Source organism: Megascapheus bottae, chromosome 17 (genome assembly GCF_031878675.1).
Source record: "Megascapheus bottae isolate mThoBot1 chromosome 17, mThoBot2.hap1, whole genome shotgun sequence".
NCBI classification, from domain to species: Eukaryota; Metazoa; Chordata; class Mammalia; order Rodentia; family Geomyidae; genus Megascapheus; species Megascapheus bottae.
In genome coordinates this window covers 42206550-42274773 of record NC_143525.1, presented here as the reverse complement: position 1 = coordinate 42274773, position 68224 = coordinate 42206550, and the positions used below count along the sequence as shown (strand labels likewise).

General features: G+C 51.7%; 3 protein-coding genes across 9 annotated transcripts in view; all 3 read left to right on the top strand.

The window, feature by feature from the left end:
• The window catches only part of Rnf43 (ring finger protein 43), a 17365-nt gene extending 5924 nt beyond the window's left edge, over nt 1–11441 (top strand). The window contains exons 2-8 of the mRNA XM_090351108.1: nt 325–399; nt 499–630; nt 1942–2046; nt 3528–3689; nt 4762–4864; nt 5747–7057; nt 10075–11441. Of these exons, the coding sequence (XP_090207234.1) occupies nt 331–399; nt 499–630; nt 1942–2046; nt 3528–3689; nt 4762–4864; nt 5747–7057; nt 10075–10118 (1926 nt within the window). The 5' untranslated portion in view covers nt 325–330 and the 3' untranslated portion in view covers nt 10119–11441. The remainder of the gene's footprint in view (nt 1–324; nt 400–498; nt 631–1941; nt 2047–3527; nt 3690–4761; nt 4865–5746; nt 7058–10074) is intronic.
• A 2627-nt stretch (nt 11442–14068) lies between these two features.
• On the top strand, nt 14069–20913 carry Supt4h1 (SPT4 homolog, DSIF elongation factor subunit). Of its 2 annotated transcripts, XR_016538364.1 has the most exons (6): nt 14069–14201; nt 14933–15039; nt 18914–18969; nt 19213–19266; nt 19373–19476; nt 20117–20913. XR_016538364.1 is itself a non-coding variant. In XM_090351107.1 (5 exons), exons 1-5 carry the CDS (start codon nt 14133–14135, stop codon nt 20182–20184), a joined length of 354 nt encoding a protein of 117 aa, XP_090207233.1. In that variant the 5' UTR covers nt 14069–14132; the 3' UTR covers nt 20185–20913. The 2 variants fall into 2 exon arrangements, 1 of the variants encoding a protein (XP_090207233.1); XM_090351107.1 differs by lacking the exon at nt 19373–19476.
• Nucleotides 20914–39513: 18600 nt separating this feature from the next.
• Tspoap1 (TSPO associated protein 1) lies at nt 39514–66413 on the top strand. 6 transcript variants are annotated; one of them, XM_090351106.1, is made up of 31 exons: nt 39514–40631; nt 41043–41056; nt 41346–41463; nt 41687–41815; nt 42299–42478; nt 43034–43219; nt 44314–44391; nt 44474–44557; nt 44796–44885; nt 45036–45158; nt 45429–45533; nt 47900–47950; nt 48334–48354; nt 48740–48947; nt 49774–49946; nt 51579–51694; nt 51928–52037; nt 54282–55112; nt 55283–55434; nt 55897–56262; nt 56346–56576; nt 57739–57930; nt 58492–59328; nt 59886–59985; nt 60093–60244; nt 60852–61020; nt 61398–61469; nt 62019–62122; nt 62200–62271; nt 62459–62569; nt 64977–66413. In XM_090351106.1, the coding sequence occupies exons 1-31, from the start codon at nt 40344–40346 to the stop codon at nt 65151–65153; spliced, it is 5640 nt and encodes a 1879-aa protein (XP_090207232.1). In that variant the 5' UTR covers nt 39514–40343; the 3' UTR covers nt 65154–66413. The 6 variants fall into 6 exon arrangements, with proteins under 6 accessions (XP_090207232.1, XP_090207230.1, XP_090207228.1 ...); XM_090351104.1 differs by lacking the exon at nt 41043–41056 and adding an exon at nt 63348–63408 and having other exon boundaries at nt 39514–40598; nt 41356–41463; nt 64977–65066; XM_090351102.1 differs by lacking the exon at nt 41043–41056 and having other exon boundaries at nt 39514–40598; nt 41356–41463; nt 61425–61469.
• Nucleotides 66414–68224: the final 1811 nt, after the last annotated feature.

Genomic DNA, 68224 nt, shown 5'->3' with positions numbered 1-68224 from the left:
GCCACTGGAGCTGTGTCCTATTTATGTTTAGCCCTAAAGCCAGACAAACACCACGTGGCTGGGTCAAAGGAAAGCCTGGGTGAGGGGTTGTTTAGTTACAGAAGGAGAGCCTGCATGTTGTCCTTTGAAGGCAGGGGTTCTGGAAGAGCGCTGGGCAGAGCAGGCTATGTGTCTGACTCCTTGCACACCGATCTGAAGTGAGTGTGTGGAGCTTCAGTGTGTGCAAAATCTAGGAAGGGATACGTGCAAGTGAGGGCTGAAGCCCCAGCCACAGGCGGCCCTTTCCTTATGCGACTGCAGCCAAGTCTGCCAATGTCTCCACAGGCCCGGATGGCGGGGGAGCGAGGAGCCAGCGCTGTCCTCTTTGACATCACTGAGGACCGAGCAGCCGCAGAGCAGGTGCGCAGGGACCTCTGGGATGGGGGTTGGATGGAGGAAGACAGTTCCCAGAGGACAGAGAAATCACAGAGGCGCCTGGTGGCCCTTTCTTCTCTGCAGCTGCAGCAGCCCCTGGGCCTGACCTGGCCCGTGGTGCTGATCTGGGGCAATGATGCTGAGAAGCTGATGGAGTTTGTGTACAAGAACCGGAAGGCCCATGTGAGGATCGAACTGAAGGAGCCTCCGGCCTGGGTAAACCTGCGCCCCCCCACCCAGCCCAGCCTTGCACCAACATTTACACTTGCCTCTGCTTTGCTTTGTACCAACTTCCACTGAAAGCCCTCAGACTCCTGAGACCCAAAGAAACCCTCTGAGGCAGGTGCTGGTGACTCAGGCCTGTAATCCTACTACTCAGGAGGCTGAGATCTAAGGGTCACGGTTTAAAGCCAGCCCCATAAACACTAACAAGCTAGGAAGTAGAGCTTTGACTCAGCTGGTGGAGTGGAAAAGCTAAAGAAACAGGGCCCTGGCCCTGATTCAAGCCCCAGTACTGGCAAACAGAAAGAAGGAAGGAAGGAAGGAAGGAAGGAAGGAAGGAAGGAAGGAAGGAAGGAAAAGAAAGGAAGGAAGGAAGAGGGAGGGATGGAAGGAGGGAGGGAGGGAGGGAGGAAGGAAGGAAGGAAGGAAGGAAGGAAGGAAGGAAAGAAAGAAAGAAAGGAAGGAAGGAAGAGGGAGGGATGGAGGGAGGGAGGAAGGAAGGAAGGAAGGGAAAGGAGAGAGAGAAAGAGTGAATGGAAAAAAAGAAAGAAAAAAGAGAGAGAAGAAAAATACTAGGTGCCAGTAGTTCATGCCAGTAATCCTAGCTATTCAGGAGACTAAAATTTGAGGATCGCTGTCAGAAGCTGGCCCAGACTGAAAAACCAGTAAGAATTTTCTCTCCAATAAATTACTAAAAAGCCAGAAGCACAGCTGTGGCTCAAGTGGTGAAGCATTAGACTTCAATGAAAGAAGATCAGAGCCAGATGCTGGTGGCTCACGCCTGTAATCCTAGCTGCTCAAGAGGCTGAGATCTGAGGATCACAGTTCAAAGCCAGCCTGGGCACAAAAATCCATAAGACTCCTATCTCCAGTTAACCACCAGAAAACCAAATGTGGAGCTATGGCTCCAAGTGGTAGAGTGCTAGCCTTGAGCTGAAGAGCTCAGGGACAGTGCTCAGGCTCAGAGTTCAAGGTCCATGACGAGAGAGAGGGGGAGGCTCAGGGACAGCACCCAGGGCCTCAATCCCCGTTCTGGGGACAGCTCAGGACCCTCTCCCCTAAATGAACGGGTTTCCAGAGAGTATTTCTCACAGCCTCATCTAGAGCTCGCTCTCCAGTGAAGGCCCCTAGGCAAGGAGAAGCCTCCTTATCCCACTTTTGGGATCAGCCTCGCCTCCTCATCCCTCAGGTGGGAGACACAAGGGAAATCCCTACCCCCTGTCTCTTTGCTTTTGTGTTTCTTCCCAAATCGGCCTAATTCCTTCCAGAAGTATGACCCTGTCCCTCTCCTCCGTCCCTCTCCAGCCAGATTATGATGTGTGGATACTCCTCACAGTGGTGGGTACCATCTTTGTGATCATCTTGGCGTCAGTGCTGAGGGTCAAGTGCCGCCCCCGCCACAGCAGACCGGTAAGGATGGGGCTCCCTGGTAGAGGTGGGCACAGGGCGGGCTGGGGGTGGGGGTGGGGAAGGAGGCAGTGAGAAAGCCTTTATGCCCTTGAAACAATCCACATTGAAATGTTCTAGCTGCTATGTGTGTTGATCTCTGGCAGTCCCTCTCCCCACATTGCTTCTTCGTTCATTCGTTCATCATACATGCTGAGCATGTCAGGCACTTTGTGTGGGTGCTGGGAATGGCCATAATAAGCAAAAGTAAAAATTTCCTACCATCAAGTTGCCATTTTAGTGTTCTATTGTGTAACAATAAACAAAATTAAAAGTAAATATATAATTTTTTGGTGGCAGTATGCGCTTGCTACAGAGTAAAATAGCAAAGGTGAGAGGAAATGTAAGGGAGAAAGGGTTCATGGCTCACACTTGTAATTTTAGTTACTCAGCAGGTTGAGATCTGAGAATCAAAGTTCCAAGTTCAAAGCCAGACCAGTCAAAAAGATTCAAGTGACTCTTTTTATGTGCGCCAGTCAGAACACACACACACACACACACACACGACAGAATCACATGATAGCCAAGTCTGCAAATGGGTGATGTGTGATCTATGCAGGCATGTGGTGAGAAAGTGATGACGTTGGAAAGAACCTAACGAAGTGCAAAACCTTGAGGCAACGTGTCACGTCCTGTGAACAGGATGAGATGGTGTGGCTGGTCTAGAGTGACAGGGTACAGAGGAGGTTAGGTTCGAGGGTTCACAGAGTGTCACTGGACTGCACTGTGCAGGCTGGGTCAGGACGTTGTTCTTTATGCTGGGTGAAATGGGAGCCAGTGGAGGATGTGAGTAGAGGAGGTCCACTTAAGCCTCAATAGCATCACTGTCACCACTGTGATGAGAAAGAGACCACCGCGAGGCAAGGCTGCAAAGCAAGGAACAGAACCAGCGTGGAGACTATTCCAGGAGTCCAGGAACATGGTAATGTTCATTTGGGTAAGAAGCAGTGAACGTGATCAGTAGCTACGTGATATATTTTGAAGGCAAAGATGACAGGTTTACCAATATATTGATTGAGGGATGAAAGAGAAAAAAATGAAAGATGACACCAAGATTTTTGGCTTGAGCAATGAGAAGAACAGAATGGTCAGTTATTTAGGAGGCAGGGAGGACAGGCGTACAGTTAGAGGTAGTTAATAGGGTCAGAAGTACAGTTTGGGGACCTGTTAAAATTTGACATGACTCTTAAATACCAAGTTGAGGTATCGAATGATGGATGGGTCATCAAAGAAAGAAGGGCTTAAAGGAATGAGCAAGCAAGGGAGTAGAATGAGAGGTCACAGCCACACACGAGTTCCGTCTGAAAGAATGAACCTGCACGCATAGACTGTTGACCATGCCATCTAACTTGGTGAGTGGGAATTGAGTCCCAGCCCTGGCCCAGGAATGAGAGATGAGGAGTGAACAGTCCTTGTGCCATTCTGAATTTCACTCCTCTTTCCAGGACCCTCTTCAGCAGCGAACAGCCTGGGCCATCAGCCAGCTAGCCACCAGGAGGTACCGGGCCAGCTGCAGGAGGGCTCGGGCTGAGCAGACAGACTCAGTCAGTAGCTGCAGCTCTGCCCCCATGTGTGCCATCTGTCTGGAGGAATTCTCTGAGGGGCAGGTAAGGCTGGCTTTGTGGCTTACCTCCATAAACAGGCTAGGGAGGGTAGTGGAAGCTGATGTGCGGGTGGGTAGCTAGGGCTGGCTACATCTGTTCTGTGTGTACTGTGTGGGACAGAGGCAGAGCATCTTTCTAAGGCTTGGTCACTTTTCTGGCCTTCCAGGTAAAAGTATAGACTTGTTGAAAGGCCACAATACTTCAGATTCATTAGCTCGCTTTAGTCTCAGGGCAGGGGCAAGGGGACATTCGTTTACAACAGAAAACTGTTGTAATTTTCTAACCAGGTGCTGGTGGTTCATGTCTATAATCATGTCTAGCTACTCAAGAGGTTGAGATCTGAGGATCACAGTTTGAAGCCAGCCCTGGCAGGAAAGTCTGTGAGCCTCTTATCTCCAATTAACCACCCAAAAGCCAGAAGGGAAGCTGTGGCTCAAGTGGTGGAGTGCTAGTCTTGAGCTGAAGAGCTGGAGGACAGGGACAGCGCCCCACAACTGATCCAGAAAAAAGTAATCAGTGGACCAGGAGTGTGGCCTCGTGGTAGAGTGCTTGCCTAGCATGCATGAAGCCCTGGGTTCCATTCCTTGGTACCAATACACTGAAAAAGCCGGAGTGGTGCTGTGGCTTAAGTGGTAGAACACTAGCCTTGAAGAAGCCCAAAGACAGTGCTCAGGCCCTGAGTTAAAAAAAAAAATAATAATCAGAGCAAAGGAAAGGATGACATCATTCATGAAGCATTATACTCATTATTTGACTTATGGAATTACAACTCCTTAATAGTAACAATTAAAAAAGAAAAAAGTTATCAGAGCAATAAGAGCTGGAAACATGGCTCAAGTAGTCGGTTGCCTGCCTAGGAAGCTCAGGACCCTGAGTTCAAATCCCAGTACCACATACAAAAAAAAAATCCATGTGCAAAGTTATGCAGCTAAATGGCAAAATCCAAATCTACTCATAACAAAGTCTACTCTCCTGTGAGGTCTTTTACAAGTAGGTGGACACAAAAAGAAAAGACCAAAGGGAGTCCAGAGGATGTTCCTGAAATCTTTGGTTTGGATACTTTTGTTTCCTCCAGGAGCTACGAGTCATTTCCTGCCTCCATGAGTTCCATCGTACCTGTGTGGACCCCTGGCTGCATCAGCATCGGACCTGTCCTCTCTGCATGTTCAACATCATAGGTAGGAGATGAGTTGATGTCTCCCCATCTGTGGGCAGGCAGACGGGTCTAGAACATGGGGATGCTGAGAAGGAGCTGACACCATAGTGCTTTCATCTGTACTACACAAGAACACTTTGCAGGGGAAGGATATTCACACCATAAGATACCCGTACTGTGGGCTGGGAATGTGGCTTAGTGGTAGAGCGCTTGCCTAGCATGCATGAAGCCTTGGGTTTGATTCCTCAGTATCACATAAAGAGAGAAAGTCAGAAGTGGCACTGTGGCTCCAGTGGTAAAATGCGAGCCTTGAGCAAAAGAAGCTCAGGGACAGTGCCCAGGCATTGAGTTCAAGTCCCAAGCCAAAAACCTAACCCACCAACAAAAAGCTATCTGTATTGTGTCTATTGCACAGTGGCTCAAACTTGTGATCCTAGCTACTTGGGAAGTGGGGACAGGCAAGCGGGGAGCTCATGAGCAGATAAAGGTTTAGATACCCCATCTCAACCAATGGCCAGAGCGCCATGGTGTGTCAAAGACATCCCAAATGACCGGGGAGCCCAACGGCCAGGCTGGGTGGCATGTGCCTGTCAATCACTGGAAGATCCCGGTCCAGGCTTGCCAGGGCATAAAAGATAACCAATCCCCAAAGAGGGGGTTCAAGTGGCAGAGCACCTGCCTTTCAAGCAGGAGGCCCTGAGATCAAACCACAGGACATCAGAAAACAAAATCCGTATCTGTATTTTTAGTGGGACTTCCCTGCTAGATAAACTGCCTGGGGGGAACGAGTTAGGGGTCCCCTGGTATCCACAAGCTCCCAGCGCAGGCCACCGCCAGCGCCTGCTGAAGACCCTCTCCTCTCTTCACGTTCTGGAACTCAAGTGCCCTCATTCCTTTCGTGCAGAGGGAGATTCCTTCTCCCAGAGTCTGGGACCCCCTCAGCCTTACCAGGAGCCAGGAAGGCGGCTGCATCTCATTCGCCAGCACCCGGGCCACGCTCACTACCACCTCCCTTCTGCCTACCTGCTGGGCCCTCCGCGGCATGCGGCGGCCCGGCCCCCACGACCCCGGCCCGCCCTACCGTCCCTCGAGGCAAGCCTGGGCCCCCGGCACCCCCGCCTCTCCAGAGCGCCGCATCTCCGGGCTCCCGGTGGGCAGCCGCCCCTGGCCGTGACTCAGCACCCCTACGCCCTGAGCCGCCTGCGGTGCCCTGCTCAGCGCCCCGCGGCCGGCCCGGGGCCCCTGCGCCCGGGGCCCCCGCGCCGGGCCCGGCCTCACGACAGCAGCGGGTCTGGGGAAAGCTACTGCACCGAACGCAGCGGCTACCTGGCCGACGGGCCCGCCAGCGACTCGAGCTCCGGGCCCTGCCACGGCTCCTCCAGCGACTCGGTGGTCAACTGCACGGACGTCAGCCTGCAGGGCATCCACGGCAGCAGCTCCACCTTCCGCAGCTCCCTGAGCAGCGACCTGGACCCCGCGGTGTGCGGCGGCCCGGACGCCGATCGGCCCGGGCAGGGGCGGCCCGCGGCCGTGGCCTCGCGACCCCGCTCCCTGGACTCGGTGGTGCCCCCCGGAGACACCCGGGTTCCCGGCCACATCCACTACCACCGGCACCGCCATCACCACTACAAAAAGAGGTTCCGGTGGCACGGCAGGAAGCCTGCGCCCGAGGCGGGGGTTCCCCGCTCCAGGCCTGGTTCCCGGACACACACGCAGGCCGAGCCGCCTCCGTCCGACCCACAAGCCGCCGGCAGACCCGGCCTGGCATCCCCAGCGAGGCAGCTCCCCAGCCCGCCCCGGCCCCGAGCCCTCACGGAGCCGGCCCCGGGGGCAGCGCAGGCCGCGGGGTCGCAGAAATCCAGCCTCCCCGCGCGACCCCCGCAGAGGAAGCGGCACGGGGGCCCCGCCGAGCCCAGGCCGGCCCCCCGGCCCCAGGACCTGACCGTGCACCCACTTTGCCAGATCGCCCCGCCTTACAGCCCCGGCTTGGCATACCCCTGGCCCCCAGAGGGCCACCCACTGATCTTCAGACCTCCAGGCGTGGATGGGAAGCTGCTACCCGAAGCCCCAGACGCCTGCTACCCCAGTCCACGGCCAGTGTGGCTGTGTCTGACTTCACGCGGGCCTGGGGAGGGGCCTTCCGAATGGAGTTTTGATACTCCAGAGGGCAGGCCGTGCCCTTACCCACACTGCCAGCTGCTGCCAGCCCAGCCTGGTGAGTTTTCTGAGGGAGTGGGTGTGGTGGGGAAAAGATACTTGAGTTGGATATTTCAGACAGGTGAAGTCAACCCACCAGGACTGATGGTGGCTGACAAGTGCACAACAGAGGTGACATTCAAAACACCGAATAACAACCAGGCCCTGGTGGCTTCGTGCCTGTAATCCTAGCTACTCTGGAGGCTGAGGTCGGAGGATCGCTGTTTGAGGCCAGCCAAGGCAGAAAAGGAATTTCCTGAGACTCTTATCTCCAATAAACCACTCAGACAAAGCCAGATGTGGTGCTGTGGCTCAAATGGTAGAGTGCTAGCTTTGAGCAAAAGAAGCTCAAGGACAGTGCCCAAGTTCTGAGTTCAGGACCTAGGATGGGCACCAAAAAAAGGAAAAAACTGAATAGCATAGGATGTGAGCTGGAGCTCCCTGACTCTGCCAGGCACTACCCCTTTAGTTGCCAGATCACAGAGAGGACCAGGAGAGGTCCTGCTGTGTCCCCAGCATCAATGAACTTGGAGTCATTTGGGGCAGCAGCTAAAACATAGTGTTTCAATACTGGTCACTGCAACAGTACCAGTGAACTTCTCACAGTTCAACATTACCCCTAAATAAAAGGAAGGCCAGGCCGGGAGTTTGGCCTAGTGGTAGAGTGCTTGTCTAGCATGCATGAAGACCTGAGTTCGATTCCTTGGTACTACATACATAGAAAAAGCCAGAAGTGGTGCTGTGGCTCAAGAAAAAGTCCAAGGACAATGCTCAGGCCCTGAGTTCAAGCTCCAGGCCTGGCAAAAAAAAAAAAAATTAATTAATTAATTAATTGATTTTTTTTTTTTTTTTTTTGCCAGTCCTGGGCTTGAGCTCAGGGCCTGAGCCCTGTCCTTGGACTTTCTCAAGGCTAGAATTCTACCTCTTGAGCCTCAGCACCACTTCCAGCTTTTTCTATATATGTGGTACCAAGGAATCCAACCCAGGTCTTTGTGCATGCTAGGCAAGCACTTTAACCACTAGGCCGAACTCCCAGCCCTGATTGATTAAATTTTAAAAATAACAGGAAGACCAAAGGTGCTTCTTGGGAAGAGCGCGATCTTATGGGAGAAATAAATATATTAAATAAAGAACTAGCAGTGGAGGCATGATTCCGCGATATTGCTCCAGCCTAGCAAGTAGGAAGCCCAGAGTTCAAATTCCTATACCCCCCCCCCAAATAAATGAAGACAAGCACCAAACTCGGCCTAGATTACAGACCCACAGGTCGTTTCTAGCTTCCCTATGGGTCCTTAGGCTTGGTAAAGGAAAAACAGGGATGTCCCTTCTGAGGAACCTTTATAAAAACAACCAGAAGTCTGGTACTAGTGGCTGACATCTAAGATTCTAGTTACTCAGGACCTGAGGATTGTGGTTCAAACCCAGCCCAGACAGGAAAGTGTGAGACTGTTATGCCCACTAAAACTGTCAGTAGAGCCAAAGGTGGCCCCCCCAAAATCAACAGATTTCCCTGGGAGGAGGGGTACAGTATATCTCTGTACTATAACCAGGGATGGCGGCAATGTAACATCTCAGCTTTAATTCAGAGATTTAGATATTTATATGCCCAAATTCTTGTCTTCTTCCAGTGCCATTTTCTCATTATTCTTCACCTTCTCCCAATATGTGAATACGTGCAGGTTCCATATTCTACAACCATCATTAGAAACACCATTTCACCTCAAAAGAGAACACAAAGTCTTGAAATATAAAGCTAGGAATTATACTAGCAAGACTCGAGACTACTGCCATTCATTCATTTTCTATTTTTAAAATTTGCTTTCCATTTTCATTCACTCATTTCATCCCACATTTATGTGGATCCTGAGGAATTGAACCCAGGGCATCATGCATGCTAGGCCAGCACCCTTCCACTAAGTCACATTCCCAGCCCTCTGCCTGTATCTTAAATGCAGCCTGAAAGGCAGTGCAGAAGCCTTCTAGCCCTTTCCTTCCCTCTTTCAGGGCCACGAACGGAGATGGGGTTGCATGTCTATTGTTTTGCCCCCACTGAGGTAGGCACTGCTCCTAATTCTCCTGCCCTCCATGCTAGCTTCAGTCTTACAGTGACTGCAGACATCGTCAAGTGCTCCGTCTGTAATAAGGAAAACCGGCACCAGCTACACCAGCTAGTGTCCTCCTTCCCAACACAACTTTTTTTCACTTTCACTCTTCCCTTCTCTCTCTTTGCCCGCCCTCTGTATTTTTGTTTTTGGTTTTTCTGGTTGTGGAGCTTGAACTCAGCCCAGGCCCTGGGCATTGTCCCTGAGCTTTTTTGCTCAAGGCTAGTTTGTGCTCTTTCTCTTCGAGCTACAGCTCTACTTCCCATTTTCCACTGGTCAATTGGAGATGAGCGTCTCAGGACTTTCCTACCTGGGCTGGCTTTGAACTTTGATCCTCAGATGTCAGCCTCCCCAGCAGCAAGGATCACAGGTGTGCGGCACCAGCGCCCCCTTATAAACACTTCTTGTAGAGCCTGCAGTCCCGAACATCACAGCGCCTTTCCTTTCCCTGCAAATCCTTTGTGTTCATTTTCAGTCTTTTGTGATTCTGCACTTGGACATGGGCTCTCCCATTCCTCAATACTTCTCTTATGATTCTAGTCCCATCCCACCATCATAACAGCCACTGGCATGCATTCCTTCTCTCCTACGAAGTCATTAGAGCCCTGCTTACTCTTTTGGGTTTCCTAGTTGGCAATTGGTAGCAGGCCAAATTCCCAATGAATGCTTAATAAATATTTATTGGGTGAATGAGTGACTAGTGAGTACTGGGAACACACTAGATACTGTAATGTGTTGCTCTAGATGTTTTTTTCCTCTCTTCTGTTTCTTAGTGGGGCCCTTCTCTCAGTTTTCAATCTGCTCATCTTTCCAGACATGTTCCCTGTTCCTTTCTCTCGCGGTCCCCTCCGCAGCACACTCTCTACAGGTCGGGGAATCAGGAACCTTCCCCTGACCTTCAGTGACCTCTTTTCTCCCATTTCTCCACGTGCAGGCTCAGAGGAGGAGCTGGAGGAGCTGTGTGAACAGGCTGTGTGAGATGTTCCAGCCAACTCAGAGTGTACTTCAGATGACTCAGGGCCCTACCTGGCACAGAGTCTTGTTCCTGGGAGAAGAAAGGACCTCAGCAAACACCCTCTCTTTTTTGCCATACTTCCTGAAACCACTGGAAGAGGAGTGGTGATGGTGGGTGGTGGGAAGTGCTGTTTCCTGCTCCCTGCTCTAGACCTTGTCTGCAGAACACTCGTGCAGTGCAGCAAGTCTGTGCCCATCTGCACAACCAGCTTCTGCCGGTGTGACTTTGTGAGCTGAATCCCTGAAGGCTAGATGTGGGTAGCTGGGTTTATAAAGGTGCTGCTTCTATCCCCTAACCCCCAGGCAGGACTTTCTGGTTTGCTTCCTATTCATCCCAGCCAGTGGATTCAACTGAATACATGACCCTTCTTACTTTGCTCCCTGGTGAGCTGCACATCCTAGCTTTGGCCTCTGTCCTGCTAAGGCTACTGTATCAGGAGAAAATTCATCCAGGCTCTATTGTTATTACTTTTTTTTTTTTTCCGAGGACCAGCCTATTGCAAAGACTGGCCCCTTTAAAAAAAAAAAAAAAATGAAGTGGTGACCTCTGCACCTTCTCCAGGTAATGCCTGTCCTAGTGCATGAAGGAGAATGGTTTCTTATTCTTAAATTGTCAGCTTCATGATACTGGGTCAGCATCTTGACCAACCTAAGACGAAGCCTCTGACCTTCAAGATCCTGGTCACTCCAGCAACCCCAGTTCCTCTAAGGTAGGGAGAAAGGAGAGTGGGCATAACTCTTCTTTGATGATCTGCTCTCCTGAAGTCCTAATAGAAGCAGAAAGATCATTCTGCTGGATTTTATCTGGGGAAAAGAAGAAGGATGGAATGAAAACGGCAGCTGAGCAAGGACAACAAAGGTTTATTCTTTTTTTCCCCTCTCAGAGCAGGGATGAGAGACAGCAAAGTACGGCTGGCTCCATGGATTTGCAGGAGCCATAGGCCCGGCTCCCTAGTATAAGCCATACAAACCAGGAACCCAATAGCTGATGTGCACTCGCCGGGGATTTGGAACAGGAAGTTGGCCTGGGCAGTTTGCAGGAGTGTGCACCATGTGAGGGGCCTCTCTCAGCCCTTCATCCCAGGACATTTTGACCACTGCTAGCCCCTCGGGCATTGTCTTTGCCTGGAATGTGAATGTGGGGGCAAGGTGGGCATGGGCCTCTACTTGAGAACCTTCTTCCCTCAAAGTTAGTGGGGAGACTAGCACCTAGGCACCCACATGGGTATTTATATCTGAACCAGACAGAAAGATGCTTGAATCAGGCACTATGTTGAGAAATGTATTTATTTGCTAATATATTTATCCATAAATATGGTCTTGTCTTGTGGTTTGTTTTATCATAACTCACTCTGGACAATAATTTCATCTTTCTAGACTGATGGAAATATATATTATATATTATATATATATATTTATATATCAGAGGCACGTCTTTGATTTACAAAAGGAGGGATTATAGGCTTGGCAACACAACTGGGTTTGAGCAGTGTGCCAGTGGCTCCTGTAATCCTAGCTACTCAGGAGGCTGAGATCTGAGGATCATAGTTCAAAAGCCAGCCCAGGAAAGTGAGACTCTTTTTGGGGGGGGAGGGGAGGTAATGAGGCTTGAACTGGCTTGGGCGCTGTCCCTGAGCTCTTCAGTTCCAGGCTACCATCCTACCCCTGGGCCTGGGTGTTGTCTCTGAGCTCTTCAGCTCAAGGCTACCACCCTACCCTTGAGCCAAGCCCCACTTCCCATTTTCTAGAGGTTAACTGGAGCTAGGTTTCAGGCTCTTTTGTGCTCCGGATGGCTTTGAACCTTGATCCTCAGATCTCAGTCTCCTGAGTAGCTAGGATTACAGGTGTGAGCCACTGCGCCTGCAGGAAAGTGAGACTCTTATCTCCAAGTAACTACCAGAAAACAGAAGTGGCACTGTGGCACTGTAGCTACCTTTGTTCAGAGACAGCACCCAGATTCTAGAATTCAAGCCCCATGACCAACAAATAAAAATTAAAAGCACTGAGTTTTAAACAGTTAAAAGCAGGGTTTAGGGGCCTGGAGATGTGGCTCAGTGCTAGAGTGCTTGCTTAGCTTGCATGAAACTCTAGGTTCAATTCCTCAATACCACATAAAGAGAAAAAGCCCAGAGTAGTACTGTGGCTCAAGTGGTAGAGCTCTAGATTTGAGCACAAAGAGACTCAGAGTCAGAGCCCAGGCTCTGAGTTCAAGCCCCATGACTGCCAAAATAAAAATAAAAAATAAGCCCAGTGCAGTGGCTCATGCCTACAATCCTAGCTACTCAGGTGGCTGAGATATGAGGATCACAGTTCAAAACTAGCCCTGGCACTAAAGTCCCTAAGTCTCTAATTAACAACCAGAAAACTGGAAGTGGTGCTGTGGCTCAAGGGATAGAGTGGTTGTCCTGCACTGAAGAGCTCAGGGATAGCACCCAGGCTGAGTTCAAGCCCCACAACTGACAAAAATAAAGAAATAAAAGTAAAGAAATTAAATTAAAAATTAAAATTATGGCTTAGTGAGATCAAGGGACAGAGTTTGCCTAGATTTGCATGTGGTTCTCACTTTAAATTTAGGATACTTCAGTGATTTTATGACCTTAGACAAATATTCTGCTTTTCCCATCCCAAAATGAGCCTCCTTCGCACACAGCACATGGTAGCCAGGTAAAGTCCATGAGATTCTTTCTTTTTCTCTCTCTCTTGTCGGCCATGAGACTTGAACTCTGGGCCTGGGCACTGTCCCTGAGCTCTTCAACTCAAAGCTACCTCCTTACTCCTTAAGCCACAGTTCTACTTCAGGTTTTCTGGTGATTAACTGGAGACAAGAGTCTCTGGGACTTTTCAGTACCCAGACTGGCTTTGAACTGCAATGCTCAGATCTCAGCCTCCTGAGTAGCTAGGGTTACAGGCGTGAGACTCTTACCTAACTACCAGAAAACTGGAAGTGGGGCTGTGTCTCAATGTGGTAAAGCACTAGCCTTGAGCACAAAAACACAGTGACAATGGTCAGGCCATAAGTTCAAGTCCCAGGATCCCCCCACCAAAAAAAAAAAAAAAAAAAAAAAAGAGTTAAACTGTGTTCCAAAGGGGAAAGTTTGGTGATCAGAAACTTCCAAATTCCAGTCACAGACTTCATGTGAACATAGCAAGAGAGTTAACCTGAAGCAGAAGAGGTCTGCCTTGAAGAGTGTCCATCAGGAGGCAGGCTAGACAGAACAAAAGGTGAAGAAGCTTCCTATCCCAGAGCTCCAATTCAGATAAACACAAGAGACTACTTTCTCCACAACCCAAGAAAACTGGTGCTCTGCCCCAGGAACTTCCCAGGATGGGGGGGGGGGGGGGCTGTGCTGCCTCCACACCACTTCTCCGGGGAGACGGTTTGGAGAGGCTGCTGGTTGTCTGGTGCCCAGTTCTGAGAAAGCAAGGCCATGCCACTTTCCGCAGGATGCAATGGAGGGGGGAGGGGGAGCGTAAAGCCACCTAACCCACGATTAGATGAGGACAGACTATTTTAAAGTGGGCAGACTGAAAGACAATCTACTCTCGCCGGGGGAAATGCTAAGTGGAGAGCGATCCGTGCCCGGGGCCTCCATAAAATGGCGTGGGACTGGACTCAGGCTCCCGCCACTGGCGAGGGCGCCCGGCCTCCCGCGCAGGCGCACAGCACGCCGCGCCGCGGCGCCCCCAAGGACCCAAAGGCTGTCCCGGCCTCGCCCGCCCGGCCCAGGTGGCGCCCGCCCGACGGCCCGCCAGGTGGCTGCAGGCCGCTCCGCCTACACGGCCGGCGGGAGAAACCATCTCCTCCGGCGTGGGGGTGATGGCGCTGGAGGGAATGGGCGGGACGGACGCAGCTCTGACCCCGGAAGCGGAAGTGGCAGACACCAGCAGCAGCGTGCATCCTGGGTAATGGGCTGTTTACTTCCGGCGGTGTGGAAGCTGTGACTCGGTCTCCGGCGGGGAGGCTGCGCTTCACTGGAGATGGCCCTGGAGACGGTGCCGAAGGACCTGCGGCATCTGCGGGCGTGTCTGCTGTGCTCTCTGGTCAAGGTGCCCGGGAGCTGGCTGGAGGGGCGATGGGGAGAGGGAAGGCGGAGCAAGGAAATGGTCGAGCCCGTGGCCGGGCGCCGGTGGCTCCGGCCTGCAGCCCAGGCTACGTTGGCAGTCTTAGGTTGAGGATCGCGGCCAGAGCCGGGCAGGAAAGTCCGTGACACTCCTACCTCCACCTAACCAGAAATGAAGCTGTGGCTCGAGTGGTAGAGAGCCTTGGGCAAAAGAAGCTTAAGGGCAAGGCCCAGGCTCTGAGTTCAAGCCCCAGAACCAGCAGGGTAAACCTGATAATAAAATAGCAACGAAGGACCGGGGAGCTGTTAAGGGAGTGGGGATCTGGAAAGCCTATGTTTAGTGCGCAGGATTGGGAGTAGATCTGCCGGGTGTCGCGACCCGCCTTTAAATCCTCAGCTCTGGAACCGAGAGACTTGAGTCAAAGCCATTGGGAATCGGCCTAACCCTGAAAACACTAGGGAAGAGAATAGGTTAGGAGTTGGAGGCGTGGTTTAGATCGTAGAGCGCCAGCCAGTGAACAAAAACAAGCTTCAGATGCCAAGTTCGAATTCCGGTATTCAATCAAAAAAGGGGGGGCGGGGAGAAGGAACAAGAGAGAGGAGAGAATTTGGAGTGGAACTTGGGGAGCAGTGGATGAGGCCTTGATAAGACACAGATTGGATCCAGGTGTTGAGAACCTTTTTCATCTCTTTATCCCTTTTAATTTCCCTTCCCAGACTATAGACCAGTTTGAATATGATGGATGTGATAATTGTGATGCATATCTACAAATGAAGGGTAACAGAGAAATGGTATATGACTGCACCAGCTCTTCCTTTGATGGGTAAGCCCCTTCTCATTCGTTCATCCATTTCAGTGTCAGTCTGCTCCACCCTCAACCCACCCCCAGGAACAAAGGGGTGTGGGACAGGCATTTAATTTAAGGCCATAATCTAGATTGTTTTCAAATAGTTATTTTGTGACAGTCTAGTCCTAGTCCTGTTCATTCAGTTCAGTAGCCACACTTCAAGCTGTTAAAACTTGAAATGTACTTTAAGTGGAACATATACACCGGATTTCAAAGATTTAACATGAGGGGAAAAAAAGCTAAAAAAAAGTGTGTGTGTGTGTGTGTGTGTGTGTGCGCACTCCTGTCTGCATGTGTACCTTTGCTGGAGCTAAGGCTCATGGCTGGTGCTGTACCACTTGAAGCCCCACTTCCAGCTCTTTTCTGGTTAATTGGAGAAAAGTCTTAGGCATTTTCATACCCAGGGTAGCTTCAAACTGTGATCCTCAGATCTCCCAAGTAGCTAGCATTACAGACTTGAGTCATTACAGACTTGTCTTAAAAAATAAGTAAATGGGGGGCCGGGAGTTTGGCCTAGTGGTAGAGTGCTTGCCTAGCATGCACGAAGACCCGGGTTTGATTCCTCAGTACCACATACATAGCAAAAAGCCGGAAGTGGTGCTGAGGCTCAAGTGTAGAGTGCTAGCCTTGAGAAAGTCCAAGGACAGTGCTCGAGCCCTGAGCCCAGGACTGGCAAAAAAATAATAATAATAAGTAAATGGTTTAACGTATTTTTGTCATGCTGGAATGTAACCCATGGTCTTACCTAAGTATATGGCAAGCACTTTTATCACTGAGTTGTGCCCCAAACCCAATGTCACATCTTTGGTTTGTTTTTGTTTTTTCTCAGTCATGGGTCAACTCTGGACCTGGGTGCTGTCCCTATCCCTGAGCTCTTCAGCTCAAGGGTACTGCCCTACCCTTTGAGTCAAGTGGCCACTTCTGGTTTTTTAGTGGTTGATTGAAGATAAGAGTCTCACGGTGGTCTTCATGCCCAGGCTGGCTTTGAACCACAATCTCCGATCTGATCTCAGCTTCCTATATAAATAGGATTATAGGCGTGATCCATTGCATCTGGCACATCTTTGGGTTTTTTTGTTTGTTTTTCAGTAATGGAGTTTAAACTAGGTGTTACTCTCAACCACTTGGGTCTAAGCACTGATGTCATATATATATATATATTTTTTTTTTTTTTTTTTTTTTTTTTTTGCCAGTTCTGGGCTTTGGCTCAGGGCCTGAGCACTATCCTTGGACTTTCTCAAGGCTAGAGCTCTACCACTTGAGCCTCAGCACCACTTCTGGCTTTTTTCTATGTATGTGGTACCAAGGAATCGAACCCGGGTCTTTGTGCATGCTAAGCAAGCACTTTTAACCACTAGGCCAAACTCCCAGCCCTGATGTCATATATTTTGTGTGTTTGGTGTCTACTCAGCCTCCTCCACCCCCAATTATGGGGCTTGAACTCTGGGACCTGGGCTCTTCCTGAACTCTTCAGCTCAAGGCTACCACCTTACCCCCTGGGCTTGGGCGTTGTCCCTGAGCTCTTCAGCTTCAGTGCCACTTCCGGTTTTTTAGTGTTAATTGGAGATAAGAATCTCATGGACTTTAGTACCCAGGCTGGCTTTGAACCTTGATTCTCAGATCTCAGCCTCGTGAGTAGCTAGGATTACAGGCAGTGAGCCACCTGCCCAGCTAACCTACTTCTGGCATTTTAGTGATTAGAGATCAGAGTATCATAGACTTTCTTGCTAGGCTGACTTCAAATGTCATCCTCAGATCTCAGCATCCCACTAGCTAAGATTACAGGCGTGACTCACCTATGCCCACCACATTCTTTACTAAGGAACTATGATCTTGCCGGGGGCTGGTGGCTCATACCTGTAATCCTAGCTACTCAGGAGGCTGAGGTAGAGATCGAAGTTCAAAGCCAGTATGGGCATGAAAGCCCATGAGACTAATCTCCAATTAAACCGCCAGAAAACTGGAAGTTGCACTGTGGCTCAAGAGGTAGAGCACTAGCCTTGAGCTGAAGAGCTCAGGGACAGCACCCAGGCTCAAAGTTCAAGCCCTACGACTGACCAAACACTGTGATCTTTAAGAAATTTGAGGTGACATAGAAATAACATTCCAGAAATAGAACATTTCCAGCTGGGCATAACAGCTCACGCCTATAATCTAGCTACTGGGGAGGATGAGATCTGAGGACCATACTTCCAGTCTCAGGCAGGAAAGTCTGTGAGTCCAGTTAACCACCTGAAAGCCAGAAGTGGAGCTGTGGTTCCAATTTGTAGAGTGCTAGCCTTGAGCACAAAAACTGAGGGTCAGGGTCCAGACTTTTTGAGTTCAAGCCCCATGACACCCACCCCCACAAAAAAATCCAAATAAAGAGAATGACTGGAACAAAGGTATGGGATGGAAAGACCTATTTATGTTTAGAGAAAACTGTTTTGCTATAAGTCCTTTGAGAAACAAACTGTGAGGCTAAAAGAATGGATTTAGAAGAACAAAGAATACATTTGTATTCTTCCTTATTTTTACCTTACTTGTCACTCTAGAAGGGGAGCTCAGTTCCTCTTGAAGCCCATGGTGAAAACCTAGGATTTGGATGGGGAGACTCTGAGAATCTCCAGGGTAGTTGCCAGGCAAACAAGGTATGGATATGGTGGGAATGCCAGCAAGGCAGCTTCTAGAATAGAACTGACATAGAAGCCAGTATGCATTTGATTAGATGGATGTGTAATGAAAATGACCTTCGTAATTTTTGTTAGCATCTGATGCTGATTCATCTTGCTCAAGTAGCTCGCTTTTAGCCCTGGAGTAGCTTTTCTATTCCCCTTGCTGCAGAATCAAGGCTACCTGGGAGGGACTGTTACTGAGGAGTGTTAATAGGAGAGCCTATTCTCTGTGCTATTCTCTATACTAAAATACTCTTCTTATATTATTTCAGGATTTTTTTTTTTTTTTTTGCAGGGGTAGGGGGACAGTCTTGGGCTTGAACTTTGAACTCAGGACTTTTGTCAGTAGTGAGACTTGAACTCTGGGCTTGGGCACTATCCCTGAGCTCTTCAGCTCAAGGCTATCACTCTACCTCTTGGCCACAGTACCACTTCCGGGTTTTTTTTGTATATGTAGTACCAAGAAATGGAACCCAGGGAATCGTGCATGCTAGGCAAGCACTCTACCACTAGGCCAAATTCCCAGGCCTCCATTTCTAGTTTTCTGGTGATTAACTAGTGTTAAGAGTCTCAATGGAGGGCCGGGAGTTTGGCCTAGTGGTTAAAGTGCTTGCCTAGCATGCATGAAGACCCGGGTTCGATTCCTCGCTACCACATACATAGAAAAAAAGCTGGAAGTGGTGCTGAGGCTCAAGTGGTAGAGCTCTAGCCTTGAGAAAGTCCAAGGACAGGGCTCAGGCCCTGAGCTCAAGCCCAGGACTGGCAAAATAAAAAAAAAAAAAAAAGAGTCTCAATGGATTTGGCTGCCTGGGCTGGCTTTGAACCACAATCCTTACATCTCAACCTCCTGCGCAGCTAGGACTACAGGACTACATAGCCATTGGCCACCCACTGTTAAAGCTGTTCCATCTCCTGGGAAATCTGTAGACCAAGAGTGATTTGGGGCCTAGTGAAATAATCTCTTAGGGATGGTAACTGGCTTTCTATTAGCAGGAGCAGCAACATAAAATGAAGTATCTTTATTCACTACTTCTTAGCCCCTTCCCAGCATTAGACCTGTTTTCCAGTGGAGACTCAAGACCTGGCTTTCTCCTAGGATTACTCTCCCAGAATGCTTTGCCTTGATGAGCAAGCAGCTTCCTTCCTTTGTAGCAGGGAAGACTCATGCTCACCCTCTGTTTATTTTCCCTCCCTAGAATCATTGCAATGATGAGTCCAGAGGACAGCTGGGTCTCCAAGTGGCAGCGAGTCAGTAAGTGTTTCCCTTTCTCATTTTCCTGGCCTACAGCAGCATGTGTGACCTTAGTGTGGGGAAGATGAGACTGGGGATAGATGAGGAAGCATTGTCCTGTGCCCTGTCACCAAAAGCAGTGATGGCTTTTTATTCAATGTTAACAGCACTTCTTTCATTTTTCCCTAGCGCCTCCTCCATTTGGTCTTTAGCCTTAACTCACTCCTGCTGCAATTTCCCTTCTTCCCCCCCGCCCCCCCTTAGGTAACTTTAAGCCTGGAGTATATGCTGTGTCAGTCACTGGTCGCCTGCCCCAAGGTAACAATCATAATTATTTCTATTTGTTGTACCAAGGTCTATAGAACTACTGTTTATGTGATTAACACCATTCCCCATATCACTTGTGAGGTTCTGCATTTTACAGGTAAGGGAACTGAGCCACAGAGAGGTTATCAATAACTTGGCCCTGAAATTCTGGTTCTAGAACCTCACTGGCGGCAGGTGGGGTACTGGACCTTGAACTCAAAGGTAAGATGCTCTCCCTTAGCTTTTTTTGCTAAAGGCTGGCATTCAATCACACTGCTACTTGCTGCTTTTTTTTTTTTTTTTTAATTTTTTTATGCTGATCCTGGGACTTGAACTCTGGGCCTGAGTTTCTTTGGCTCAAGGCTGACACTCTACTACTTGAGCCATAGCACCACTTCTGGCTTTTTAGTAGTTAATTAGAAATGAGTCTCATAGAAGTTGGGTGCGATGGTTCATGCCTGTAATCCTAGCTACTCAGGAGGCTGAGATCTGAGGGTCACAGTTCAAAGCCAGCCCAGACACTAAAGACCATGAGACTCTTATCTCCAGTCAACCACTAGAAAACCAGAAGTGGCGCTGAGAGCAGTAGCCTTGAGCTAAAGAGCTCAGGGACAGGGCCCAGGCCCAGAGTTCAAGCCCCAGGACAGACAAAAACAGACAAACAAAAAAAAATGTCTGACAGACTTTCCTGCCTGGGCTGGCTTCAAACCATGATCCTCAAATCTCAGCCTCCTGAGTAGCTAGGATTGCAGGTGTGAGCCACCGGTACCTGGCATGAAGTCCTTCTTCAAGGTTGCAAATAAGGGCCTTTCTTATCCTTCAGAAACTTATCTTACAGAGCTGTTTCTTTTCCTGTTTACAGGAATTGTACGGGAGCTGAAAAGTCGAGGAGTGGCCTACAAATCCAGAGACACTGCTATAAAGACCTAGCAAGATGCAGGACTGCCAGCATGTTTGCTGTCTACCTTCTGCCTCTGCTTTGTTTTTGTTATGGAATCTAAACCGGCAGTACTTCCAAATCCCTGCTTTTCCACTCTGAGAGTCAGCAGACTGTTAAAGAATAGCAGATCCTGTCCTTGGGCTGTGGACTTCTGGTAGAGTAGGCGGGCGTGGGTTCCTGGATTCTCATGGACTGAGTTGAAGGGAGAGACTTTTTTCTACCTGTTGAAGGTTCAATGCCAATAAACATGAACTCTTGGAAACTTCTTAAAGCCATAACACAAGCCTTGCCTCACTCTCTCTTCCAGACCCAGCAAGGGCTCCTTACCCTGTAATCACCGCACCAGCATGAGCAAGGCCTTTCTCTCCCCTGTGGCCTGACTGTGGCTCCAGGGATACACGCCAAGGAAGAATGGTGTCTTGGTCTGGTGGTCTGGTGGTATCTAATGGTCATAGGCTTTTGTGCCCTTTGTCTCTTGATCCTGTTTAGTTCTTTTTTCTCCTGCTCTTTATATCTTTTTGATGATCTCACCTGTATTTTTCCTTCCTCTACCTGGAGTCCTTTAGATGTTGAGTGGCTGCTGGGTCTTGATCTGAGTTTGTGCTTCTCTAGAAAGTGAGCCCTTATTCATCCTCTGGCCTAGAAGGATGCCTTAAATCATGTCATATTGACTGTGTCACATTATTATTTTAGAATAAAAGATTGACCATTAGAAGTCCTGTTAGTGTCTCCATTATTTGATTGGTTTATTTTTTAAATTTTGGCCCAACACTGGGACTGGAACTTGGTATCTGATGCTTTTGCTCATTGGCTGGTATTCTACCAGCTGAGCCATGCCTCCAACCCCTGTTTTTATTTCTTGGACTGGTCCTGGGACTTGAATTCCTAGCTTGGCCACTGTCCCTTACCTTCATTAAGAGTCTCACAGACTTCCCCGCTAGGTCTAACTTCAAACCTCGATCCTCAAATTCTAACCTCCTGAGTAGTACTAGCCAGCAGTAGCTGGTAGTATCTCCATTTTATTTCTCCTAAGTTCTCCATCTGTAAAATAGGATTGGTTCCACCTGGCCTATTTGCTTCTGGACTGTTTTGTTTTGTTTTCTATATGTGTGGTACCGAGGAATTGAACCCCAGTCTTTGTGCATGCTAGACAAGCACTCTACCACTAGGCCAAATTCCTAGCCTTTTTTGTTGTTGTTGTTGTTGTTGTTATAGTTTTTTGTTGCTTTTTTTTTTTTTTTTCACCAGTCCTGGGGCCTGAACTCAGGGCCTGGGGACTGTCACTGAGCTTCTTTTGCTCAAGGTTAGCACTCTACCACTTGAGCCATAGTGCCACTTCCAGCCTTTTCTTTTTATGTACTAAGGAGTGGAACCCAGAGCTTCATGCATGCTAGGCAAGCAGTTTACCACTCAGCCACATTCCCAGCCCTGGATTGTTATATTTAGAAAGAAAGTAATGTGAAAAATCCTGTTAAGTAAGTCAAAGGACCAGACATGGCACACCCTTGTAACCCTGGCAGTTTTGATGGCTTAGGCTTAGATGGCTAAGACCCTGGGCAGACAGCCCTCAAGTAGTTAGACAGACACCAGGGGCAGCACAGAGCCCTTGGCTCAGGGGCTTCCTCCCAGGCCCTCTTTCGCTCAGAGAACCTGGAACCAAGTCCCTTTCTATGCTTTTGGGCTTCCAGCAGGAGGGAGGACTATAGTGGCACCAGAGCAAATTCAAGAATGAGACATGGCAAGAAACAGATTCACGAGTACTTCCCCAGGCCAAGGGGCTGCAGCAAGCCTCTTTGGCACTTTGATGGCTTAGTTCAAAGCCAGTGTCTGGGGTTGCTACCTAGCAAGACTTTGAATAAATAACAAAAATTTACAAAAAGGATTGGGAATGTGGCTCAAGTGGTAGCTTGTTTGTCTAACACATGTGACATCCTGAATTCAATCCCCAGTGTCACACACACACATATATTTACAAAAGAAAAAAAAAATGTTGGGGGCCAGGAGTTTGGCCTAGTGGTAGAGTGCTTGCCTAGCATGCACGAAGACCCGGGTTCAACTCAGTACCACATATATAGAAAAAAGCCAGAAGTGGTGCTGAGGCTCAAGTGGTAGAGCTCTAGCCTTGAGAAAGTCCAAGGACAGTGCTCAGGCCCTGAGCTCAAGCCCAGGACTGGCAAAAAAAAAAATGGTGTTCTCAATCTGCAATAATGCACACAGTCTAAAAGGGGTTTGAGGGATGGGGATTCCTAACCACAGTGTAGTGAGCTCTGCGGGCAAAGGTTCCTGCAATGTGCCCTGTGTCTCACCGCCACCTGGTGTTGCTAGTGAGTCAGTTGCCTGTGCCTGAAGGATGGGAGGAGGCTCAGTCTCCCCTGTTCCTGCCTTGCCTCCCCCAAGGCTCATGGGATCAAAGCTGGGACCATCCAGTTGCCTGTTCATTCAAACAAGAACCACTGTTGCTGGGACTGTCAAGCTCTGAGGAAGGAGTATCAATCTGAAAATCTTGGTCAGTAGCCCCAGCCCCTCCATTAGTCTAGAGCTAGTTTTCAGGAGGGAAGAAGGAGGCCTCTCCAGGAGTGTTTGGACTGGGCAAGCCAACACCCAAACTTTCACTGGCTGGGTGAAAAAGTCCCTTGGAAAGTCCCAGCTGCTGTCCTGTGTGTCTGACCCGGACGTGGCTGCTTGGTGAGAATGGAAACAGTTGTGGGGAGGGGAGGCAAGAAGAGCTGCACAAATAACCACAGCCCCACACTTAGCTGGGTCCTAACTGTCAACTCCGGAAGCAGAAGACAAAGTTGCCCATGGTTGTGGGGGAGGGGGCTTGCTGCAGCCCCTTAGCCTGGAGAGGTGCTTGTGAATCCATTTCTTGCCATGTCTCATTCTCGAATGTTCTGGTGCCACTCTAGTCCAGTGAGGCAATGAGGTGCTACAGTCCTACCTCCTGCTGGGAGCCCAAGCCGATACAACAGGGACTTGGTTCCAGGTTCTCTGAGCGTGAGGGAGCCTGGGAGGAAGAAGTCCTGCATTCCGTCCTTGAGGGCTCTGTGCTTCCCCTGGTGTCTGTCTAGCTGCCAAGGGGCCAAGTCTGCCAACGGTCTTCAGAGCCCCTCTTGGCCTCTTGCTAAGTAGTTTGATAACCTTGATGGGTAAGTCACCTCCCTCTGTTCAGCAGGACAAGCTCAATTCAGGCAAGACTAGAAATGAGTGGTAGTAAGGCTGCTACTGTGTATTCTCTACTTTCTACCAAAAGTTGTAGGGTCACCCCAAAATGGAGGGGCTAAGTGGCAGTGAATTAGAAACTCTAGCCTGCAGTCCATGCAGGGATTGATGGTTGATCAAGCAAAGGTCAGAGTGCTCTGGTTTCAGAAAAGCTGTTTCACCAAGAACATTGTTTATGGAACCAGAAAGGACCCAAGTTCAAGCTGGGTCCACTAGGACTGTGTACTGACACCTCCTTGTTTACATGGCCCCTGGTTTATCCTTCCTGGCCTATCTTTCCCTCAGGCTCCCATCCAGGATCTGATCTCTGTGTGTATAAAAAAGAAGCAAGGCAGGATACTGGTGGCCTACACCTGTAATCCCCAGACTACTCAGGAGTCTGCGATCCAAGGATCCTGGTTCAAAGTCAAACCAGGTAGAAAACTCTGTGAACTCATTACCAATCAGCCACCAAAACTCCCAAAAGACTGTGGCTCAAGTGAGTGCCAGCCTTGAATGATAAAACTAAAGTTCTAGGCCCTGAAGTCCCAGCATGCACACACACATAAAGAAGCAGGAGGATAATGGTTAGCACAGACTAAAATGTCCTACTTTGGGAACTTGTTTCATGTTCAGTATTAGTAAAGACTTTAAATAGCATTTGCAGTTTAGAAAAGCGGGGGGGGGGGCTTTGACATTTTATTTCATCCGTCTAAGAACCCACAGGACAAATGAACAATCTTACTTAGCAATGAAGAGACAAAGCATGTTTAAGCAGTAAAGCCCCGACCGAGAACTATATGCCCATTTCCAGTCTAAGGCTGCTATAACCCCCAAACACAGCAACTTAGCTCTCTTGGTGACTAGTGCACAGAGCTACTATGAAAAGAGATTAGCTTTCTTTTTTTTTTTTTTTTCTGCCAGTTCTGGGGCTTGAACTCTGGACCTGAGCACTGTCCTGGGGCTTTCTCAAGACTAGAGCTCTACCACTAGAGCTCTACCACAACACCATTTCTGGTTTTTTCTATGTATGTGGTACCGAGAATCAAACTCAGGTCTTCATGCATGCTAGACAAGTACTCTACTACTAGGCCAAACTCCCAGCCCAGAGGGATCAGCTTTCTATTCCTTTCTGTTCCGCAAACTCAACACACTCTCCCCAAACACCAACCTGCCTACTCTTAACACGTCTAGTCCCTATTTAAATTTAGCCAAAAGAAGTGAGTGAGGCAGTGAGGTTAGTAATGGCCCAGGGAGAGGTCCTTGAGGCTTACTCAAGGAGCCTGTGCAGAGCAAATGGAACGAGGCCATCCCTTCCTTAGTACCCCAGGCTACATCTTCTACTTCACTCCAACAGCCCCACGCACCTGCTGCCCTGTGCTTCATAGCTCCCCACCTTCCTTTAGTGTAGCCTGATTATGGCACTATCACACTCCAGTGGAACACAGAAGTACGTAACCAGCTAAGGACGGTGCCCACCTCCCAGTCCTGCTGTCACCCGTCACTAGCTTTGTGACTTTTTGTTGTTGTTGTTGCCAGTCCTGGGGCTTGAACTCAGGGCCTGGGCACTGTCCTTGTGCTTTCTCAAGGCTAGCAGTCTACCACTTGAGCTACAGCCCCACTTCTGGCTTCTTCTGTGTACGTGGTACCGATGAGGAATTGAACCCAGGGCTTCATGCATGCTAGGCAAGCGCTCTACTGGTAGGCCACATTCCTGGCCCACCTTGAGACTTCTTTTATAAGTCGCTTTGTCTCAACTGTAGCTATAATACTAGATTACAAGGCAATAGTGGCGATGTTAGAATGGAACAAGTTGTAAGGACACCTGTGAGGCTGACTTACCTTCTGTGTGTGTGTGTGTGTGTGTGTGTGTGTGTGTGTGTGTGCGCGCGCACTCGTACACACAAGTGTGTGCCCATACATCAATCCTGGGCCTTGAACTCAAGAACTGGACACTTGAGCTTTTGTGCTCAAGGCTAGCCCACTTAGTTACAGTTCCACCTCTGGCTCTCTGATGGTTTTCTTGGAGTTAAGAGTCTCATGGATTTTCCTGGGCTGACTTCCAACCATCATCCTGGGATCTCAGCCTCCTGAGTAGCCAGGATTACAGTCATGAGCCATTTGTGCCTGGCTTATATTCTGTTTTTTGATCTGATGTTATGTGGATCAGTTCACTTTCTGAAAATTTGTTACATCTGATATTTTACTTCTCTGTTTGTTGACTTCAAATACAATTTGCTTAAAGGTATAATTGGGAGTCCCTGTCCTAAGGTAGTTGTGAGAATCAAATGCTTTAATGTTGATAAAAAAGCATTTTTGGGGGGGGTCAGTCTTAGGGCTTGAACTCTGGGCCTGGGCGTTGTCCCTGAGCTCTTCAACTCAAGGCTACCACCCTACCCCTTGAGTGCCACTTCTGATTTTCTGGTGGTTAATTGGAGACAAGAATCTCATAGAGTTTAGTGTGCGCTGGCTTTAAACCTTGCCCCTCAGATCTCAGCCTCCTGAGTAGCTAGATTACAGGTATGAGCCACCACACCCTGCCTGATAAAAGCCTTTTAAGCCCGGCACTGGTAATCCTAGTTATCCAGGAGGCTGAGATCTGAGGATCATGTTTTGAAGCCAGCCCAGGCAGCAAAGTCTGTAAGACTTATCTCCAATAAACTACTCAGAACAATCCAGAAGTACAGCTGTGCCTCAAGTGGTAAGATGCTCACTTTGAGCAAAAAGAAGCACACAGGCACCCAGATCCAAATTCAAGCCCTAGGACAGACAAAATAAAAATAAAAAGCAGTGGGGCGTGTGGCTCATGCCTGTAATCCTAGCTACTCAGAGGAGGCTGAGATCTGAGGATCATGGTTCAAAGCCAGCCCAAGCACAAAAGGACCTGAGACTCTTCTCTCCAGTTAACCTCTAGAAAATGGGAAGTGGGACTTGGCTCAAGGGTAGGGTGGTAGTCTTGAGCTGAAAAGCTCAGGGACAGTGCCCAGGACAAATTCAAGCCCCATGACCTACAAAATTAATTAATTAATTAATTAAATTTAAAAAATTAAAAGCATTTTGAGAGCTGAAACACTACTGTTTGTAAGGGATTATTATTATCTGTAGTTGACTACTTCTAGGTAAGTTCTAGGTAAATGTAGCAAGAATTCTATTCCCTTGCATTACTGCATAGTTAGTGTTGCAATGCATCTATCATACATAAATATATCAAAACAAATACTTTCCTTTAGGCGCCACAACTTTGTATTCTAATCTTTCTGTTGTGATTTTTGTAATGTTATTTTTACTTTATTTTATTTGTGTGTGTGGGGGGGGGGTGTTGCTGGGGGATTGAACCCAGGCCCTCGTGCATGTTAAGTAAATGCTCTACCACTGAGATATAGCCCTAGCCTTGTTCCTTGTTCCTTTTCTTAAATGATAACTACTCCTTGATTATATTGATATAAGATTATAAATGTGACTAGCCTCTGCATGGTTCAACATTTGCTATGGATTTTTTTTTTTTTGGTCATGTGGCTTGAACTCAAACTGAGCACTGTCCCTGAGTTTTTTGCCCAAGGCTACCACTGTACCACTTTGAGCCACAGCACCCATTTTCTGGTGGTTTTCTCTCAGTCTCTAGGATTACAGGCATGAGCCCCTTGCAACCAGCTTATACCTCCATTGTTGTATTGTATTGTGATGAAATGTTTCCAGGACTGATTATTTTCCTTCTTCTTGGATTCCTAGCCTATCTGCTATCACTACTGTTGCTCATGTGTGATTAGCTCCTTTTCAGTCTCATTTGAGCCAAAAGAAATAGACTACTTTACTTGTAGGCAGATGAGCAGGTAAGGCTTAGATTGGAGAAAGCATATGGCTGTCTGCCTGGACCTAGGGCTGAGTTTAGAGCCAGGTTTTCAGCTGCGTGAGGGCAAGTCCAGAGCACTGAGGCTGTGGCTTGAGACAAATCATAGAATATCAGGGCTGGGGAGGTCATGGCTTAAGCCAACCTCTCACTAGTTTATGAGCATCAGCCAGACATCAAGAGGTTGATCACTCGTACTTTCCATGTACGACACTGCCTGGCTTAGTGCTTTTTCCCTGTGGATATTGCCATTCTCTGGCTGAAGATCTCAGGAAAGAAGAACTGACTGCAGATAAAACTGACCTCTGCTGTTGACACTGAAATGACAGATCCTCTGGGATGAGGTTTGAACTCGGGGCTTGGATGATGTCCCTGAGGTTTTGAGCTCAAAGCTAGCATTCTATCACTTTGAACCACAGCTCCACTTCTGGTTCTGTGGTGGTTAATTGAAGATAAGAGTCCCTGGGCCTTTCCTGCCCAATCTGTCTTTGGACCTTGATCCTCCACTCTCAGCCTTCTGAGTAGCGAGGATTACAGGGATGAGCAACTCAGCCTCGTCTGGAATCTTAAGATGGAAAACATCTTCCCTTGTCTTGGGAATTCTTCCTTCTCAACAAAGACTTCAAACCCCAATAGGTTTGTTTCCTTGGAGGTCCATGCAGGGAAAATGGAGGCCTCCCCCTGGAAGAGGTCAGGAAGTCACCCAGCAGGTGCCTCGTGCCTAGAACCCTAGCTACTCAGGAGGCTGAGATCTGAGAATCACAGTTTAAAAGCTAGCCCAGGCAGAAAGTCCAGGTTATTCTCACAGCCAATAAATCACCATAAAGTCAGAAGTAGAGCTGTGGCTCAAAGGGTAGAGCACTAGCCTTAAGGAAAAAAGCTCAGAGATAGTGCCTAGGTCCTGAGTTTAAGCCCCAGGCTTAGCAAAAAGAAAACAAAACAAAACTAGCAAGGAAAGTGACAGGCTCATTTCTAAACTTCTTTCTTTTTTTTTTTTTTTTTTTTGCCAGTCCTGGGCTTTGAACTTGGGGCCTGTGCACCTGTGCACTGTGCTTGGGCTTTCTCAAGGCTAGCGCTCTACTACTTGAGCCACACACCACATCAGGCCTTTTCTGTGTATGTGGTATCAAGGAATAGAACTCAGGTCTTCGTGCATGCTAGGCAAGCACTCTACCATTAGGCCAAACTCCCGGCCCCCCAATTCTAGACTTTTATGTGTTCGTCCAGCCCACTACCTTCTTCCTGAAAATTGGATCCTTGTACTACACAGGGAACTTGAGGGGAGGTAAGGAGCAACTTCAGAGAGCAGAGTGGGAGCTACAGGCTCCTCTCCAAAAGGCACTCTTTCCCCAAACCCAGCACCTGCCTTCTTTCCATCCTGGAAGGAAGTGGAACACTCTAGTGAACCCCAAAGTGGGGGATTAACTGTCACCTCTTCTCTGGGGGCTTCATCAGCAGAAGGAAGAGTAATGTATGTGGGGTGCAAATCCATCCTTCGGAGGGAGAAGTCCTCTGAGAGGAAGGGGGTGCCAGTCACTAAGCAGCTTCCTCCTGGCCCAGTGGTCCTAGCAGGGATTGAGGACCCCCTGATCAAAAACCTTGAAACAAGCCAGTAACACCCACGCAGTACAGGAAAGCAGCAGCCAGCACTTTCTCTATGCAACGGGGTGGACTCACTTCCTCAGCCCTGTGCCCCAGAGGTGCAAGGAGATGGAGGATTCCTCACTGGCTGAGAGATGGGACCTGGTCCACAAAGTCTTTGGGGGGGGGGAGGGAGGGGCAGGATCAGTGTATAATGTTCCCACAGCAGGAGAGAATAATCTTAGATTCCCTGGTCCTTGGCATCTTCTCCCTGTCCTGCTGTAAATACCAGGGGCAGCGGTGGATCACATAGGGGCCTTCCTTGCAAAGAGAACTTCCAGGACTCGACTGGAGTGGTCAAGAATATGAATAGGAAGCATCTCATGAGCCATGCTTACACCATAATAAAAGAATAAATAAATAAAATAAACTGCCATGGCAATTTCCAAGCTCCAAATGGGCCATTTCCATGGTTGCATTTGATCCTGTGACATCTGGTCAGCACTTACCATTCCCCTTTTACAGATGAGAACACTGAGTGTTGGGCCAGGTGAGGCTGCAGTGATGTGACAGACCAGCTCCTTTTCCCGCCATGGCAGATGGGGACACTGTCCATACAGATGCAGGTGTGTGTGGGGGGGGGTCTTTGGCTTCCTAGAACCCTGGCCTGCAGGTGGGATTCCCAGAGGGTAAATTGATCTCAGCACTAAGATCTCTTTGGAGGTAAAGGCCTAGAGATGGCCCTAGGCTCACGACCTTCAGGTCCCCTGGGCCTCCAGCTTCCACTTCCCACCATCATTTGTTCCCAGGCCTCTCACCTCCCCCCTTCAGGAGCCACAAACCCCATGACGTTGCCACTTGGGCCTTATTGGTCCTCGGGAGAGCATTTGCCCTTATTTGGCCGGGCCGGCTCCCGGCTGGCCTCCACCCCTGCCCAGCCCCCACGGGCCTGTCTCTCTCACTTCGTCTTTTTGAGGTTTGGCTTTGGGGCCCAGCGGGCGTCGCTTCAAACGCACTTTCTGGTTGAGTCACTTTTAACGGCTCTGAGTGCTGTGAGCTGCCACTGCTCCTGCTGGGCCTCCCAGCTTTGGGGGCCCACCCTCCCCCATGGCTGCTTGTAGAGGCTCTGAAGATGGCCCTGCGTGGTCAGTGGAGAGATTCTGTGGAACCCTTGGTTACTCTCACAAGCCTGGGGCAGGGAAATGGACCTTCAGGCCTTCTCACCGTTATTTCTAGCTTCTCAGACTAGCTTGGTGAGGGGAGACAGAACCCCACAATAGCAGTTCCTTTGTGGGGCAAGGGTACTTTGAATTGAGCTTCCTTGTGGGGGCAGACAGTTGGCCGATTTTTCAGGAAGGTGAAACTTAATCTCGCCGAGCTTCCGGTTCCTCATTTCTGAAATAGGGATATCACCATTTACCTCACCGGACCAGCAAACTGATCCAATGAGATTCGGACTGAGTCTGGTTTTCATACCACAAGGTGCTGCCTCTGGACTCTCCAGACCACACTGGCTCCGCACAGATCAGTCCCAACCTCACTTGCTTTCCCAGCTGGGCCAGAGGAGCCCTAGGGGGGACTCTCCGGCTCCTTGAAGGCAATAGATAACCTTTTGCCTCTTGTTTCTAGATAAGGAGAGAGTTCTGCTAAAGAGCCCCCTCCCTAGCCACTCTGCCTTCTCTGGTCTTTGGGCCAGCTAGGAAGATCAATGGCTGCCAGTGGCTGAGAAGGTATTCGTCCTTTCCTTGACGTCTCTGGACCTCACTGCTCTTGGGGACTTTCTACAGCATAAATAGGTCCTTGTGTGGCTGGAGAGATAGGTGGGGAGACAGAGGAATTATACAAATTTTAGCAGATATAAAGTAGGCCATACTCAGACTTTGGAGCCAAGAAGCAAGTAAAAACAACAGCAGTTTCCAGGTATTAGAGACCTACTTAAGTAGGGGCTGGCTAGCTATCTGAAACTGTCTTGTCCTTAGGTTTGGGGTTAGGACCAAAGACATCTCCATAGTTTAAAGTGTTAAGTAACATCCATTTTGACTACCCGGAACAATTGCTCAAAGGTTACAGGTTGCCAGATGTGACCACAAATATTCCCCCAGCTCAGAAGGAATAAAGGTTGCAAGTCAAAGCTGCCATTTTGGGTCTTGAACTCCCATTTCCTGCATGAGGAACAGGATATGATTTTCTTTTTTTTCTTTCTTTCTTTTCTTTTTTGCTTTCTACTTTAACCTATTATACTAAAATAAATATTCCCAAAACCTTTGTCTCCCAAGACTCTCTTTTTTTGTGGGCTACCTTGCAATGCTTTTCACTCGTGGGCCAGAAGGACCTGTGGTTTTGTGTGGGAACGGGGAAGTGGAGGAAGCCCCTCATCCATCCATAACACTTTGGTTAACTCCTTTCCGAATTCCAGAGCTGAAGAAACAGGCTGGAGGAGGGCTGGAAGGACAGATTTTTAGTGACTGGCTCGAAAATGTCACAGGATAGGGACTCAGGTCTTTAGTCTGTTCAGTTTTGTCCTAATGGTCCTGATGTTTGGGATAAGGACTTGGGCTGGAGCGAGATCCCAATAAGTCCTGGACAAACAAGCATTTTTATCCTGCCTTGCCCATGAAGTATTTGAAGTTAAGATTGAAGCAGGTGCAGCTGGGCAGGTTAAACCAGCACCCTTGTGTAGGGAACTTTCATTCCCTGTTTGTGTACCTAGGAGATCCCAGAGAAAAATGCTTTCAATTTTACAGTCACCGCCCCCATCCACAGTGGTCAGGGTCCTTCCCATCCACACCCCCTTTCTACCCAGTCTATCCACCTGCTATGGAAAGAACCCTCAAGTTGGCCTTAACTTGTCTTGTGACCACAAGGTGCCTTCAGTTTCTCTCTGGGTTTGTAGCTCTGTTTTCTCACTAAGAACTTGAGCCAGTTGCTGCCTGACTTTCCTGCTTAAAAGTTTTGTCATTCTTAGGACCCCAAGAGAGGCCTGTAAGAACGCTGCCTCACAGCAAAGTGGTCTCGCAGCATGGGCTTTTGTTGGTGGAAGCTCCCCCCCACCTTGTCAGAGTGAAGCTATAGAGCATGAAATTAAGCCTGGAGGCCAGAGCCTGCAGGGGCTAGGGGAAATAGCCTGCTCCCCCAGGCCTCTATGAGGCCTTTCTCAGCACTCTGTGTGCTCCCAGGGGATGAGATGGGATCTTCCTGAATGCTGAGATGACCTCTGCCAGGATGTGGCCATCTTAGGGTCTTCAGGCATACCTGATGCCATATGGCTGGCCCTCTAGGGAGGCTGGGAAGAGCCCGACCATTTGAGAATACAAACTTGAATTGGTTCTAGGCCCAGTTAGCCAGGCTAGGGGCTCAGTCTCCCTCCTTTATGGCAGGCCTGCCCAAACCCTAACTCCTTGAAGGGTGGGCCTCTCAGACTTCTCAGCTTCCTGTTTGTGAGTGGTTAGGTTTGTTCTGTGGCTTCTCTCCTGCAGCCTGTTCACAAGGCAGGTTATCTGGACTACCATCTCTGTTTGCAGCTGGAGGGGAAGTCTTGGTTTTCTTCTATTTCTTTTGCCCTCCAGGCTTTCTCTCCTTGTGGGCTTCAGCCTTCAGAAGACCATTTTTTTTTTTCTCTCTCTCTCTCTATTTCTCCTTGCCCAGTTTCTCCTTCCACACTCTCTTCTACCTGTACTCACTTCCTCCAGGAAGCCTTCTCTGATGGGTCCCATGTGACTCTGGGGTTGCCATGTTCAGCCACCTGCCAGCCCCATGGGACCTGTCAGTTACCAGAATAGGGCAACGACCTTGCATTTGTTGCTATAATCTTGTGAGAAGGTGTGTGGAGGTATTTGTGTGTTCTACTGTTATAGCACACATACACAAATGTCCACACACACACACACACACACACACACGCAGAGTGTTTACTAGAAGTAGGAGCCAAACGTCCCTATTGTGCTTGTGCTTGGCTTTGAACACAAATTGCTCATGCACTCACACTGGGCACACCTTACACACACTTTTACTTGTTTCCAGCCTCAGGTTGGCACACACATAGATAAGCTGGACACTGATGGTTCATACCTAGAATCCTAACCATTCAGGAGGATGAGATCTGAGGATCATGGTTCAAAGTCAGTAGAAGCAAGAAAGTCCATGAGACTCTCATCTCTCTTTTATCAGCCAATAGCTGGAAGTGGAACTGTAGCTTAGAGGACTAGCCTTGAGTGAAAAAGCTAAAAGACAGGACCTGGGCCCCAAGTTCAAGCCCCAGGACTGACCCTAAGTAAATACATTTAATATAAAGGAACTCTTTCCAACTTGTTTCCTCTAACCCACCTTCCTTCACTAGGAATCTGATCCCTGAAATAACAATTTCAGAAAAGACCTTGGAAGACATTTTACAGCCATTTGAGTGGAAATTGTCTGGGAAATACCCAGACCTCCTGCGGAGAGGGTGGAGTTTGAAGTATAAACCTGATCTTTCTCCTCCACCAAGCAAGGACATCTAGACTCTTCTTTGAGCCCCTGACTGCGGTCAAGGGGGGGAGGGGGATCTCCTACTGTGGGACTCAGGGAACTGGCAGCTTTGGGCTGCTAGCTTTGGCACTCTTGTGCCAAGAGTGGGAGTTAGGCCTTTTTCACAGAGCCACCTGTGTTTTAAAAGGACTCATTCCAGTCACCTTACCAAGCCAGCGGTCCCAAGAGAGTGTTTGTGTGTTTTAGGACTAGGAAGGTGTGTTCAGAAATTTGCAGGGAGTTTTTTTTTCAAGGTGTATCTATGGGCCTGAGCCGCTGCCTTGACTATGGGAGTGTGTGTGTGTGTGTGTGTGTGTGTGTGTGTGTGTGTGACAGGCAGTCTCTGTTCATCCCTGCTGGTTACTCATGGAGACTGCACATTGGGTTCTCAACAGCCTAGGACAGGACTTTCTGAACAGCATTTTAAGCTCACAAGCTTACACCCCAGTCCACATGTCACACATCACTCCCCCTCACCCCAGCACCTATGACCTTTGTGTTCTTGTCATAGATGCCCCTTCCTTTGTGTTTGTTTTTGACTCTGGTCCTGTACTGTTTCTTGGTTTGAGGCCTAGTAGAAAAACCAGGCTTTTAGACCCCAGACTCAGCAATATCATCTTTTAAGTTGTCTCATGGCAGAGCTGGAGAAGTACAGACTGCTAAGGACCCTGAGCTGCTGGTCAAGTCCATCCTTTAGCCCCAGCCTCCAAATGGGTAAAGGAAAGCACCAAACCCTCCCCGGGAGCCTCCTGCCTGGGGAGACCCTGGACTCACAACACAGCAATCAGTGATGTCTTTGGGCACTGAAACCAGACCTGAACAGACATCAGGAGCCCCCTCCCCCCTTTAGGACAGGACTGAGGCAGGGCTGGAGAGCGTTGATGGCATGGGTGACCCTTGGAACCTCAGGTCTGACTTGTGGCAGGTCAGATGCAGAGGGGACACAGCAGGATCCAAAAGCCAAGCCCCTGGCTCCCATTCTCTGGTTGACCTTTCCTAGGGCAGGTTGCCTCTGAAGTGATAGCGAAGGCTGGCCAAGCCAGGGTGGCCCAGAGGGACAGGAGATCCAGGAACCCAGGTTACTGCTCAACTTTGATATTGTTATCCTCTTATCTCTCAAGGCAGCCACTTCCCCTCCACCCAGGCTCCAGGCAGGATGGTGGTCTCTTAAAGGAGCACTGTCCCATTTGTAGCCAGCTGAATCCTCCAGACTGCCCAACAGTATCTTCAGACCCTAAGGGCCAAGGGGCTGTTCCCCCTCTTCCTCTGTCCCCCTTTTAAGACACTAAAAGTAGATGACTTATAGGCTTGGCCAACCCGCTGCCCTGCAGAAGATGGGGGGCGGGGGGGGAGAGGTAGGGTCTCTTTCCCTGTCTCTCCTAAGCCATGCCCATCCTATTTTAGGCTTGAATTCCTTGTGGGCTCGTGCCATAAAGACTGCGATGACCTTCTGGAGAGGTGTTCCTGGTGGGTCTCACGCACTCCTCCTTCTTCAATTGCCCCCTCAAGGCCAGTGCTTTCCACGTTTAAACTAAGCTTGCAGCTTAAGAGAGCCCTGGGGGAAAGAAATTGTGACTTGTGGCCCAGCTCATACTCTAGCCCCATGCCTAGCCCCATACCCTGCTCCCCTCCCCCGCCCCCCAGCCTGGCGCCCAGGGCTAGGCAGCTTCCTGCCTTCCCCATGGGGAAAGCAGGGGTGGGGGAAGGATGGCATGCAGGTGGGAGGACCCGTACCCACATCCGGTGGCTGAGTCTCTTTCCCTTCCCTCCACTATACCCTTTCTTTCCTGCCCACATGGCACCCCTGCCCTCCCTGAGATCTCTGCTCCTCCCCACTTCTCTGACCTATGCTGGTGTCCCTGCAGCTATAAGGGAAAAAGTACCAAGGGGCCCAGCTAGCCTGAGTGTGACTTCATACTGTGCACAGGGGCCATGTCAGGCCTGCAGACTGGAGCTGGGGAAAGAATGGCTCTGGGGGTGAGGAGGACAACTGAGTAGAAGGAATAAAAGTTGGGGTATGCAGTCTGGGACCTCTACTGCCTCCAAAAAAGCAAGTCAAGAAGAGGCGCAACTATGCAGAATATCAGGGCTGAGATCAATGAGGGTGGAGCCAGATTATCATCTTGTTATGCTGGAATTCGAGACGTTTTGTGTGGGGTATTCACCAAAGCCCCCACCCTCCTAAGCCCCAGCCTCCTGGGGTCTCTCCCAAGGCTTAAAGTCAGTCCTGTGGAGTCTAGAACGTTCCCAAGGGGCTGATACTATAGAAGAGTGAGTTTGTGGGCCGGAAGCCACCTGTCTGGGGCACGTGAGATGGTCTCTTCTCTCCCCTCCCGCCAATACCCAGCCCAGGGGCTGGTTTCCTGTCAGTCTGTCCTCCCTCCCCCGCCCCCCCCAGGGAAGGGAGGGGTGGCTAATCTCTGTGGTGTAGGGGCGGGCTCCAAGACCGTTGGGCGCCCAGAGTTGTGGCCCACGTGACCTCAGGGTTATAAGCCCTGCCCGTCCAGAAGGGAACCCCACTTTGGATCCTGGAACACAGGGTTTGCTCTTTGCGGCTCTGCAGCATCAGGTAAGGGCCTGCGCCTTCACTGTGGGCCTAAGGGCCCCTGAGGCACCTGGGTTCTAGGCGCTGGGTGGAGATATTTAGGACAGGTTAGAAGCCTGGGAACCAGGATTTCCTAGCAAAGCATAAGGCTGAAGTGAAATGACCCTTCGACCTACGGACTTTATGGTATGTGTGCGATGGGGAACTCCTCAAAATTGTGCTCTGTTAAGCTGGACGCTGGTGGCTCACACCCATGATCCTTGCTACTTAGAAGACTAAGATTGGAGGATCATGGTTCAAAACCAGTCTGGGTAGGGAGATCTGTGAGACTTTTATCTCAAACTAACCACCGGAAAGCTAGAAATGGAGCTGTGTCTCAAGCGATAGGCCACCAGCCTTGAGCAAAAAAGAAAAAAAAACTGTGTAAGGATAGTGCCCAGGCCCTGACTTCAAGCCTGCAGACTGGAACAACAACGAAATTCTACCCTAGTGGAGAGGAATAAAAGGTCACATGCTCCTGATCTCCAGATAAGAAAAGAGGTATTTAAGGATCTGAGGAGGGCTGGATGGGCGGGTAGAGATGGCTTAGTGGGACACAGGGTGAAAAGTGGGACCAGTGTTTGTAACAGGAGCAAGTCACGTCTGTCTAACATGGCCACCATTTCTGTTTGAGATTCCCTTGGGCTCTTGCTTACAGCATGTGGTGTCGAGGGAGCTGGACCTTGAGCTGGCCAGAATCTGGGGGCCCAGGTGTTAGGGAGCTGGGGCTCTGAGTGGATGGGAAGGCGAGGGATCCAGGTCTTGTGGGGAGGGGGCACTGCCAATGTCTCCCATGGATCCTGCACAGTGTAGTGTGTGGCCTGACCTGCAGGATTCAACTGAGGATGGGGTGAGGCTTCTGGAGTAGCTATGCCCCTCCCTACCTGAGTGCACCCCTTTCCCTGAGAGTGGGGGTTGGATGGCCCTCTAAGGGGAAGGGAAGGGGGACACAAAGAGGAAGTGGGGGGGAGGGAGGTACAGCAGGCCAGTCTGGCGCCATGCTGAGTCACAGCCCACAAGGCCTAGGGCGGGCCCTCTGGGGGTCAAGGGCTAGTGGAGAGATGGGGTAGGTGACAGGGCTCTTAAAGCAGGTGTCAGGAGGAGCGGGTGGCCTGAAGATGACTCTCGGACAGACAGACAGTGCAGTCACCCATAAAGTAGAAAGCACTACTAACAGCACTGGAGGGTGTAGTGTTTCCTACTTTATGGATGAGTGTACTGTGGGCTTCGGAGACCACGCGCCGCCGCCGCCGCCACCCACCACCATCTTCTGCCTCTGGACCTGTGAGACAGGTGAGCACCTCTCCCATCCTGCCCAGAGCTCTAGGTCTCCACAGCGCTGCCCCTGTGGCCCTTAAAACTTGGGGAAACTGAGGCCCCACAAGTTGTGGGGAGTTTGGCGTGAGGGACCGATGGAACAGGCAGATGGGGCTGGTGGGAAGGGAGGGTAGATGGGGGGGTGGAGGAGGTACCGGGGGTTCCAACACGAATAAAGAATGGCTTCCAATTCTCTTTTGTCTGAGACTCTGTTGCTGGGTGGTTGGTGTGGTCAACTGAGGCAAGCAAGGAGAGGAAGGTTCCTCACCCACGGAGAAAAAAGGGTGGGGTGGTCCTTGCAGGAGGATGGGATCAGGATTCTGGGGCCTGGGCTGCTGGGGGAGGAGCTTGAGGGGCCTGGAACCTAACCTCCACTACTCTCTAGACCCTAAACTGAAATTTTAGTCTAAGAGAATATTAAGGATTCTTGGTAATATTGCCATAGCATTAGGCAAAAACCGCAAAGCATTCAGTGTACCCCGTAATATCTTGTACACTGACAAGAGCACAAGTATAAAGCACACGTGCGTCGGCATACGTGCACTTACACAGCCCCGGTGTGCCAGCAACATGACGTTAGCGTCTGGCTGGCAAACTACACCACGGCACATGGATATAGGCTCGCCCAGGCACAATGCAGTAGTACAAACGTGTACAGTTTTCATACTGACACCAGCACACTGGCACCATACACATTTAGTAGGACTTTGAAACATCATATACACAATAGGTACCAGGAGTCGGCACTCTGGGTTCTGCATCTGGATCCAGCTAATTTAAAATACTTTTTAAATTTCATGGGAGCTTGAGGGTGTAGATGGGAAGGAAGGCTGGGGGGGGCGGCAATGGAGTACAAAGGAAGGAAGGGATGACATTGACTGAGAAGCATTGTATTCATAACCTGACATAAGGAATATTTTAGTGCAAGTACCTTGCCGGAAGCTGGTGGATCATGTCTGTAATCCTAGCTGTTCAGGCGGCTGAGATCTAAGGATTGCAGTTCAAAGCCAATTTGGGGATGAAGTCCTTGAGACCTCCAATTAATCACCAGAAAGCTGGGAGTGGTATTGTGGCTCAAGTGGAAGAGCCCTAGCCTTGAACTGAAGAGCTCAGGGTTGTTATCAAAGCCCAGAGTTCAAGCCCCACAACAGGCCAAAAAAAGGGTCAACTCTCCTACCTGAGCTGGCTTCAAAATCCTGGGATCTGACTTCTGAGTAGCTGCTGGCGTAATTTGTAAACTTAACAATAGCTTTGCAAACACATGATCCATATATATATATATATATATATATATATATATATATATTTCATTCCATATATGCATGCAATGGAGTGCATCTGTGCCTGATCTAAGCAGTGGCATGCATCACATCGAGTCCTGCATGTAGATTTAGGGAAGTGTGGATGTCATCTGCTCAAGTCCCCCCTCCCCCACTAGCTCCTTCAGCTCTGACCAGGGTGGAGCCCACAGTCAGGCGTGTTGTGGCTTAACGCTGTTGCTGTTCCACAGGGGTGCCACATGAGGGCCCCTGACCTTGGCATACACTGGCTTGGCTGAGTCCAGGCTCAGGGGACTTGTCTCTGGGGACTCCTTTCAGCTTACATACAGTCTGAGGCCTGAGTGAGGGGGTTCCCCTATCCTTGTTCCAAAAAGCGGTCCCCTGTCTCGATCCCAGTCTGACTAGACAGAAAATGAAGTTCCTAACCATTAGGGGCAAACCCAGTCCACAGATCGCATGTCCTTACCGATGGCTTCGGATAGCCCCGCCCCGTTGCCCCCAAGATACTGTCTGCTGGCAGAAAGCGGAAGTGGCTTTCTCAACTGGTTTCTACTTTTGTCTTTTGCTTCTATACTTCTATTTTCATCCTCATTTCTCTTTGTCTCATCTCAAATGCTATCTTTCCTAGTCTTGCCTTTCCTTCTCAGCCTGAGTCTGTCATTCCTCACCTCCCCACCCCCCCCACCCCCACCCCCGCCACACACACACAGGCAGGGAAGGCTGACTTCAGCCCCCCTTGCTTCTGTACGCTGGGAGGTGTCAGGGCGTGTGGGGACAGGGGTGAGGAGGCTATGGGGTGCACGAAGCTGGCATCCCTGAGGAACCTGCTTTCTTTCAGTCCCGACCCTACCAGCCGGTCCAACCCACCAGTCCAGCGCCATCACCATGGAAACCAGCAGCCGACTTCCTATTGGTGGGCGGGAGGCGAGGGGGAAGGGAGGGCTGGCTCTCTTCTGCTCCCTCTCGTCCCCCTCTTCTAAGGCTCAGCCCTCATCCTTGCCCACTGTGTCATCTCGGGGCTCCGGGACTGTAAGGGACCCCTGCAGTCCCCTACCAAGACCAGCAAAGGCAGAGACTATGAGGCAAGCAGCCCATCGACCCAGGCCTCCCTAGGACCAGCCGGCCACCCAGCAAGCGACTGAGCCACGGCAGCTCGGGAAGAGGAAGATAAAGGATCAGAGCAGACCATCGCGCCCAGCAATTCCTGAGGACCCTGGGCAGGTGCAAGGGTCATGATGGATAGCCAGACTCCCAGGTGCTGACAGACACACACCAACACCAATACATGCAGCTGCACAACTGCCACGGATACAACCCGCAACAGCCTCCTACACTGCCACAGCCCTGCAATACAGACACCCCCCCCCCCACAGAAACGACTGGTAACTCCAAAACAGGCACAGACAGCGATACGCAGCACCCCCCTCCCCAACGCACACAAGTGGGGGCACCTGTCCTCCGAATACGCATAGACAACATTACCTGCTAGACCCGATCTGGAGGAGACACACGCACAACCCCTCACCCAGACGCTGCCGCTGGTGGCCTCTGAACATTCTTTCCACCCCCACAGGGACAGCTCATCGTCACATACACACACTCTCTCACACACAGCCACGAGCAAACACAGCTCGCATACCCCCTGTTCCAGCTCCAGCAGCCCGGAATCCTGCAGCAGCCTGCTTTGTGGGTGGGGAAGATTTCAGTCAACCTTGGATGGAGCCTCAGTGAAGCCAAGAGCTCAAAGGAAAGGATCTGGCCTGGCATGACCCTTGCCAGTCCCCCTTCTTGCCCAGGTGATGTTCCCTGGTCTGGGTCCTGGGCCCCCTTGGCAATACCATGGAGGAAGTGACAACCATCCTGCGGCCTGGGGACCCTGCAGCCATGGAGCCATGGGCACTGCCCGCCTGGCAGAGCTGGACTCTGGGTCAGGGGGGTGAACCTGGAGACATAGCCCCAAGCATTGCTGATACTCCGACAGCTCTGCCAGCTAAAGAACTGAGGTCTGAGGAGAGTTCTGAGCCTGAGGGAGCCCAGAGCCCTGGGCTTCTGGGGGGCTCTGACCCTGAAAGAGGAGGGTCGGAGAAGCAAGAGGTGAGTTCTGGACAGAGGCTGTTGGCTGAGGAGGTGGGGGCTTTGCTTAAGGTAAGGAAGCTGGAGAGGGCTGGGGTCAGCCAGATAAGATACCAAACCTGATATCACTTCTTCTCTTGGCTTGTCACTGTCTGTCTGTCTTTATGACTATCTGTCCTTTTCCCATTGGACAGGAAAGTGTCTCCATTTTCCCTCCATTTGTCTGTCCTCTGCCTGGCATCCATGGATCTCTGTCTGTCTTTGGAGGCTGGAGGATGTCAGGGGTGAGGAGGTGTGTGGTAGAGTCAGAATCCATAGGGAGCAGGCTCCAAGACGGGGCTCAGTGCTGCGCTGAGCCAGAGAGGGCAAAGTCTGGGTGGGTGTGATCAGCCTTCCATGGAATATGGAGGAAGCAGGACTTCGGGGAAGGGACTCTTGAGCCACAGGGAATCTGGAGGGAAGCAGATGGAAGTGTTACCTGGCATTGCCCAGGGGGAGGAACATGGACAGGACAGGTGGAGAAAAATTGGGGGAATATCAGGAAAGAGCCAGGTTTGTGTGTGTGTGTGTGTGTGTGTGTGTGTGTGTGTGTGTGTGTGTGCGCGTGCAGACTGTCAGTGAGGGGAAGAAAGCCACTTCTTGGTTCCAGTATCCCCTCGGAATGCCTGAGACATGGAGAGAGCCTTCTCATCTCTGTGTCTCCTTAGACTGTGGAGGGGGAGATATTCCTACATGGCTTGGGTGGGTCTCTGAAGCATTTGGTTCTTTCCCATGCCAGGCCACGCTGAACATGGGCTTCAGGGATAGGCCCAACCTAGAGCTGCTGAGGGCCTTGGGGGAGCTACAGCAGCGCTGTGCCATCCTTAAGGAGGAAAACCAGATGCTGGTGAGACTTGGAGAATGGGGTCCCAGTCCCAACTAGAGCTATGCCTCTGCTTCAGTGCCCTGTCCATCCCATGAACCTCTCTCCACACGGAGGCAGCAGCATCCTTAAGACCCTTGCCTTAGAGTTATCAAGGACCCCACTGTGAGCCCAGGCTCTGGTCCAAGGCCTGGGGTCTGTGGGGGGTGATCCTTATATGCTCCAATTTTGGCTGACCCCTTGTCAGAGAAAGAGCAGTTTTCCCGAAACGGAGGAGAAGGTGCGGAGGCTGAAGCGGAAGAATGCGGAGCTGGCAGTCATTGCCAAGCGCCTGGAGGAGAGGGCCCGGAAGCTGCAGGAAACCAACCTGAGGGTGGTGAGGATCAGGAGGTTGCTGGGTGGAAGCTTGGAAAGAAGACCACTAAGGGATAGGTTTGGGAGTTTTAGACTCTTAGAGAACCCAGAAAAGGAGACAGCCAGAGCCCAGGGTAGGAGACTGAAGGTGTCTGGAGCTATAGGACAGCTCCAGTTCAGAGGGTCTCTCATGGGAAGGGCTGGGTGGGGAGGTTCCCGAGGAGGCAAGAGGAGCAGAATTCAGGATTACCACATGCTAGTGCTGGCTGCAGCCTCCTGCTGAGCTCATTTCAGGGTGTAGCGCTGGTGTGGGGGCAGGGAAAAGACCCATCACAGTGACAGCCATGAATTAGCAGCATCTTCTGGGCCTTAACTAAGCGGAGTGGAATTAACCCTTTGAGTTCTGCTTGGGGACTGTTGGGGATAGGGATGAGTGAGACCCCGGATTATGTCTTATCCTAAGGCGAATGCAGGTTGACCATTGACTTAACCCTTCCTCTGGTAGGTGAGTGCCCCTTTGCCCCGACCTGGGGCCAGCTTGGAGTTGTGCCAGAAGGCCCTAGCCCGCCAGCGAGCCCGGGACCTCAGTGAGACAGCCAGTGCACTGCTGGCCAAGGACAAGCAGATTGCCGCTTTGCAGACGGAGTGCAGGGAGCTGCAGGCCAGGCTCACTTTAGTGGGCAAGGTGTGAGAAGGCTCTGGTCTCTCCTTCCAGCTCAGGCCCACACAGGGCTGTCTGGCTGTGGCGTGGGATATGGACCAGATGTTAATGAGATGTAAATGAAAGGGAAAGGTGGAGGATGCTGGGGAGTAGGTTCCCCTGGCAACGGCCCAGCTGGGAGAGGAGAGGAGACTAACCTGAAGGTGGGGGAGTGGGGATGGGAGCCATGAGTCCCCAGTCCTGGCCATTTCTGTGCTCCAGGTTTGAGACGGTGAGCCAGCTGGGCCTGGCTGTATCAGTCTGCACGTACCTCACCATTTGTGTGAAGGAATGTTGACTGATGTTTAGTACAACCTGCGCCTCCCCGCTACGCCAGCGGGCGCCTGCTAGATGGGTGGCTGTGAATGTTTACACCAGAGCACGAGGCTGTGCGCACACGTACCCAGGGCCAGGCGTGCTGGCGCGAAGGGCTGTCCAGCCCTCAGCCCCTGCCCGCGTCCTGGGCGGCTAGGCCTCGTCGGGGACGGGTAGGCCCCGGCGGGCGTGAGGTCTGATCCCTCTCCCGGTTGCTCCACCCAGGAGGGTCCCCAGTGGCTCCACATGCGGGACTTCGACCGGTTGCTGCGGGAGTCCCAGCGGGAGGTGCTGCGGCTGCAGAGGCAAATCGCCCTGCGCAACCAGCAGGAGCCGCCCGCCCCGGCCCGGCCCCGGGGCTGCACTGCCCCCGCCCCAGCCGGGGCTCCGACCCCGGGAGCCCCGGGAGAGGTGAGCGCGGGGCGGCTGGGGCAGGCGAGGGGGTGTGCGCCAACGAGGGGTGCAGCGGGCGCGTAGCGACCCGGCGGATCTTCCCGGGGATAGGGGGGCCCTTCGAGCCCGGGCCAGGGTCCTCCTGCGCTCCTACCTGCGCCGCGCGCCGCCCCTGGGGAAGCTGGGGTTCCACCCTCCTCCTGCCCCAGCCCGGGCCCGGCCGCCCCTGCTGCGCCGCCGGTGGTACCGCCCGGCCGCAAATCCCCGGTTGCCCTGGCAGCCGCCCGGGGCCCCAGCCCGCGCCGCCTCCTCCCGCCAGCGCCAGCCCGGCCCGGCTACCCCGGGTGGGGGTGGTGCGTCCCGCCGGGCTCCAGGTACGGGAGATCTGCACCGAGCGCGGGGCTTCCACAACCCCTGTCCTGACTCAGGGCCGGGGACCCACTCGGGGGACTCCTAGGTGGGCAGCGTCTGGTGAGGGCGGCGCTGGGAAGGAGGAAAGCTTCCGGGACGGAGGAGGACGCTCCTCCCATCACGAGCTTCCCTTCCCCAGAGCTCGCAGGGATGAACTGGGACGTGCAAGAGGGAGGGCTGGGGTGGGCATGGGGTGGGGGATGAGAGGCTACTGGGAGGTCTGGCAAGCTTGCACTACTCTAGGCCAAGCTCAGATCTGAATGATGCAGAGCACCCCCCCCCCCCAGTCCCCAACCCCCAGCTCTGGGAACATCACATCCCCAGGGGCCCAAACAGCCTCCTAATTCTCTGCCAGTCGCTGAAGGACACCGGGGACAGTTTTTGAGTACAGAGCAGGGCAGCTGCTGGAAGCTAAAATGGGAATGCTTTGGCCTGGATAAGAGGACCCATCTCCCAGGGCACAGGCTGCAGGATAGACCTCAAAGCACTTATGGCTTTTGGGGGCCCAGGGATGCGATCTCTGGATTCCCACACCAGCTGGAGATGTTGGGAAGGGGTGGCTACACAGCACCCCTTCTTCTCCTTCCTAGGCAAAAATCTCACTGCTGAGCCATGAGGTGGGGCGTCCCGGGGACAGGCTGGGCTAAGGGTAAGCTGCCCCGTGTCCCTGTGCTCAACCACCTGCCTCTGGACATTTCCAGGCCACGCTCCAGGAGGATGTGGACAGTCCACCCGTGGTCCTAGGGGAGCCAGAGAAACAGCAGCGGGTGCAGCAGCTGGTAAGTGCCAGGTGTAGGCCTGGAGGGGCCTGCGTGGCCACCTCTGTCACCCCCCATGAAAAGTGCTGTTCGGACCCTACAGGAGTCTGAGTTGAGCAAGAAGCGGAAGAAATGTGAGAGCCTGGAACAGGAAGCCCGGAAAAGACAGAGGCGATGTGAGGAGCTGGTGAGCTCTTGGGGTTACCCAGGGATCCGCTCCCCCTTCCAGGAGGCCTGCCAAGTGGTGGGTTCCTTCGCGGCCCCTTCCAGGAACCCCTTTTCCTCCTGGCTCTGTGGTGCTTTCCTTTCCTGAGTGAGGGAGGTTTCCAACAGGGAGGAAAGCCTTGCCTTGACAGGCTCCCCATGGAAGCAGAAGAGGACTATATGGGTGCTGGGCCCCTCTCCAGAGCTTCTGTGCCCCTCAGGAACTGCAGCTGAGAGAAGCCCAGAATGAGAATGCCCGCCTCGTGGAGGAGAACTCCCGGCTCAGTGGGAGAGCCACGGAGAAGGAGCAGGTATGGCCCTGTCCTGCAGCTGGAGAGGCCGTGCTCTGTCAAGGACCTGCTCCAGGGCAAGGACCTACTTCTGGGGTGGCATTTGAAGGGTGCTGTTGCCCCTCAAAGAGGAACAACCTATCCCACACCCTGCCAATGGCCCTTTACCAGGTGGAATGGGAGAATGCAGAGCTGAGGGGCCGGCTCCTGGGGTTGACGCAGGAGAGGGACTCAGCCCTTCGTGAGAGCCAGGGCCTGCAGAGCAAGCTGGAGAACCTGGAGCAGGTGCTGAAGGTGAGGAGGAAACCGGGGAGGTAGGGGGAAAGAATTAGGCTTTGGCACCAGAAGAAAGTGGGACAGTAGCCTATGCCCTAATGTAGGCCACTGGAGTCTGAGGTTTAGTCTTGGCACTGCCTACCTTCAGTGCTCAGCTTCCATCTTCTTTTTACTCGAGAATACTGGGGACAGGTGACAGCTGAGACTCTTTCATCTTAACTCTTCTATGGAGATGGTGAAGTGGGTGGGGCACCCTGGCTTTGACCCAGATCTGCTCTTCCATTTCAGCACATGCGCGAAGTGGCCCAGCGGCGGCAACAGCTGGAGGTGGAGCATGAGCAGGCGAGGCTGAGCCTGCGGGAGAAGCAGGAGGAGGTCCGGAGGCTGCAGCAGGTGGGTGCAGGTGTGAGGGAAGGTGGTAGGCTGCTGGACCCCAGGTTTGCAGTGCAGGAGCCTGGTACACTGGGAGACAGTGGTGAACAGAATCCAGGACCTTGACCCATTAGCCAAAAAGCCAGTGCAGGGCTGGGAATGTGGCTTAGAGTGCTTGTCTGGCATGCAGGAAGCTCTGGGCTCTATTTCTCAGTACCACATAAACAGAAAAAGCCAGAAGTAATGCTGTGGCTTCAGTGGTAGAGTGCTAGCCTTGAATGAACAGAAGCTCAGAGACAGTGCCTGGGTCCTGAGTTCCATCCCCAGGACTGGAGGAGGGGCGGAGCCAGTGCAGGAATAATGTAATTTCAGACACCAAAAAGCACAGTGGAAGAGGAAGACAGGGTGGTGTGGCAAAAAGCCTCTGACATGGAATGAAGGGGTCACTTTAGAGAGGCCCCTTGCCTCTCTAAACAGTGAGGAGGCCAGCCTCCTCTGGTTCATGCCCACAGTCCTAGCCACTCAGGAGGCTGAGATCTGAGGATCTCAGGGTTCGAAGCCAGCCTGAGCAGAAAAAGCTCTTATCTCCAATTTTCCAGCCAAAAGCTGGGGAAGTGAAGCTGTTGTTCAAGTGGTAGAGTGCCAGCAAAAAAGTTGAGGGAGGGCCGGGAGTTTGGCCTAGTGGTTAAAGTGCTTGCCTAGCATGCATGAAGACCCGGGTTCGATTCCTTGGCACCACATACATAGAAAAAAAAGCTGGAAGTGGTGCTGAGGCTCAAGTGGTAGAGCTCTAGCCTTGAGAAAGTCCAAGGACAGTGCTCAGGCCCTGAGCTCAAGCCCAGGACTGGCAAAAAAAAAAAAAAAAAAAAAAAAAAAGTTGAGGGAGAGCTGGATGCCCTGAGCTTAAGACCTAATGCTGGTGTGCCTGTGTGCCCCCCGCCCCTACACCCTCACTAAGGAGGTGCTAAATACCTCAGGATGAGATGGAGGCAATCGGGAGAGAAAGGAGTAGGACATGGCAGGTTAGGTAAAGAGAATAGCTGTCCAGATGCTCTGTGTTGAGGAAGCCCAGTGCAGTTAAAACAGAGAATGAGATGGGCAGAGTGGCAAGGTCAGGTCCTGAAGACCATGAGAAAGCTGGGTGATCAATGATACATGTGAAACGGAGGTGGAAACAAGTAGATGGCTTTGAACTATAGTTGAGACAAGACTCACTATGGGATTTCAGTTCAGTCCCTACGTGGTAGCCCCACTGCTATGGAGGGAGGAAGAAGGAGGGTAGGGATTTTCACCCCTCTAGTAGGTGAAGCGAGAAAGGAAGAGGGGCAACTGCTTTGAGAGACAGAGTCTTGAGTTCAGGGTTCAGTCTTGGCAGGTGTGGGTTGTGGGTTTAACATCTGGGAGGAGATGTCCATAGGCTGTTGAGTACCTGAGCTTGGAATTATGGGGAGATTGGCCTTGGAGATGCTTGGAATCAAGATGTTCGGCTGGGTGCCTAGGAGAAAGCAGAGTATGAACTGGTCCAGGGCTGTATTCAAGGATACCCTGACATTCCAATGGGTAGAAGACAGTACTGATAAGAAGCACGGGTGGATAGGACAGCCCAGAGAGTGGAAGTTTCTGAAAGAAATTGCAACAAGCCCCATTTCTCTCTCTCTCTCTCTTTTTTTTTTTTTTTTGCCAGTCCTGGGCTTGAGCTCAGGGCCTGAGCACTGTCCTTGGACTTTCTCAAAGCTAGAGCTCTACCACTTGAGCCTCAGCACCACTTCTGGCTTTTTTCTATGTATGTGGTACCGAGGAATCGAACCCGGGTCTTCATGCATGCTAGGCAAGCACTTTAACCACTAGGCCAAACTCCCGGCCATCTCTCTCTTTTTTTTTAAAATAAACTTTTATTGTAAAGCTGATGTACAGAGGGGTTACTGTTACATAATTCAGGTATCGAGTACATCTTTTTTTTTTTTTTTTTTTTGCCAGTCTGGGGCTTGAGCTCAGGGCCTGAGCATCGTCCTTGGCTGTCCTCAAGGCTAGTGTTCTACCCTGAGCCACAGCACCACTTCTGGCATTTTCTATGTATGTGGTACCGAGGAATCGAACCTGGGTCTTTGTGCATGCTAGTCAAGCACTCTACCACTAGGCCAAACTCCTGGCCCATGCCCCATCTCTTCTTAACTTCTCTGCCTCTAGTCTGAGGGATGGTTCAGCATGGGAATTTGAGAGGGAACTCCTCCCCAGCCTCCCCCTTCTCAGACTCCCCTACCTTTTTCTTTCTTCCCCTTCTTCCCTCCCTTTCTTCTTCCTATCATCCCTTCCTTCCTTCCACCTCCTCTTTCTCCACTCCATTCCTCACCCTTCCCTTCCAGCATTTTGCCTCTTTCTATCCATAGGCCCAGGCGGAGGCCAAGAGGGAACATGAAGGGGCAGTCCGGCTGCTGGAGGTAGGTCCCTGGCTGCGTCTGCCAGCCTCAGTGCTCTGGAAGGAAGGCAGGGGACTTCAGACAGAGCCATAAGGGATTGGGGCTGTGTAGAATGTGTGTGTGTATTACATTAGAGTTGTTGGCCCCCAGGTCTGGGGTAGGGGAAAATCTCTTCATCACTGGCTTGCTTTTCAGGAGAGGAGTAGGGGCGACTGAGACTGCTGCTTGTAGTCTCCCATTGCCACCCACCCAGAGGCTGTCTTCACCCTGACACGCCCCTTCACGTAGGATCTGCTCAGCCAGCCAAGGGAGCCTCCCTCTCTCTCCCTCTCCCCACCTCTGCACTGTTGATCCCTAGGGCTAACCGTCTAACTTCTCCTCTGTGCTTTCCTTCCCTGCTGCAGTCTACCTTGGATTCGATGCAGGTATAATCAATCACCTTACCCTGCCTCCCCCCCACACCCCCTGCTCCAGGAGAGGGTTCTTTGCTCAGGGCCTAAGTGATCCCAACAGAAGGGTGATCAAGGTCACAGACCTACCCGAAATTCTATAGATGGGCAGGTTCCCACAGAACTCATGTCCTCACACCTGCTGCCAACCCTGGCAGATATGAAGCCTTCTTCCCTCCTATGGTCTCTCGGACCACGAGCAAGTTCGTCTTCAGCTGACTTCCCTACCTTAAATGTGGCTACCTTCCACTGGCTGAGGGATGGATGATTGCAATCACAAGTCCAATGTGGGGTTGTATGGAGATGGCCTGGGCTGGTTCTGGGCAGCTTTGCCAGTGGCTTATGGTGGGTCTTGTCCTAGGCTAGGGTTCGAGAGCTTGAGGGACAGTGCCGTAGCCAAACTGAGCGCTTCAGCCTCCTGGCACAGGAGCTCCAGGCCTTCCGTCTGCATCCAGGGCCCCTGGATCTACTCACTTCTGCCCTGGGGTGCAGTGCCCTTGGGGACCCTCCCCCACCACCCTCCTGCTGCTGCTCCACTCCCCAGCCTTGCCGGGGGTCCGGCCCCAAAGGTAATGTGGACCCTAATAACTTTGGCCTTAAATTTCAAGCCATGGTTTTGCAAATAGAGAGTAGGGGATCAAACAAGGCCCAGCAACTGTACCAACACACACAGGGAATTAAAGCCAAACGGATGGGAAAGACAAATCCCACAGGAGGGACGGTCCCAGAATCTGGCCATGGCCATTCAGGCCACTGTCCCTCTCCTTTTAACTCCTGGTCATAGCTAGGAGCTGGGCACTGGGAATCATTAGCAGACCATAAGGCTTCAGGAAGAGTCAGGCTTGGGGGCTGGCAAGTTTATTGGTCCCAACCCCAATTTTGTTCTACCCATCTAACAGCCAATGTGAGTTTGGTCATGTTGCTTCACCCATCTGGACCTTAGTTTCTTAAGCCATAAAATACATTTCTTTAAGCTGTTCTGATGGCTATGTTGTTGTTGTTGTTATTATTATTATTATTAATTGCCAGTCCTGGGGCTTAAACTCAGGGCCTAGGCACTGTCCCTGAGCCTCTCTGTGTTCAAGGCTAGAGCTCAACTACTTGAGCCACAGTGCCATTCTAGTGTTTTCTCTTTATGAGGTACTGAGGAATGGAACCCAGGGCTTCATGCATGCTAGGCAAGCACTCTGCCACTAAGCCACATTTCTAGCCCTAGACCATGTTAAATACGTATAAATCACCTACACTGCTGCTTAAGGAATTTCTCCCAGAATATTGCCCTTATAAGGAAATCCCGTAAGGAGGGTCTGATACCTGCGTCTAGAATGCTCCACCATATGTCCCTGGTCTCTCTTCAAGCCACAGATCCAAGCCCACGCGCCATCTTCTCTTTAGATCTCGACCTTCTGCCGGGCTCCCTGGGGCGCTGCACTCCAAAGTCTTCCGAGCCCACCCCTGCCACCCTTACTGGAGTTGCTCGAAGGACAGCCAAGAAGGCAGAGTCTCTCTCCAACTCCTCTCACTCCGAATCCATCCATAACAGTCCCAAGTCATGCCCTACACCAGAGGTCAGTGGTGGTGGGGGGCTGGTGTTGGCTTGGGGAGCAGGAAGAGGTTGGCTCCGACTTCTTTTGAGGTCCCAAAGAGTTGGGGATAGACACTGGTCCCGAGCTAGGAGGAAGAAGGCCTATGGATTCCTCTCGTGGGCAGGGAGCAAGGCTGGAGCTTGATCCCATGCTTGGGTCTTGCCTGTCAGTTTTATCTTTGGGGTCACCCAGACCTATCCCTTAGGGATCTAAGGAGGCCCAAGGGATCTGGGCTGGAGGCAGTGGGGAGATACTTTGTCACCAGGATTCTCATAATGAGATGTTATAGGAGCATCTGTAGTAAAAACAGTTGGTTGTGTAAAAATAGATTGCAGGTTCCAGGTTCAAATCCCAGCCTTATTTTAAATAAGTTAGACACATATCCTTTCTGGACTTCAGTTTTCTTACCTATCTATTGAAAATAATAAAACTTGCCTCCTAAGCTTGTAAGCATAACATTAAAATGTGCATGCCTGTCTCAGCATGGAACACCCAGTAGCTGTTCTAACATATAGCAGCAATTGCTATCCCTAAGTTCTCGAGCATCTCTCACAGCTTATCTTTTGTTCCTCTGTCTACCTAGAAAACCCCAGAAAAGGGGTACAGGGAGAGGGTCAGGAATTGTCTAGTTAAGCAGGGTTTCAAAAAGTGGTAGAACCTAGCCCTGGCCTCTGCTGCCCTCTTGTGGGACAGATGAATGGTGCCACCTTAATTGTATTTTTGTCTGTCACAGGGCCTGAACTCAGGGCCTGGGCACCATCCCTGAGTTTTTTTTTTTTTTTTTTTTTACTCAAGGCTAGCCTTCTACCAATCCAATGAATCTCACGGACTTTTTTTTTTTTTTTTTGCTAGTAATGGGGCTTGAACTCAGGGCCTGGACACTGTCCTTGGGCTTTCTCAAGGCTAGTGTTCTATTATTTGAGCCCCAGCACCATTTTCGGCTTTTCCTGTGTTTGTGGTACTGAGGAATCCAATCCAGGGCTTCAGGCATGCCAGGAAAGCACATTACCACTAGGCCACGCTTCAGGCCCCTCATGAACTTTCTTGCCCAGGTTAGCTTTGAACCACACTGCTCAGATCTCAGCCCCCTGAGTAGCTAGGATTACAGGAGTGAGTCACCAGCACCTGACTGGGAAGTACCACTTTAAATGTCATCCTGGAGAGACTGTCCTTTTTCCCAAGGGACAGGAAGTTCTTAATTCTAGGGCTGTTCCACAGAATACTGTAGCTATGCTACAGGCCAAGTCATCTCCAGCCCTTCCCGTCTCCATACTTCCAGCTCTTTATAACCAGGTGATTGGTGGAGTTTTCAGCATAAGAGCCAAACTGGTCCCTATACAGGCAGGGCCTGGTCATTCAGATGTGGGCAATGACTTTATTTACTGAGTTGGAGCATTGGAGGCCAGAAACTTAGAGAGGCAAACAAGATTCCCGATAACTGCCGGCTAGGGTATGTGGGTACTGTCAGCGGCTGCTGGCTTAGATGGTTTCAAAACCCGGGGCCCCATTACACTGACCTTGTCAATGCGTGTCTGCTCCCTTTCCTTTCTGAAAGCTCTGGGTCCTCTTCTGGCTCATCCAAGGCCCTGGAGAGGAACTTTCTCTCTGTTTTAGGTGGACACAGCCAGTGAGGTGGAGGAGCTGGAGGTAGATAGTGTCTCCCTGTTTCCGGCAGCACTGGAGGGCAACCCGGGAGGAGCCAGGATCCAGGTGTTCTTAGCACGCTATAGGTGAGTCCCTCCCCTGCACACCCTCTCCCGGCCTTGGGGTTACATGGGAGGAGGTGGCAGGGTGCTATGGGAATCCCAGCTGGACGTATTCTCATAACCTAGTTGAGCCAAGGTGAACACATTGCTCGGCTAATTTGGAAACCAAGTCTTTATTTAAAGACTTGGTGCAGGGGGACAGAAGAGGGGGAAAGAAACATTGTAGATTGCTGCCCTTCTCTTTACTCTCCCAACAGCTACAACCCCTTTGAGGGCCCCAATGAGAATCCGGAGGCAGAGCTACCGCTGACAGCTGGCGAATACATCTATGTCTATGGCAACATGGATGAGGATGGCTTTTTTGAAGGTAGGACACTGTTCCTAATTTTTTCCCTAATTTTTAAAAAATCCATTTATTTCCACTCAGCTCAGCAGCATCTTCAACCCACTGTAACTTTTTTTTTTTTAAAGCTGCTTCTGGGGCTTGAACTCAGGCCCCTTAGCTTCTAGAATACTACTTAGGCGAAAACAAACAAAATCCACTACTTTTTTTCTGGGGGGGTGGTGTGGTCATGGGGCTTGAACTGGACCTGGGTGCTGTCCCTGAGCTCTTCAGCTCAAGGCTACCACTCTACCCTTGAGCCAAGCCCCACTTCCCATTTTCTAGAGGTTAATTGGAGATAAGAGTCTCGGGTCCTTTTGTGCCAGGACTGGCTTTGAACCTAGATCCTCAGATCTCAGCCTCCTGAGCAGCTAGGATTACAGGCATGAGCCATTGTGCCCAGCTAAAAATCCACTACTTTTTTGGAGTTTTTTTTTTTTAAATTAGAGTTTGAATTACCGAATTATTAGGGTGTGAACTGCTTAGTCTTAGGGAGGTTGAGAAGGATTTAAGGACATGTAGACCCTTGGGTGCAGGTGCCGTGCTCCTTATCCAGCGTTTGTAAGTGACTGGTCCTTGCTGTACTGTTCTCAATGGCATGAGCTTCCAGGGCCTGGCTGTGGTTCAGGCTCTCCAGCTCGGGCCGTGAGAGCCACAGATTCAAGAGTGGTGAGGCTGCCAGTCCTCCCGTGCCCTTTAGTGCTAGTGTTTGTGGTTGCCCTGCAAATGACCATCAACTGGGGTGGCTTTGAAGTAGCAGACATTTATTCACTCACTGATCTCTGCTGGATGCCAGAAGTCAGAAGCCAAGGTATTGGCAGGGCCAATACCTTTCCTGTGGGGGAGGCTTGAGGAGAGATTGCACTCATTCCTTGTCTCTCGCCTTTGGATGCCTCCAGGTGTTCCTGGGCTTGTGGCCACATCACTGTAATCTCTGCATCTGTGGCCATCTTGCTTCCTCTTCTCTGTTCTGTGCGCGCTCTCTCTCTCTCTCTCTCCCCCCCCTCCTCTCTCTCTCTGTATGTGTATGTGTGTGTGGTGATGGTGGTGGTCTAGGGCTTCAACTCAGGGCCTAGGCACTGTCCCTGAGCTCTTTTGCTCAAGACCAATGCTCTACCGCTTGAACTACAACTCTACTTCCAGTATTCTGGTTAACTGGAGATTAGAGTCTCACAGACTTTTCTACCCTGGCTGGTTTTGAATTACTATCTTCAGATCTCAGCTTCCTGAGTAGCTAGGATTACAGGTGTGAGCTATCATCTGGCTCTGTTTCCTTCTCCTCCCCCACTCCTAAGCCTTGAAATCAGGACTTGGGCACTGCCCTTGAGCTTCTTTTGCTTAAGGCTAGCCACTATGCCACTTCTGGCCTTTTCTGTTTATGTGTACTGAAGAATAGAACCCAAGACTTCGTGCTAGGCAAGCACTCGACCACTAGGCCAAATTCCCAACCCTGTTCTTGAGCTCTCCTTCTCCCTCTCCCTCTCCCTCTCCCTCTCCCTCTCCCTCTCCCTCTCCCTCTCCTTCTCCTTCTCCTTCTCCTTCTCCTTCTTCTTCTTCTTCCTCTTCTTCTTCTTCTTGGTCATAGGGCTTTAAATTGGCCTGGGTGCTGCCCCAGAGCTCTTCTACTCAAGGCTACGGCCTTACCCCTGGGCCTGGGCACTGTCCTTGAGCTCTTCAACTCAAGGCTACAACCCTACTCTTGAGCCAAGCCCCACTTCCCATTTTCTAGGGGTTAATTGAAGATAAGAGTCTCAGGTTCTTTTATGCTGTCCTTGAGCTTCCTTAGGGCTAGCACTCTACTACTTGTGCCACAGCACCACTTGTAACTTTTTCTATGTATGTGGTACCAAGGAATCAAACCCAGGGCTTTGTGCATGCTAGGCAAACACTCTACCACTAGGCAACACTCCTGGCCCTTCTTTTTATTTCTTTCCACAGTCTTCATACATATCCCCAGGTGTCTCCAGGCTGGCCTTACAGCTTCTTGAGTGCTGAGATTACAGGTGTGTGTCATCTAGCCCAGCTACTTTGACATGTATTTATTTATTCATTCATGTGTCTTTGTTTATTTTGGTACTGGTTTGAACCAAGGCCTCACACTTGTTAGTTAGCACTGAAGGTAAATGTTGATTTGAATCAAGTGCTTTTTTAATATCATGACTAGCCATGACTAAAATGCCTTTATTGGATTTTTTTTTTGCTTTCTCTCTCCTGTCTTCTCTCTGCCAGGGGAGCTCATGGATGGCCGAAGGGGTCTGGTCCCTTCCAATTTCGTAGAGCGTGTGTCAGATGACGACCTCCTGACCTCCCTCCCTTCGGAGCTGGCTGATTTGTCCCACAGCTCAGGCCCTGAACTCAGTTTCCTGAGCGGAGGTGGTGGTGGCAGCCACAGTGGGGCCCAGGGCAGTGGGGGCTGTAGCCAGCCCAGACTGGAGGAGGAGGATGCAGGGGATGAGCTCAGTCTGAGCCCCCCACCGGAGGGCCTGGGCGAGTCTCCTGCGGTGCCTTACCCCCGCCGTCTGGTGGTCCTCAAACAGCTGCCCCACAGCGTGGTCCTGGCCTGGGAGCTGCCCCCTGAACGAGTAGAACTTCAAGGCTTCCATGTCTGTGTGAACGGGGAGCTGCGTCAGCTCCTGGGGCCTGGGGCACCCCCCAAGGCTGTGCTTGAAAACTTGGACCTGCAGGCTGGGGCCCTCCGTGTATCTGTGCAGGCCGTGACCAGCAGGGGCAGCTCCGACCCGCTGCGCTGTTGTTTGACTGTGGGTGCTCAGGCGACAGTGGCACCTAGCCAGCTGCGGATCCATCGATTGACAGCCACATCTGCTGAGATCGCCTGGGTGCCCAGCAATAGCAACTTGGCCCATGCCGTCTACCTCAACGGGGAAGAATGTCCACCTGCCCGTCCCAGCACCTACTGGGCTACCTTCTGCCACCTGCGGCCTGGCACACTCTATCAGGCTCGAGTGGAGGCTCAGCTCCCTCCACGAGGATTCTGGGAGCCAGGCTGGGAGAGGCCAGAACAGCGGTCCACCGCCTTGCAGTTCACCACACTCCCCGCAGGTCTGTGTTGTGGGCGTGGGTGTCCATCTATCAACCAGGAGGCCAGCTCATGGGAGACAGTGGCAGGAGGGGTTGGCCCTGTGTGTGTTGAAAGGAAAATGGCAGGTTAGGCTGCTGTCTCTGATGGGAAGCATCCTCCATTACCGGGGTTTGTGCTCCACCTCCCCCAGGCCCGCCTGACGCCCCCCTGGACGTACAGATTGAACCCGGACCTTCCCCTGGAATCTTGATCATCAGCTGGCTTCCTGTCACCATTGATGCTGCTGGCACGTCCAATGGTGTCCGGGTCACAGGCTATGCCATCTATGCTGATGGGCAGAAGGTATAGCCTAGGCAGACGTGGGGGTGGTCAGGGTAGGCCCAGAGGCCTGGCAGAGATGCCTAACCTCGGACATTTGGGCACTATGTGGCCTGGATATTATTTGTTGTTGGTGGTGAGGCTTGAACTCAGGGACTACGTGCTGTCCCTGAGCTTTTCTACTCAAGGCGAGCACTCCACTACTTTGAGCCATAGTTCCACTTGCAGTTTTCTGGTGGTTGATTGGAGATGAGTGTCACAGACTTTCCTACCTGGTCTGGCTTGGCACCATGCTCTACAGATCTCAGCCTCCTGAGTAGCTAGGATTGCAGGGTTGAGCAATTGACATGAGGAATTTAAAAACTGCGCGTCTTCTGAAGTCACGTGACCAAGAGAAGCGAAAGATCAGGCCGACAAAGGGCCTTTCAGGATGCCTGGAAAGAGGCGAGGTAATGTTAGCACCGTGTCCTCCCACGCTGCCTGTAGGTTATGGAGGTGGCATCGCCCACGGCTGGCAGTGTGCTGGTGGAGCTGTCCCAGCTGCAGCTGCTCCAGGTGTGCCAAGAGGTGACTGTACGTACCATGTCACCCCATGGCGAGTCGGCCGACTCCATCCCCGCTCCCGTGGCTCCAGCCTGCCTGCCAGCCAGGATCTCCTGCCCTTCACCACCAAGGCCAAGCCCCGAACTCAGAACACCCCTCGCTCCAGCCTCCCCAGAGCCTGGGGTTCCCAGCTCTCCCCTCTGGCATCCTGCTCCCCATGGAACTCAGGAGCCTGCAGGAGGTCCCCCAGCAAGCCCTGCCAGGCGTGAGCCCAGAGGACCCCAGGAGCAACCTCCATCTTGTTCCCAGGTACCCTGTCTGGGTGGCAGGGAGCAGGTCAGGCTGGGAGAAGGGGCAAGAGTTGGGTCTTTCTTCAGCGACATCCATTTCAGGAAGCCTCGGTGACAGCTCCGCTGGGTACCTCAGAGGAGAAGAGGGCCAACAGGGCAACCCTGGCTGAGGGAAGCACTGTGGTTCCCGCCCACCCCAGCCTGGCCAAGCAGGCTTCCCGAGAGACTGGCCCCAACCCCAGCTCCACCCAGGGAGCCCTGGCCCCCAGGATGCCAAGTACTGAGACCTGTTGTGGAGGAGATCCGGAGTCAGAGCTGAGACCCGGGGCTGAGGTACGAGTTGGAGGTGTACTGCCGAGGTCAGCATGGAGCTCAGTGCCCTCTCAGTGTCTGCTCTGCTCTGCTCCACTCTGCCCTGCTTTGCCTCTCACTTTTGTCTACTGTGTGTCTATATTTTGTGTGTGTGTGTGTGGGGGGGGGTTATGGGGCTTGAACTTGGCCTGGGCACTGTCCCTGAGCTCTTCAGCTCAAGGCTACTGCCCTACTCTTGAGCCATAGAGCCACTTCCCATTTTCTAGAGGTTAATTGGAGATAAGAATCTCAGGTCCTTTTGTACCCAGGCTGGCTTTGAACCTTGATGCTCAGATCTCAGCCTCCTGAGTAGCTAGGATTACAGGTGTGAGCCATGGCACCCGGCTGAGTGTCTATTTTTTGGTTATAAGTTTTTAATCTAGATTTTTCCCATTTGGCACCTCCCTCTTATACACTCCCAATTCTGGCCATGGCTCTTTTTCCATTTTTTTTTTTTTCCAGTCCTGGACTTGAGCTCAGGGCCTGAGCACTGTCCTTGGACTTTCTCAAGGCTAGAGCTCTATAACTGGAGCCTTAGCACCACTTCCAGCTTTTTTCTATGTATGTGATACTGAGGAATTGAACCTGGGTCTTCGTGTATGCTAGGCAAGCACTCTACCACTAGGCCAAACTCCCAGCCCCTCCATTTTTTTTTTTCTTGTTTATTTTTTTTATTGTAATTAGTAAAAGGGTTACATGATATTTGCCAGATAGAAGGTGCATTAATTCACATACATTGATACCCTTTCACATGTCTTGGTACCCGTTTCCCTCCCCCCCACACCCCCCACCTCCATTTTTTTTTTGTCAGTCATGAGGCTTGAACTCAGGGCCTGGACACTGTCCCTGAACTCTTTTGCTCAAAGCTAGCACTCTACCACTTTGAGCCATAGTGCCACTTCTGGTTCTCTGGTGGTTAACTGGAGGTCAGAGTCTCAAGGACTTTTCTGCTGAAGCTGGCTTTGAACTGCGATCTTCAGATCTCAGTCTCTTGAGTAGCTAGGATTGCACATGTGAGCCACCGGTGCTCGGCTTCCCTTTTTTCTTATTCTGGCTGGGCCTGACCCTTGCTAGAGCCTCCCCCCACCCCTGCCAGTGTCACTCAGCCCTTCCTATCTTTCCTCCCTTGCCTTTCCTCTTGCAGAGAGAGGATACATCCATGGAGCTTGGGTCTCATCTGGCAAACTCCATTGCGGATCATGGCCGCAACTCAGACCTGTCAGACATCCAGGAGGAGGAGGAAGAGGAAGAAGAGGAGGACGAGGATCTGGATTCTAGGACTTGTTCCTTCAGGAAGCAGGTTGCTGGCAGCAGCATCAGGGAGAATGGTGCCAAGGTAACGGGGTGGGGATAGGGGGCTGGTGGGCCCCAGACCTCAGACTCCTGGGGCCTTCATCCCATATCAGGAGCAACTCCAGCCACTACGGAGTGCCAGCAACATTCTAGATGTGTGGCCTGAGTCTTGTCTGAAGCAGCAGACATGAAGAGGCCTAGGGTGGGCCTCTGTCATGCTGGGAAGAAAAGGGGAGAGCTCGCTTCCACAGCTCTCCAGCCTTCTGGACACAGTGCCTTGGGCCAGAGAAGGTGGTGCCATCCAAGAGCTGGAGCTGGGAGCCTCTGGGCACAGGGGAAATCCCTTCCTTTCCCCTATGAGAGGCGGGGTTCGTTTCCCAATGCCCGTGCCCCACGTGGGCTCCTGCCTGATCCTTGGTTCTGTCTGGATGTGGTTATGATTTGGGGCCAGCCACCATCCCTCTACTTCTTTCCTCTCGGTGGAAGCTGAGGGAGGGCTGCGCGGGTGACCCTGACTTCTTGCTCTCATTTGAGGGCCAGATCACAGCCCTCTCCCCTCCCCCCATGGGCCTCTCTTCCCAGCTGCTCTCTCTCCCACCCCCAGCCCCAGCCTGACCCCTTTTGTGAGACCGACAGTGACGAGGAGATCTTGGAGCAGATCCTGGAGCTGCCTCTCCAGCAGTTCTGCAGTACGAAGCTGTTTAGCATCCCTGAGGAAGAGGAGGAGGAGGATGACGAGGAGAAGCCAGGGCCCGGCTGTTCTTCCCAAGCCTCTGGCCAGCCTGAAGCTGCGTTGCTGGCTCTGGACTGTGACAGCGATCAGCTCCAAAGACCTGGTCCATGTCCCCTGTCTCCTGAACCCTCCAGGGCCAGGGACCACCCGGAAGATATGTCTGGACTAGCTGGCGGAAGCGGCTGCAGGAGAAGCAGTGGCTCCCCTGAGAAGCCCCCGAACCGCAAGCGACCTCCAGATCTCCATGAACAGTGCAGCCGGCTTCTCAGCAATGGCGGGCCTCAGGCTTCTGCACGACCAGGCCCAGGCCCCCCACGGGAGAGGGGTGCCCCCCCTGTGATCGAGAGCACCAGGGGTGGACTGGAGGCTGGTGGGAGAGGGAGGCCGGGCCCTTCCCGGAGGTGCTCCCGTGGCCCATCCCTGGAATCTGGCCTGGCTGGCTGCCTCTCCCCCAAGTGCTTGGAGATCAGCATCGAATATGATTCTGAGGATGAGCAGGATTCGGGCACTGGGGGTATCAGCATAACCAGCTCCTGCTACCCCACAGATGGGGAGATCTGGGGCACAGCCCCTGTAGGAAGGCCCAGGGATCCTCTGAAGGTCAACCCAGACCCCAACCCCTACTCACGCCTCCCAGCCTGGGAGAAAGGGGAACCAGAATGGAGAGGCCGCAGTGCGACTGGCAGAGCCAAGGAGTCGCCCTCCCGGGTCTGTGCTGCCCACTCCCCACCCTGGGCCGCCTCCCTGCCTGCTGCCGCCTGGCGGCCCTGCTTGCTGCCCTCCAGCCACTCCCATTCCACGCTGCCGCCTCCATCCACGGAGCTGAGGCCGGGCCTCTGAGCTTCCTCACTCGCCTCCTCTCACCCACATTCCACTGCTTCGCTGCTTCTGCTGGATCGAACTGGATGCACACTATTCTGTTATGCTACCGTGGGCAGGGTGGCCCTATCCTCTGAGTGGCTAGTTATGTCTTCAGGACACTTGACTGATGCCACCTCCACAGTCACCAGCTGATGGGAGACGATGGTCTCTCATGCTGGGGCATTCCTATCCCATGCCCCCTTTTCCCCCCTCCCTGCTTCTTCCCTCCCTTTGTGGGATAGCCTGGCAGCTCAGCGAGGGTGGCCCAGGCTCCTGGAGAAGAATGCTGTGCTCCTGTTCTGCTGTGTCGCTTAAGCTGCTGACTGGGCAGAGCCAGGGAACTTGGGGGGGGGCACCCCAGGGATCGTGTGTCACTTCTGCCATCTGTTGCCCTTTCATTGCAGGCAACAGAGACTGGGGAGCCCAGAGGGCAGGACAGCTCTGGGCAGAGAGGTCCCCAGAGGAAAGGGGCCCGGGTGGCCAGGCCGGTCATCACGGAGCTGGGTGAGTGAGCGTGTCATGGGGGCTGGGACAGGCGTAGGGGGATCATTTCTTCCTAACTTCATAGTCAGCTCACTAAGTCCCTGCTGTGTCCCCAACCCTCTCCATAGCCCCTCCAAGGAGCCCCCCAGAAGTGCTGGCTCACCAGGACCTACCTGTGAGAGTCTTTGTGGCTCTGTTTGACTATGACCCCGTGTCAATGTCACCTAACCCTGATGCTGGAGAAGAGGAGCTCCCTTTCCGCGAGGGTCAGATCCTGAAGGTGACAGACTGGCGGGAATCCTGCCTCCTGCCTCTGCTAGAGGCAAAATCGAATCTGACTATTATGAGGAGGTAGAGAATACAGACCCCAGGGCCAGATGATAGGGAGGAGCCTACCTCTGCCATGCCTAGCTGTGTATGGGCCTCAGTTTCCTCCTTGGTAAAATGGAGATGGGCACGAGTGTCTCTGCCTCACAGGCTCGCTCGAGGAGTAAACGATTCAATGAACATATAACACCCAACCTGCCTGCCATCTAGTGACCACATTATCGTGTTGCAAACATTACCATCTTTATTACTTCTCCAGGTATTGATGGAAAGCTTTTGCTTACGTCTCTGAGATCCAGTTGGGGGCAAACCAAGGAAAAGTCCACATAGGCAGAGATGATGATGATTTACAGAGGGTTGTTTTTGTGTGTGTGTGTGTACTTCTAATCCTAAATCTTTGGTATTTCTTTCTTTTCTGGCCCGTAGCCTAAAGACAAAAATAAAACAAACAAAAACAACCCATTCTTAGTACTTTACGTGGGCTGCTACAGGTTTCAGAGGTTGCGGGGGTAGTGCAGGGAGTAAATAGGCCTCCTGAGACAACTGGTCCTTGCCTCTAGGTGTTCGGGGACAAAGACGCTGATGGCTTCTACCGAGGTGAAGGTGGGGGCCGGACAGGCTATATCCCCTGCAACATGGTGGCTGAGGTAGCCGTGGACAGTCCCGCGGGGAGACAGCAGCTGCTCCAGCGGGGTTTCTTGTCTCCAGATATTCTCATTGAAGGCTCAGGTACGAGCTGATGCTCCCCCTACTGCCTGCCACTCCAGTTTCAACCCAACACCGTCCTCAGCGCTTTGTGTGGCTGGAGTGGCTGAGCTCTCCTGTGGGGTCTGGCAGAGAGAAAGGCCAGCATGGCTACCCCTTGGGCTCATGGAGTGGGAATCTGTCACTCAGGAGGTGGCCTGTTTAGGGGAAGCCAGTGACACTGGCCATATATTTTGGCTCCTGGACGTCAGCAGGATTCTTGGGGGGAGGCAGTGTGAGATTTAGGCCTTAAAAAAATGAGCCCAAGAATCATACACTGCCCTGAGAGCCTCCAGTCTGTCCCATGTCCCTCACTTCCCCTGCCTCAGTTTCTCTTACATCTCCTTGCCTTCTTGGATCAGGGAATGGTCCCTTTGTGTACTCCACAGCCCGCACAACTGGGCCTCCCCCGAAACCCCGCCGTTCCAAGAAAGGTAAGGAAGACTGTCTTTCTATCTTGTCTGCGATCCATGTGTGGGTGGGTGGCCAGGCGCCTCTGCATGGCTCTGTGAGGAGACGCACGTGGAGATGAGGGCATTGGGTGCAATCCTTCACCCACCCTTACCCACTCCATGGAGGGAAGGGGAAGGGGAACCGTTTCCTAGAATCCCTGTTCCCTAGAGCACTCACTATGGTCTCTGTGAGGCCTGGAGCAGGTCACACACCCATTCTGGGCCTTATTTAGTGATGACCGAGCCAACAAGTTGAGCTGCTACTTTCTGAGCATCCTTCCCTGCATCCTTCGTGCGAGGGCGAGCCTCCTGCCATCCCAGTCTGGGATAATGAGAGAAGTGCAGGAGAGGGCTCAGAGGTCCATTCTCTCCACAGCAGAGTCAGAAGGTCCTGTCCAGGCCTGGCAGCAACCTGGGAGCTCAGGTCTCTCCTCAGGGCTGTGACAGCAGGGTGGTGCCTCCAGTGCAGAGCATAGCATAAAGTGAGGCATCCTGAGAACATTCTGAGACTTCTCCCCTCCCTCCCTGCAGCGCCCCCCAAGCTGATTCCCTCTGCTTGCCTAAGAGCTCCCCGGCCTATGGTGGCAGCATTTGACTACAATCCCCGGGAGAATTCCCCCAACGTGGATGTGGAGGTGAGGACTCTTGGACAGTGCCTAGCATTGGGGGTGAAGGTGGCAGGGCCTGATGCCTGCCCGTTGCCCTCTTGCAGGCAGAGCTGCCCTTCAGGGCGGGGGACATCATCACTGTGTTTGGGGACATGGACGATGATGGCTTCTTCTATGTGAGAGCACGGCATGGGGATTGGGGGTACAGTAAGGGGTGACTGGGGCGGTGGGCTGGGGAGAATGGACTAGCCACTTCTACATACAGTGCTGCTGGCTCTAGGCTGCTCCCCAGGGGCCTCCGGGTCTAGGGGACAGGCTGGCGCCTCTTACCTGTTCTCAGGCTCATCAGCATCTTCTCTCCAGGGGGAACTGAATGGACAAAGAGGCCTGGTTCCATCTAACTTCCTGGAAGGTCCTGGGCCTGAGGTGGGAGGCTCAGACAGGAACCCTGGGACATCACAGGCTGAGAGTCAGGTCAGTGAAGAGCTAGACTCCCAACTCTGCATTGCTCTCGAGCCTGCTGGGTGGGGCCGGGGAGGGGGGGGCAGGACACATTGGTGGGAGGGACGAGGCTGTATGTAGAATGCAGAAGGGCACTTTTGTCCAGGGCAGAAATGCTGAGTTTATAGCAGAGGTGTCCCCCAGCCCCACCCAGTATATGGCCTCTTCTGCAGAGGTAGCTGTGACCATGGTCTCCAGGCCATCTCAGGCAGTTGCCAACACCCCAGGGGTCATTGGGAGAAGAGGCCCTGTGGAAGAGCTTCCACCCCTTCCTCTTTAAGTTGGATACCCTCTGGGATGACCCTGTTGGGTCTTCTTGCCTCGCAGGGACTCCCTCTGCCCACCTAAAGATAATGTCTTGCTAGGGAGCTCAGGCTGGCCTTGAAGTCTCCTTCTACTGAAGCATCCCAAGTGCTGGGATTACAGGCAGGTGCCTCCACACCCAGCTTTCCAGATTGCTTTTGAAGCCAATTACCCAGCAAGACCCAGCTTCCTAGATCCTAGATTCCTAGATTCTAGTTCTTAAACTCATCTTGAGGTAGTTGGGGTACAATTAAACCTCCAGCCTGAGAGAGCAGGGAAGGATGAGGAGGCAGAGCCCCAACCAGAAAACCCAGGGCATCCATCAGAGTAGCTCCACACTCAAAGGCTATGCTAAGTGGGAGCCACCTTGTTCCTGGGCCACCTGGTGACTGGACCAAGAACGGGGTCCGTCTGTAACCCATCGCCTCTCTTTGTTCCCTGTTCTCAGAGAACGAGGAGGAGAAGAGTCCAGTGTTAGCTGGAGATAGATATATTAGAGAGAGAGCCATGTAAGTGGGGGACTGGTCCCCTGTGTCCCATGTGATCCCTCCCCACCACACTCCCTGCTGACCTGTAATCACATAGCAGTCTTTTGTCTTAAATGGAGCTGACCTGGCTTTTCCATTTTCCCATTTTATACCGGGGAGTGGGGTAGGACGATCTTGCTGTGAGTCAGAGTTGAATGGGATTCCCTTCCCCCATCCCATTCTCCATGCCTTGCCTCCCCTTGTAATGCCAGCTGTCCCAGGAGCACGTGCCATGTCAGCGTATGATGTCTCATGTTAGCTAACCCCTCCTGTGCTATACCAGATGCAGCTTATAGAACATTCCATGTCACTCATGTACTGACTCGTCAGAGGTATTATGATATTATATGACTATACAGTACTATAATATTATGGTTATTACCAGTGACACAGGTGACAGTACAATGTCACTGGTAATAATAGCTTTCCCATCCTCAGCCTGTGCCTTGTAACCTGTTGTATGACGAGACACGTGTGTTTACTTCCATCTCTCAAACTGCTCTGCTTAAAGGAAAAGGAAAAGCTTGCATAGTTTAAAAAAAAATCCAGAGACAAGCTCTCTCCATATTGTATTTCTTTAGCCATCCCTCCTTTTTGGCAAAGGCCTGGGTCCTCCCAGTAGCCATTGGTAATGGAGGCTTTGACTGCCTGGTCTTCAGGAATGCTGTGTCCAGGCTTGGTCACCTCCCTCCGGGCTGTGAGGGAGTCAGCTACGTCTAGGCTCTGGTTGTTGCTGGTTGAGAACTTGCCAGGCTCAGAGGAGCCAGTGGGGCCTTGAGACAAAGAGGAAGGAGGGAAGAACATACAGCCTGGCAAGCGCCGACAGTGTCGTGCCAGGTCTAGCAGGGCCATATGGGAACACAGGGGTAGGGGGTGGCTTCTTGGTGGATCTCCTATTTACCCAACTCCATATTCTTAGGCTACCAAGAAGCACTGTCTGAGAGAGCAGCTCATGGAGCTGCTAATGGAGCCAGGAGGAGATTTAGCAAGAGGGGAAATGCTAAGGGCAAGAGCAGTCTCTAGAACCTGTGGTAGGGACCCAGGGAGGCTGTTTCACAGCCTGATCTGTGCCTGGCCTCCCTCCCGTCCTCTCCAGCCATTTAAGGGAGAGTTCTCGTCTGTTTTCTCTGGGGGTGGTCCCTAGCTTCACCCCAGAAGACCCCTGGGACGAGGCGCCGGTGGGTTGGTGAGGTATTGTAGGCAGTTCCCTAGAGGCAACAGCCATTTCTAGGAACCGTGGTTCACATCTCCCTTGGGTGGGATCGGACACGGGATGTTGGGGACACCCATGTAAGGGTCAGGTTCTGAGAACCTGAGCTCTGTCAGCTCAGCACCCAGTGGAGAGACTAGCAAAGGAGAGCTGGATCCCGTGGTCCTCCTCATACAGTGCTCCCTCAGCATCATTCTGCTTTCCCTCCTGTGTTCTGTGGGGCAGCAGCAGGGTGGTGAGACCCTGGCTCGCAGCCATGCAGATGTGACTCCCAAGTCTGCATGGATGGGGAGGGAGTCGTCAGCCTTGACCCCACCCTTCCTTCTCTCTCATGTTCCAGGACTGGGGCAGCACAACACAAGGGCCCCCAGTGCCCTCCAGGTGGCACTGCAGCCCCAGCCGTGGAAGTCCCCCCAAGACTGAGCTGGGGGAGCCACAGGGAACAGCTGAGAAGGTGCGGGGTCTCCTCTCCAAGGGGAAGCAGCTCCTGAGGAAACTGAGCTCCGGGAAGGAGTGAAGCCGTGGCCCCTCGTGCAAGCGGACACGGCTCCCAGCTCCTCACGGTGGCTGGGCAGGGAGGCCCCGCAGGCCCAGAGTCCCGTGCTCTGGGTGAACCCTGTGGGACGGGTGAAGGCGGGAGCTGCATGGTCCTTAAGGATGAATCCAAGCTGAGGGCTGGCGGCTCACGCCTGTAACCCTAGCTATGTAGGAGGCTGAGATCTGAGGATCAAGGTTCAGAGCCAGCCCAGATGGGAAAATCCATGACTTTTATCTCCAGTTAACCACTAAAAAGCCAGAAGTGAAGATGTGGCTCAAATGGTGGGGCACCAACGTTGAGCAATGAAGCTAAGGGACAGTGCCCATGTGCACGCATGCCACACACACACACACACACACACACACACACACATACACCCCTGCACACGCGCAAAGGGGGAATCCTCTAGAAAGGCTCCTTCCTCTTCCAAGAAGGGAAACTATACCCCACAGTAAGTAACTTGGCCAAAGGCATAGAGCACCATTTGGCTAGGATTGGACCCAGTCTCTCAGTCCAGCTTAGCGCTACATTCCTACCATGCTGTGCCAGCCCCTTCTTGGACTCTCCTTATTCATGGGACAGGACCCTGGGCAGCGACAGGGACTCTAGCTCCCTCTGATGGCTCCAGCTGTCCTGACCACGTCTTCCCTCTCCTGAAGGAATGTTTGCACTGGAGTCTGTCCCAGGCCGTAGGCGGAGCCATGTATATATGTACATACTCAGTGCCTCACTCTAGCTCCTCCATCTCGCTTTCACTGCACAGGCCTGGGGGAGGAGAAGGGCCATGCCAAAGCGGGCCTGACCCCACCCCCCAGTGCTTCACTCCCCCCCTCCCCGGACCTCCTGGCTCCTGTGTCATTCCACCCCACAAAACCCAAGTGGGGCCGGGAGGCAGAAAGCAGGAGTTGGGTTTGCCTTATTTTGCTCATTGGATTCAACTTCTTTTGCATCGTTTTCTTCTAGCCCTTGTCTGAATCGAGGGATTGAGGAAAAGGACAGATTAATGCAGCTATTTTCATACATTACCTGTTCAGGGTGGGTAGGGGGGACCTCCCCCTCCCCTTACCCTAACCACCCCTTCCCTCACCCTCTGTCTGGGTGAATGTCTTTGCATGTTTCCTTCGCTGTGATGGGAGATGTTTGACTGAACCCTACCTCCCCACTCTGGTCTCCAGGGGTGTGGGATGGCGAGGGAACTTGTTTTAAAAAGACATTTTATTATAATAAAGTCTATTTTCACAAAACCTATGCTGGACTCTACGTGGGAAAAGGAGGGGTGATTCGTGCTGGTCTTTGAATTCAGACTTTAGAACTAGAAGTTACTCAAAAGGGCGATGGCAACAAAAACCAATCCACATCAAGCAGCTCTTGAATTCCTTTTCCTAAGAAGATGGATAGGCATGCCCCAAGCCTGTGGGACAGGTGTTTGGCGATGGAGCAAGCGGTGGGGGAGAGAAAGCTGGGAAAGGAGGCAGAGGAATTGTGAAAAGAGAAGGCATCAGTATCAAAATGCCGGACTGACTAGCTACTCCATCTTTCTTCCCTCTTACCAAATCTATGAAAGGAGAACTAGAGAAAAACGATATGAGAGCAAACACACCGAAGTTCTATACAAAGGCAAGAGAGGGATCTCTGAGCAGACTACGCAGCCGGATTCCGGGAGAGAGAAAACAGAGATCATGTCGAGAGACCTAAGAGCAAGGGGTAGGGTGGGGGTGGGGAGGGCTCTGCAGGCCAGGCCAGGACAGAAGAGACCCAGGGACTATGACTATATGGCTAGGTGAAGTTTCTACTGAGGCGCAGTCATGAAGAGTTATCATGGTGGTGCTCTTCTCCCTATGGGCCAAGGAGCACACATGAGGTATCTAGTGGTGGGTATCTTGGATTAGAGTACAGGTGGTACCTGAGTCAACTGGAAACACCCCCATGAGACCACAAACATCACAGCCCTGAGGAGGAGGCACCAAACTATGGCCACTGTGTCCTCCTCCCTGTCTCACCCAAATCCTCTCAACCAAGACAGCACTTCCCACCTAGCTGTCTGCCGGGGGACTCAACTAATTCTGGGGAACGTTGACTATTGAAAGAGGAAGCAAATGGGGATGGAAACACACACATACGCAAACATAGCATTACGGAAGAGGTTTAGCACACTCTATGATTGTTGAAGAGGGAAAGGAGTAAATATATGAAGCAAGAATAGTTATAAAAAGATCTTACTGAGACTTGGAAAAATTGAAGTGTTTATATATGCACACATATGTTTATAAACATGCATACACCTTTGCATTTACATACACATGCACTCATGCTTATACACATGTGCACCCATGTACATATACACATATGTATATGTGCATGCATGTCTACCACTTGAGCCACAGCACCACTTCCGATTTTCTGGTGGTTAATTGGAGATAAGAGTCTCATGGACTTTCGTGCCCAGGCTAGCTTTGAACTGTGATCCTCAGAGCTTAGCCTCCTGAGTAGCTCATGCCTGTAATCCCAGCTACTCTAGATTTTCTTTTTTTTTTTTTTTTTGGTGGGTCATGGGGCTTGAACTCGGCCTGGAGCTGTCCCTGAGCTCTTCAGCTCAAGGCTACTGCTCTACCCTTGAGCCAAGCCTCACTTCCCTTTTCTAGGGGTTAATTGGAGATAAGAGTCTCAGGTTCTTTTGTGCCCAGGCTGGCTTTGAACCTTGATCCTCAGATCTCAGCCTCCTGAGTAGCTAGGATTACAGGCGTGAGCCATCACACTCGGGCTACTCTAGATTTTTAAAAAAGTGGTTCTGGGGATTCAAACATTCTATTCATGAGCTACATCTCCAGTCAAAATGTATTGTTGAGTGGAAGAAATGCATTGCAGAACAATGAAGGCACAAATAATACCAGTTATGAAAAAATAAAGAAATAAAAGATTTATCACAGACCCATATATAAAAATGAATATCAGGCAAAATATTTGGAGGAACAAATCCAAAAACTGGCACCAGTGTTTATGTCTAAAGAATGGAAGTAAGAAGGAGCATCTGTTTTCTAATTGCACAACAC

Coding starts and splice junctions, on each gene's coding strand:
- Supt4h1 (XM_090351107.1), top strand. CDS start 14,133: ATGGCCCTGGAGACGGTGCCGAAGGACCTGCGGCATCTGCGGGCGTGT. Junction 15,040..18,913: donor ACCAGCTCTTCCTTTGATGG/GTAAGCCCCTTC, acceptor TTCCCTCCCTAG/AATCATTGCAATGATGAGTC. Junction 19,267..20,116: donor CACTGGTCGCCTGCCCCAAG/GTAACAATCATA, acceptor TCCTGTTTACAG/GAATTGTACGGGAGCTGAAA.
- Tspoap1 (XM_090351106.1), top strand. CDS start 40,344: ATGGAGGAAGTGACAACCATCCTGCGGCCTGGGGACCCTGCAGCCATG. Junction 43,220..44,313: donor CCCCGGGAGCCCCGGGAGAG/GTGAGCGCGGGG, acceptor GGACATTTCCAG/GCCACGCTCCAGGAGGATGT. Junction 52,038..54,281: donor TGAGGATGGCTTTTTTGAAG/GTAGGACACTGT, acceptor TCTCTCTGCCAG/GGGAGCTCATGGATGGCCGA.